This window comes from Hemibagrus wyckioides, linkage group LG03 (genome assembly GCF_019097595.1).
Source record: "Hemibagrus wyckioides isolate EC202008001 linkage group LG03, SWU_Hwy_1.0, whole genome shotgun sequence".
NCBI lineage: Eukaryota > Metazoa > Chordata > Actinopteri > Siluriformes > Bagridae > Hemibagrus > Hemibagrus wyckioides.
Genome location: NC_080712.1, coordinates 7,349,221 through 7,421,309, shown reverse-complemented (window position 1 = coordinate 7,421,309; position 72,089 = coordinate 7,349,221). Strand labels below are relative to the sequence as shown.

General features: G+C 38.0%; 2 protein-coding genes and 1 pseudogene across 4 annotated transcripts; all 3 read right to left on the bottom strand.

The window, feature by feature from the left end:
- Window positions 1-13,693: 13,693 nt before the first annotated feature.
- Window positions 13,694-27,887, bottom strand: LOC131346228 (von Willebrand factor A domain-containing protein 7-like). Of its 3 annotated transcripts, none has more exons than XM_058379662.1 (17): window positions 27,657-27,887; window positions 27,377-27,550; window positions 26,755-26,963; window positions 26,365-26,637; window positions 26,056-26,149; window positions 24,895-25,008; window positions 24,514-24,694; window positions 23,234-23,403; window positions 20,678-20,790; window positions 19,963-20,079; window positions 18,651-18,869; window positions 18,192-18,324; window positions 17,930-18,082; window positions 17,709-17,798; window positions 17,349-17,623; window positions 16,581-16,874; window positions 13,694-14,720 (listed from the first exon to the last, which is right to left on the bottom strand). In XM_058379662.1, exons 3-17 carry the CDS (start codon window positions 26,953-26,955, stop codon window positions 14,328-14,330), a joined length of 2,820 nt encoding a protein of 939 aa, XP_058235645.1. In that variant the 5' UTR covers window positions 26,956-26,963; window positions 27,377-27,550; window positions 27,657-27,887; the 3' UTR covers window positions 13,694-14,327. The 3 variants fall into 3 exon arrangements, with proteins under 3 accessions (XP_058235645.1, XP_058235658.1, XP_058235651.1); XM_058379675.1 differs by having other exon boundaries at window positions 27,377-27,535; XM_058379668.1 differs by lacking the exon at window positions 27,657-27,887 and having other exon boundaries at window positions 27,377-27,633.
- A 5,737-nt stretch (window positions 27,888-33,624) lies between these two features.
- LOC131347397 (von Willebrand factor A domain-containing protein 7-like) lies at window positions 33,625-51,020 on the bottom strand (annotated as a pseudogene).
- Window positions 51,021-53,459: 2,439 nt separating this feature from the next.
- On the bottom strand, window positions 53,460-62,602 carry LOC131350984 (von Willebrand factor A domain-containing protein 7-like). Its single transcript, XM_058386044.1, has 16 exons — window positions 62,540-62,602; window positions 61,402-61,607; window positions 61,035-61,307; window positions 60,714-60,807; window positions 60,344-60,460; window positions 60,082-60,262; window positions 59,593-59,762; window positions 58,650-58,762; window positions 56,945-57,061; window positions 56,526-56,735; window positions 55,995-56,127; window positions 55,721-55,873; window positions 55,476-55,568; window positions 55,125-55,393; window positions 54,254-54,550; window positions 53,460-54,158 (listed from the first exon to the last, which is right to left on the bottom strand). The coding sequence occupies exons 2-16, from the start codon at window positions 61,600-61,602 to the stop codon at window positions 53,781-53,783; spliced, it is 2,799 nt and encodes a 932-aa protein (XP_058242027.1). The 5' UTR covers window positions 61,603-61,607; window positions 62,540-62,602; the 3' UTR covers window positions 53,460-53,780.
- Between the last annotated feature and the right edge of the window lie 9,487 nt (window positions 62,603-72,089).

Below are 72,089 nucleotides of genomic sequence, written 5' to 3'. Positions count from 1 at the left end.
TGCTGTCTTGCACTCATCTCCCTCTCATATATGAATAAGGACATATGCACTACTAAGGTCCTGTTTTGTAAATATCTGTGCTACCCGGATCTGTTCTAGGGCTGGTGGTACTAATGGTAATGGGTAGGGATGTTTAATCCTGATAGCATTGAGGCCCCAATAGTCTATACATGGTTGCAGGCCCCTGTCCTTTTTTCCCACAAAAAGGAATCCTGATGGTGCTGGTGATGTGGAGGGTCGGATGGAGTCAGCTGACAAGGCCTCCTCAATATATTCCTCCATAGCCTGTGTTTTGGGGTAGGACAGTGGATAGATACGGCTCATTGGTGGGGTGATGCTGGGTAGTAGATCAATACAGCAGTCCCAGGGACAGTGTGTGTGGGGGGGTAACTTGGTAGCTTGGGGTAACTTGGAAAACCTCCTTCAGATCCTGGTATTCCTTGGGTTGGTGTTTCCACTATAGTGGTGTGGGAGGGTAGGTGCAGGACACGCTTGAGTCAATGGAGTTTGCAGTGAGGGGACCAGTTTTTGGTCCAGGATATCTGCAGGTTAAGATCTTGTAGGCAGGGAAAGCCTAGTATGATAGGGTTGGCAGTGGAGGAGGTAATGAACAGGGAAATCTTCTCAACATGAAACAGTCCACTATGCATGGTGAGTAGATGAGGGCATTCCCAAGAGGTTGGTTATCCACCTCCATGATTTTCAGGGAGACGGTGCATAGAGTGACCGGAAACTGGAGTTCTTGGACTAGGCAGTGGTGGATGATGTTAACAGCTGAGCCTGAGTCCACTAAGGCTGAAACCACATGAGAATAATCACGAACATGCAGTATTGCTGGTATCAATAGAATAAGTGGGCAAGGGCTCAGGCTCACCTAAGCTGGTTGAGAAGGGGGTTTGTCTGGGCAGCTGGAACTTTGATGACCCACCTGACTGCAGCAAAAATAAAGGTGCCATTCATGCTCCAAGGAGGTCCAGGTGGGGCCAATCTGCAGGGGTTCCGATGGCTCCCCTTATGGTGGGATAAATCAAGTGTGAGGCTGGGGAGCTTGATTTTGGAGAAGATTGTGGTAATGTACTGAGCCAGGGTTAGGTTCTCATATCAGCAGTCAATCTCTGTTTAGAGAGAAGGTGTTAGTCCATCTTGAAAAACCGCCTTCAGGGCAGCGGCGTTCCAGCCACTCTGGGCAACCAAGATTCAGAAATTCACAGCATACTTAGTTGCAGTCATGGAACCTTGGCGGAGTGGGAGTAGCTGATCAGAAACATTATGGCCTCCCACTGGATATTCAAAAATTTCTCATAGCAACTGTGTGAAATGAGTGTAAGATTCTTTCACCTGGGTGTCACTGTCCCAGATGGCCGTCGCCCAGTCCAAAGCCTTTCCTTGAGTTAAATCACATTTGTTGGAGTCTAGGTGGAAGGTGTCAGGCTGGTGTTGGAAAAACACAACACATTGTCGAATAAAGCCTTTGCATGTTTTTGTGGTGGCATCAATATTTTCTGGTAGAGCTATGTATGCCTACCGAATCTCTTCAGGGCGTGGTGGGAGCAGTGAGGGCCTGTAGCAAATGCGTGTTGGTGTTTTGCAGGTTGGCAAGTTGCTCTTGGTAGGCCAAGATAGCCTGGCCCTGTTGAGTGACTATAGTCTGTAGCTGTTGCACATCTGCTGGATCCAATGGTGGCAAAGTATCCTGTAAGTATTGAGCTGCAGGATCCATGTACAGAGTAAAACAGTTTAACAAAAACCAAGGCAGAATAATCCCAAATTGTCAGGCAGAGACAGTCTGTAAAACAGGCAAAGATTGTCAGAAACCAATATTGACAGTCACAGAGCAAACAAATTCAAAGGGCAAGGCTAAAACCCTAAACCAAAAGACAGAAAACTCGGGATCCACCTAAACACAGAAAGTCCAGTGATACTTCACAAAGATGTGCACGTTTAGTCACGGTATTTAAATAAAGATAAAGATAAAAATAAAGAGTCTTTATTGTCATTGTAGTGATACAACAAAATTTGGTAAATCTGCTAATCTGGAAGTAAAAACCTTTGCAACCGGGAAGTTTTTAAAAAACAGGGGACGGCTCCCTCCGGCGAGTAGTAGGGTGATTATCAGATAACACCGGTTAGTGGTTGTAACAACTACTAACTCAGCAATTGAGCGAGTGCGACTCACTGTGTGCATATGCACTTCAGTATTTCTAAAATAAAACAGCTGAAAAATGAAAGTATAAGATAAAGAATAAAATGCATGGTTGAGTGCCCAGTTTGTGAAAGGAGGGCAGCTAGGATAAGCCACTTGTTGATGTAATTTGGTACGCAGATGCCCTGGAGTCACAGAGCAGCCTAAGCTTGATGCCTAGTAATAAGGACCAAAAGGAAGAACTCAATATTGGTTCTGTAACCTGCCACAGGCACAGATGACAGTTCTACTCAGCTGTCATTGAGTCAGTTTTGTGCTCTTCTATAACTGACTGGTTTGGGTCAGCCAGCAAATCAGATGTAAGAATACTGCAACAGACTGTTAGGACAGCAGAATGGATCATTGGTGTCCACCTGCCCAACCTTCAGGACTTGTACAACTCTAGAGTGAAGAAACGGGCAGGTAACATCATCACAGACCCCTTTCACCCCGGCCACAACCTGTTTGCACTTCTCCCTTCAGGAAGATGCTACAGATCTCTGTGCACTAGAATATCTAGGCACAAAAACAGTTTATCCCCCATGCCGTCTCCAGCTTGAAAAGCTAACACAGGAATTATTACCTGTGTTCTGTAATTCATTTCTGTAATTCATTCTCCATCTCTAATTACTGCCTCTTTCTCAAGCATATATCTTTGTTTATACAGCTGTATATAGAGTATATAATGTACAAATCTGCACATAAATCCTCTGTTCCGGATTCATACACATATTATTATTTATTGATAAGTCTAACTATTTTAATGTTTACTCCATGTGCATTCCAGATATGTATATATGTTTGTATCAAGAGCATCTTAAAAACCACAACAAATTCCTTGTGTGCCTGTGCACACTTGGCGAATAATGCTGATTCTGATTCTGAAAATGCATAAAACACCTTTAAACTGAGGAGAAGAGAGGCAAACTGAATTCTGTAACCATTCTGTATGATATTCAGAATACTGTGATACCTTTGGCAGTAGCTGTCATGCTGCTAAATGTTCTGAAAGAGGTATCATTTTTTAATAGAATTGGAGAGAGATTGCTGAAGTGATGGAGCAGATAACCTGTGAGGACATCAAGGGAAATTGCATTCACAATGTATTGGTGTACTTAGGCCCACCCCAATTGGGCCTGCCATCAGGAACCTGTGCTCACAAGTGTCAGGTGTTCTTTGTTGCCACCCTTGCGAAGATCACAGTCCTCAGATCAAACCTCACATTAGGTGGGTTAGTTTGTGTGTCCTGCCTGCCCTCCCTTTCATTCAGAGAAGCAGTATGACCAGCCACACTGCCCTTCTACTCCTCCCTGTGAGAGCTGGCTGGTAGAAGCCACCAGCTCCCAGATATGGCAAGAGAATAGCTCTTTGAACATCGCTGACTGCCACTTAGCCTCCCCATACTTGTTGATGATGGTGGTATCAGCATTGTGCTCATTGTTCTCAACAGGAGGTGAGAAAGAAGTCATCTAACTTAGAATGGATGACCACTTCCTGCTAGTTTGGCCAATGTAAATTAAGCTTGGCCACAGCACAAGTCACAATGTCAAGCAGCTTCTCAGATGCAACAGACTGATGGAGCTGCTCTATTGATGAACCCACACACATGCCCACATCTAACTCATCAGAGCCAAATGCAGACAGCAGAGGCATTTCCATAGCATCAAACCATGATGCAGCATTGAGTTTCCTTGTAAGAGAACCTTTAAATTATTATTATTTTTTGAAAAGGTCAACTTTTAAAAATCAAGTCTTTGTTAATATCTTTTGGAAATAGAAATAGATTTTTTTGTCTGACAAATATGTAACAAAACAAGGAATTGTTAACCACATTAAAAAGCTTATTTCAAAAACATGATATAAAAGAACACCCAACAACAGATTACTGTATTACTGTATCATACCATGAGTCCTGAGAGACACATTTCAGGAGTATCTCCTCCACCAGTAGCTGTAAGTGCCCTTAGTTGCTGTTTAAACAAATTAGGATCAGTTGTTCTTGTAAGTGGGCCAAAATCTGAAGGAACAGAGGAAATGTATTTATATTTTCTTTGTTTGTTTGAGCAATTATTCTTTTATTTCATCTATCAGTTCAGCCCTCCAATCACCAAAATCTGGTATCTAACATTTGCCAGTTTTAGTAATTTTGTTACAGTCTTGCTCTGCTTTCACATATTTACATTTGGCAGACACCCTTATCCAGAGCAACAACTTTATCACATTTTATACAAATAAGCATTTCAGGGTTAAGGGCTTTGCTCAGGGGCCCAGTAGTAGCACCTTGGTAGACCTGGGATTTAAACTCACAGTGTTTAATCCAGTAGTCTAACACCTTAACCACTAGGCTACCACATATAGTCACAGCACTTTATGTAGTCCTATGTAGGTCTCTGTAATGCCATTTAGTACTGTGTTGTTTTATGTAGCACCATAGTCCTGGAGGAATGTTGCTGTGTACTTTACCAGCTGTAGATGGTTGAATTCACAACAAAGCCACTTCACTTTACCTGACTTTTCTTTCTGTCAACAGAAAAATACAGAAAATAGATACTTGTTCCAGATACCTTTACAGAAAATATTTGGGACCAGAATGTTACCTTTTTTTGTCAGCACAATTGTCTACTCTTTGTTTATTATGTTATGTTATGTTGTTATGTTATGTTATGTTATGTTATGTTATGTTGTTATGTTATGTTATGTTATGTTATGTTATGTTATGTTATGTTATGTTATGTTAAATGATGGTGGAACGGTGGCTTAATGGTTAGCACGTTTGCCTCACACCTCCAGCACCCTGGGTTTAAGCCGCAATGTAGCATGCTTTTTATTTTGCATATATTTTACACAAGCAGCACTTAAGGAATCACACCAGGGTCATTAAATGGCACAAGGATGTACAGTGAAACCTTGACTTACGAGTGAATCAACTTACGAGTTTTCCGAGATATGAGCCGTCGCTTGGTCGATTTTTTGCTTTAAGATACGAGCAGAGATCTGAGTTACGAGTGAGCAAGCTTACGCCACCCACCACTAGGTAGTCCAACGAGTGTTCAGTTCACGTGGTGAACTGAAAAAGGCAAAAGTCAGTGAAGAAGAAGATTAAGTGAAGTGAATTTTTTAAAAAAAAAAGTAGCAATTAAGTTTAGTGATAAAGTGTAGCATAGTGTGTAAGTTAAATTTAGCCATTAATTGTAGCAGTAAGTGTGTAGCGAGTAAGTTAAGTCAAGCGACAGAGCACGAAATGAAAAACTCCGCCAACCTCCTCCGCCAATTTCCTCCACCTCCGCCAGCATCTTCATCTGATCTTCAACATAAATACACTTAATAAAACCAGTTTATTTCTTTCCATTCTCTTTTATCATGTATTATTATTTTTTTATACATTATTTGTTATTTACAAAGTACATTTTTCTTATTCAAAAACATGTAACAAAGAAAAATTGGTGTGGTTTTTGGGGGGCTGGAACGGATTAATAGCATTTCAATTCATTTTAATGAAGAAATTTAATTTGATATACGAGCAAATTGAGTTACGAGCTTGGTCACAGAACGAATTAAACTCGTAAGTCAAGGTATTACTATATTCTGAAGGTTGAGATGCTGTGCCTATTTTACTGTCAATGATGGATGAAGTAACTCTTCTGACCTCTGCAATGTCATCAGACATGCTGCCAGTGGTGTCAACCACAAAACACAGCACTAAATTCTGACTGAGTCCCATGAGTCTGGTGAACACAAATACAATGTGCATTACTGTACTACTGAGCAGATAAACCTGGGTTCCTTTTTGAGGGAACTCAGCGCTGCATCATGGTTTGAAACTATGGAAACAGCTCTTTGAAGTAGTGTTTGGAGGTAGGAAGTAGTGTTTGGAGCCCTGTGTGAAAACGCCAATTTATTGGCTTAAGGAGGTCATGTGACAAAGCACAGAGTGCCTGCAACACCATAAAAGGGCATCTACATCACATCACTCCAGCATCTTTGTCTTCATGCTCGGTGTATGATTCAGTGACACACTCTCTCACTGTGTGGTTGGTTTGGGCAAGCAGCATGCACAGAAAGCTGAGAAAGCTGCTTGCGTGCATTTCTAGGGAGTTCAGATTGCTCTTGAGGGAGCTGCTTGCATGTATTACAAGGGATTTCTTCTCTGCAGGTTTCTTTCTCAGTATTTTCTAGGCAAGTGCTTACACCATGTGGCTTGGGTCTCGTGTCTGCCGTGGCAGCACATCAGCTTTGGTCATGGGGGTTGCAGGTTGAGTTAGCGGAAATGGAACCAGAAACATGTGAATCTCTTTCTCTTGTCCTCTCTCCTCTAACTCTGATGTCCCTGCTTTGGCTTTGGGAGTTCACTGCACAACTTTCTCTGACCAGAACAAGGAATTATTATTGTCTGCATTAGTGTGTCAAAACAGAAACCTGGTAGCCCCCCAAGGGCTAAGGTTCTCTCTCCTACCTTGAGGACTGACCTCCTCAGCAGTTTTCAGACAACACTACTGTGTACCCTGCCAGCTATGGTGTTTTAGTGGTTGGTTGTGCCCACTGTGGCTCCCAGTGATTCCGAATCTCAGCCCCCTGGGATAGCCCTTGCTAGCATGCAGTTTTAGGACACCAGGCATAGCGGAAAAATGATGAGGATAATACCTTTATCAGACCATCTGGCAGTGTGGAAACTTGTGCCAAATATACCTCAATGGGTTCTGAATACCACAGAGAAAGGGTACAGAACCCAATTTACCTCTCATCCCCCTTTAAAGGCCTGTAGGCCACAATATAGGCACAGAGCAAGCTTTGTTCCTCCAGCAGGAACTGCGGTCACTCCTGGACAAAGGGTGCCATAGAATATTTTTCCCCTTCCTGAAAGAGACTCGGGTCAGTACTTCCTAATACCCAAAAAGGATTGGAGGTGCATCCAATTTTAGACCTGTACTCGGAAAATGTACATGTTCAAGATGCTGATGCTCAAACTCATTATGTCTCAAATCCGATCAGAGGACTGGTTTGTGACAAAAGATCTGAAAGATGCGTATTTTCACATACACATCTAGCCAGAGCACAGTAGATTTCTCAGGTTTGTTTTGGGGGGTAAAGTGCACCAGTACCACATTCTCCCTTTTAGCCTAGCTTTGTCTCCATGCACTTTCATGAAGTGCATAGATGCTGTCCCTCTCAGAGGACCACTTTGTCCCTCTCAGAGGACCACCTTCCTGGGGGTGATTTGGGATTTGACCACAATGCAGGCACGACCATCTTGGATGAATTCTATTCTTTCTGCTGTGAAAGACATTCGGCTAGGCCAGCATATTTCTTTTATTTTGTGGATTCTGGTTTCTGGTTTCTCACCTTTGGCCCTACTCTCAGGGGATGTTGCTGTCACTGGACTTTTTCAACAGATGCTTCCCTCATGGGCAGCGGTGCAGTCCTACATGGTCATCCAGCTTGTGGTGTGTGCCAAGGCCCTCATCTCACAAAACACATAAATTGCCTGGAAATTAAGGCTGTGTTTCTGCCTCTGAAACCCTTTCTCACATAACTCAGGAAAGACAACACCATGGTAGTTCCCTACATCAATCATAAGGGAGGCCTGTGTTTGCACCATCTTTTAAGGTTGGCCAAGTAGATCCTGCTTTGGGCAGAGACCAGGTTGTTATCACAGGATGTGATTTAAATTCTGAGGTACATAAACCAGGGAGCATGCAGGAGCTGTCGAGAGGTAGCTAAAAACCTGGAGATTGGTGTCTACATCTGCATGTGGTGGAATGCATATGGCAGATTTTTGGCCCAGTGGAAGTGGATGTGTTCACCCAAAAGGAGTCAACCTGCTGTCCCCTACAGTTCCCCTTTCTCCTTCAGCCGCTCTAGGGATGGACACCATGGTACAGATGTGGCCAAGGTTCCATCTGTAAGCTCTGCTCCTGGGAGTCATAACCAGCTAACAGCACGCTGTCCATTTGTACAGTGGAATTCCTGGAATTCTCCACTTTAAAAGTGTACATGGCTGCCATTGCTGTGAGTCTTATACCTATCTTAGGCGTCCCTGGTCTCTCGATTTCTGGGTTGTGCCAGGTGGCTGAAGCCTTCCTGTAGAGCGCGTCTCCCCTCATGGGACCTCTCAGTGGTCCTTCAGGTTTCGAAGCTCTCCTCTTAGCTGTGATGTCTCTAAAAAGAGTAGGGGACATATAGGCCCTGTTAGCAACCCCCCTGTCTGAAGTTTCTTACTAGTTAGGTCAAGGCTATTTTGCATCCCAGTGTAGGATATGTTCCCAAAGTGCCCATCACAGCTGCTTGTCCAGTCATCATGCAGGCCTACTATTCTCTGTCCCATGAGTTGGCAGAGCAGGAGAATCTGCACTTGCTGGCTCTAAAGGCTTACCTCAACCACTCAAGCTTGTGGTATAAGTCCTTTTCTCACTTTTTCTGCTTTGGCGGCCACAACAAAGGCAATCCAGCATCCATGCAGTGCCTGGAACACTGGGTAGTGGAAGCTATTACCTAGGTCTATGTTGCGCACAGCATGACTTCGCCTATAGGCAATAGGGCTCACTCTACTATAAGTGTTGTCCCATCCAGTGCCCTGACCAGAGGTGCTCTACTCTTTGATATCTGTGCTGTGGCAGGCTGGTCCGCTCTGTACACTTTTATCAGGTATTATAGTTTAAATTTGGACCCGACCCTAGGGTCCTATTTCCTACAGGGCTAGTTGACATTTTGCTCCTGTAGTTCCTGATGCTGTTCACACCACCCTGTGGGACAGCCATCTTCTGGCATGTGGTGGCTTTGGTATTGACTTTCCCATTGCATCAAGCCATGATGCAGTGTCAAGTTTCCTCAAAAGATAACTACACCAGGTTACGTATGGAACCTGGTTCGCTGAGAATGGAACGACATGCTGATTTGCTTGCCACATGCCAAGCATCCACTTGTGCTTCCTTTAGACAAGTAGAAGCTGGAATGATGTGATGTGGATGCCCTTTTGTGGTCTTGCTGGTGTACTCCACTTCATCACATGACCTCTGTAAGCCAACAGACATGTTTTCACACAGAACTTCAGACACTGCTTCCATGAAGAGGCGTTCCCATAGCTACAAACCATGATGTAACATCTCATTCCCTTCTCAGGAGTAGCAGAGGAGGCAAAGTAATTAACTGCAAATAAGAATGTAAAAATGAAATAATAATCATGATATTAACACTATTCTTGAGGAATCATCAAAGTAGCAATGCTTTGCTACACAAACATGGTACATCTTATTTAATATGCAAAAACATAGTACATGTTAAATATATTTTCATTTTTTTAATAACATTGCTTATATACAGTATGTCATGTTTTATACTATTGCTACTATACCTAAGAAAATTAGAATCTCCAACTGCTACTCGAATGTCTTGCAGCAGTTCTTTGGTAGCAGCAGTGGCTACTGATGCAAACATACAGGCAAACATACCAAATGAGAAATTATTACCTGCTATGTTGGTAATCAGGGTGTCTTGTTTAATCAGGTTGGAATAAGGTTCTGTTTTTTCAAGTTAAAAACAAAACAAGAAACAAAACAAGAAAAAAAACCTAGACCATAAAGGCCTGGTCACACTACAAAACTTTAACCATCGGCAGATTGCTTTGCTGTTCAGACTACATGACTTCACTGTATGTCTTTTTGTCCTTGTGGTGTTCACACTACGCGATACTTCGTAAATGATCCACAAGAGGGGGTCGCACACCACACGATCTGACAACAACTCTTGTCACTCAACGCCTCAACGCCATCCTCAAACCATGTTTTGTCACGAAAACACACGTGACAAGTGGATCCGGAAATGACGCGAGACTTTCGGTAGAGGTTTGTTTTGAAAATGGACATCGGCAGGAGTCCATTTATTTAACATATTTAACATTTATTTTAATTAAATGTTAATTTATAGGTTTTATATTTATAACTTTATTTATAGGTTTTATATTTATAACTATTTATAACTATTTATAACTAATAGGATACAGGTGACACACCAGGAATGAGAACAATGGGAAGGGCGTAACACAAAATACATACAAAGAAGCAGGCTTCCAAGGTTCCAGCTGTTCCTGACATAACCCCCCACAATAAGGCGCAGCTCCTGAATCGCTAGAGGACGCCCCAGGAGTAGGCAGGAGATGTAGTTCATAATAGAGGGGAGATGCAAGGCCTGATGTAGTTCATGAATGCATGGCGATGTCCCAGGTCCCAGGGGTAAATTGACATCCAGCCCTGGCAAGAGACTGGAGGGAAGTGTCTTCCACCTGTGGTGCCGAGCGACGTCCTCCATGGAAACTCCATCATGGGGCAGCATCCCCGGCTGGCAAGGTGGTGGAACCATGCTTCCATGAGGTCCGATAAAAAAGGGGGGTGCCCCCCGAGACATGGGATCGAGCGGCGTCCTCCGCGGAACTCCATCTCGGAGTGGCATCCTTGCCCTAAACAAGGATGAAGGCACCTCCCTGGGGAAACAGGGAAAGGAATCCGCTGGATATCCAGGGCTCTAGCCAGCAGACTGCAAATCCTTGCCAAAGACAGGAACTAGCTGGGAATCCCGCTAGGTATCAGAAACAGTCAGTGATTCTGTCACGTCCGGGACCCCTGCCCTGTGTGGGGCTCAAACCCGGACCTCTGTGGTGTTGCATACACGTGCCTGCACCCCGTGAAAGGAGACCCAAACGCAGGATTCAGCAAAACGCTGCTTTTATTACATAAAGACGAGACAGAGGGCAACTAACTTAACACTAGACATTGCATGGTGAAAACAAAACAAGAAACAAAACCTATACCATAACTTGGACTTAGCAAACCAAAACACAAACCACAGCACAGTTAACAATCACTGACAAAGACATGAACACAAGGATCCCTATTTATAGGGATATACATTAGGGCTAATGGGATACAGGTGACACACCAGGAATGAGAACAATGGGAAGGGCGTAACACAAAATACACACAAAGAAGCAGCCTTCCAAGGTTCCAAACTGTCCAGCTGTTCCTGACAGTTGAGCTCTTAATCTGCAGACATCGGCTGTTGTCTGTAGAATTGCATCTTGAGTTATGTCAGGAGCTTTTCCAAAGCTTAAAGGCCAGTAACTGACTGTCATGAGGAGCATTGTGAGATGTAAACAGATCAATAATTGGATATATGTCTTGGTAGCTATCATCTTTACAACTGTGAGTAGAAATGAATAATCTATTGAATATATCATGAATAATATATTTTATTTGCTTAGTATTCTGTTATAGCTGACATTACAAAGCCTTTTGATTGTTGTGTGCTGTCTGGTTTTTACCCCTTTTCTCTAGTTTACCTGTGTTTTTGCCTTTGTCTCTGATAACCTGTTTGTTGATCACCTGATCACTGCCTGTTTTTGATTATGCCTACAGTTTTTGGATTATCTGCCTGGTTTACATTAAAGAACTGTTTACCTGCAATTGCACTGGATGGAGACATACTGAATATAGAATAATCATGCAATAATAAACATACATTTTGACATTCATACTATCTTGGAGAGGATTTAAAAGATTCAGGCATGTTCAGTAGAAGTGAAACTGAAGCACAATCTGATATCATTATGCTATCATACCAGCAATTTGTAATTTTAGACAGTAGAGAAGATGGGGCTAAAAAACAATCAATTCTAGAAAAGCAAAAGGAGGTTATCTGGTTAGGGTATTTATGTCTACACACATCCACCAAATTACAATCATTAATGCTTTGTAATAGCTCTTTTTTTTTAATTCTGTCTTCAGCTTCTTTCATATTCACCTTCATAGCTTTCACTTCACTCTGCACTCCATGCATGGTGTTTAGCAGTCTGTCAATCCTTGACACAAAGTCCTCTTTCAATGCTTGGATGGCATTCAGTATTTGGTTTGGGCTATTTGCCACATTAGCATGTGCTGCTTCATCTTTGCTAAGATTAGCATAGTTGTCGGCCAACAACACTGAATCACTGGATTTTGTCAGATTTTGCAGATTTTTGTACCTGCTTTTCTGGTTTTGGTGCAATGTCTGCTGTCAGTTAACTTTCTGTGAATGAAACTCTGGTGGCTAATTTTATTAGGATATGTTTGGTTGCAAAGTTTCTAAAGTTACTCGGAGGAACTCTGACACACGTCTGTTCAGCGCTGCACCATAACTGGAAGTTGTGAATATCAATTTGATTACTCTGTCACAATTAAAGTATACATATAAACATTTTTTAAACATAGGAAAGTTGCAAAGTGAGGAAGACCTTTTAGACCAGTAGTTCCTACAGCACTAAAGTGAGGGTCACTTGTATGAACAGCCCCATTTCAGGTCAGAATCTAAAATAGTTTAAGACTAGACTCTGGCTTGGTCATTATAAAATCTATATAGATATTTTTTCAACCAGTCTGTTGTTTAACTATGTGTGTGAATTAGTGAATCATTGGTGTTACATTGTTGGCTATAATAATCTACTGTACTCATAAAAACATTCTTGTTAAACTTGCACTTTCAAAGGGAAAAGGCAGAGAAAGTGGGGATGACCCTGATTTGAATACAGATTGTAATGATGGAACACAATTAAATTTTGAAATGTTCAATTTTTGCAATTATAAACAAACTTTATATATCATTTGTTTGCATGCTTTCTTTATATTTCTTAATTAAATGTATTAAGAAACATTATAAAAATTATAATTATAAATCACTGATGTCTAGATCATACTTTAAAGTTTTAAAGTACTTCATACTTCATACTTTAAAGTCTTTAAATGACTCTACGGATCTATGCTCTGCTGTACTAGTGAAAATTCCTTATTCCGAACACCTGCACAAAGTGATAGAAAATAACTAAAACAATCCCAGGTTCTTATAATAAGTTGTAACTTATTGGTTAGATTAACAAAAAAAAAAAATAGATATCTTAAAAGAGTATTCCATCACAGTTTATTAGTGAGGACTTTGTAATTTTTAATAATTAACTATGAATTTCTTCACTAAAAAAACTGAAAATATATAAGCTTTCTGTTCCTTCTTTACAGCTTTTACTTCTGACATCATGTTTAGATGTATTGTAATGTAGCAGTCTCTCCAAGTGTACTGCACTGAATGTCAGACATATTCTTTATTGAATTTTTCTTTAGTCCTGCCACCTAATTCCCACAACACATGACATAGCACCAGGCTGGAGATAATTCATATCGTAACACACACACCTGTGTTCAATCAGCTTCACACTCACTCTTTATAAGAGATAGTATTTTCATAATTCACATTGTTATCTAGCATTTCCAAGCCTTTTGACTAATGATTTTAACACTGACTGTGTTTCTAGTTTACCTTCGTTTTGTCCCTGCCTCTGTTATTCTGTTTTTACATCGTTACTCCACTGCCTTTTTTTTTTTTTTTACCTTGATTCTGCCTTATATTTTGAACTGTTCTAGCAGAACCTGTCTACATAGGTAGAGTCATTCAATAATGACACAAAAATAAATTGAACTTTCTAATGAATACAACCATTTTAATTTAGGTCATAGCAAATCAAAAGAAGGAAACAATTCAAGAGAAAGACATAACCTGGACAACACGTATAATGCAATACGTGGTTCAAACCACCCTACACCAGTTAAGTAACATCTTCTTGTCATTGTACATCTGTAAACCCCTTTGTGATTCCAGTGCTAGAATGTAATTCAGTTTATTTAAAAACATTTTCACAATATAATTGAATTATAAAAATGCAATCAAAAAAAAAGATGAAAGCTATACCAGGACTTAAAACCTTATAACCCTGTATGCCTGTTATAGCAATCAGGCTGTAATTACTCTGTAATCAGCAATCAGTTTTACATTAGACCCTAAGAGTATATTCATATTTTAATCTTGTATATAAAATAGTGAAAAAGTAAAATTGATTCTAAAGATAAATGCCACAGATTTCAAACTGCAGGTAAATACTCTTTATTACATGATTAGCACAAATGGTATATGATAATAGGTACCCTCAAACTGATGAGTAATGAATGCAAAGTTTAGACTCATTTAAATTCATTGAGAGGATAATTGATTTGCTAACAGGTATAATATAACCGTAAATATGGGATAATAATTCTAATTCAAATATTTTCTCTTTGTTTTCTTAGAGCTTCATGAATTAGTAAAATAACATTTCTACAATAAGCAAAAGGAAGACTTGCAAAAACAAACCACTTTCAGCAGATGGTGCACTGCTGTTGCTTGGTGCTGTAGCACTTACAGATTTAAAGCACTTGGCAACATTTCCCACTTCATCCACAGCAACCAGTTCCAGGTCTTGTGAACAGCAAGAGGCATTGTAGATGACCGTAGTGACATTTACGCCTGCGTCACTGAGCACAGTGGTGGTGGTGAGGTTCCCGTTTCCCTGGAGGATTTTCACATTCTGAATTCCTGATCCATTTCCATCAGTCACGTTGGCAGTGAGGTACCATGAGGAAAGGCTACAGTTGCCTGAACAGTTAGCATTTACAGTAACTGCCTCACACATGGGAGGAGTAAAATCTGTTACCTTAAAGAAAAAAAAAAACAGTTCAGAACTAATTTCATTTCAGACATTTTGATGTTTTTATTATATTTTAGTTTCGTAAGACAACTACACTCTTTCCTTCAAATAAAATAAAAACAAATTTCCCTTTGGTATGTATTGCAACCACAAGTTATCAAAATTAGGTGAAAATGGAGAAAACTGCATTTGAGGATTTCAATCCAGTTGTGGAGCAGGAATATCTAAAATATGTCGAGAGTTTTCATTATTACTAACAGGACTTGACTGGAATCACTATGGATGTTTTGCTATGGCATGTAGCTGTCCAACAATTTAATCAAATTGTTACATTCACCATGTGCCAAACAAGCTTTTAGACATCTTTATACAGATATACAGATATGTTCCCTTTCGAGGAAACTCGACACTGCGTCATGGCCTCCAATTTCTTGGAGGGAAACACCCCTGGCCAGGGCACTGGACAAGGCAATACCCCTAGTGGAGTAAGCTTTGATGCCTATAGGTGAAGTGGGAGAAAGTGTTTAAATGCTACAAACATGGCCCTCATCTCTAGGCAATTTATGTGCCATGAGAGATAAGGGCCCTCTCAGAGACCCTGGGTGGGGCAGCCTTCCAAGACAATGACACTCCCCTAGAATAGGACCCAAGGTCAGGAACCGCAGTATTTTCCACATAAAAAGGGTACAAAGCCCATGGCGCATAACCGTTATGACCCTGAGGGGATGCCTGCAGGGATGAAATCCCACAACCCTGAGCCAGAGTTGAAATGGCCTCATGTGAAGCAGACCCAAAGGGATAACATTGGCTGCTGCTGCAATGAGGCTGAGCAATCTCTACATCTCAACAACAGATAGGCTTTGGCCTAGCAGATTAGCTTCCACTGCTGACAGGATGAAAGCCACCTGAGCAGGAGACAAACATGCCTGCATTGTGGTGGAGTCCCAAAATATGCCCAAGAAGGTGGTTCTCTGAGAAGGACAAAGCACACACTTCTATGGGATCAACTTGAGGCCTAGAGACCTTATATGGGCAAACACACTGAGGTGGTTCTTCAAGACTTAGAAGTGAGTGCAGTCTTCGTCCATGTGGCCAATGAAGGGGAAAGAGAGCTTGCAATCATCTCTTCAACCCTAAGCATAGCTGAATAATTAGAGGTGTCTGGGAAAAACAGCAGAATTGGGATTCCTCCAGGTCCTTGATACCTGACATGGAGATCCATAAAAAATGTCAGTTGCCTGCATAGGGATGTCATATAGCTTGAAGTCTGGAAGTGTACACTAACTTTCTCTTCTGGTCAATTTAAACTTAATTTAGCAAAGGCATGCATTAACACCTCAAGGAGCTCTTCGAACACCACAGATTGCAGTGGCAGATCGACAGAAGAATGCTCCTCATTGCCCACATCAAGATCAGATCCTCTGCTGGATAGGGAGAAATCACAGAGCGTGTTCCTAAATCTGAAACAGGGATATTGGAGTCAGGGAAGAGGAAATAAAAAGGGAAGGACACATCTCTTGTTTTGCCTCTGCCAACTTGACCTTCGAAACCCATGATTGAAGCCGTTGCACCGCCTCGGTGGATGCGGGGCCTGAGCCACCAGGTACCAAAGCTTGGCTGGAAAATACAGCCAAGCAGGATTGGATTTTGCTAAGAGGAAACCTCTCCCTATGCATGCAGTCAGCTTGAAGAAGCTTTTCCCAGATCACCAGAGAAACAGAAAACAAATATCTGAGTAGCAGTGCTAGTGAGGAATATTGTAATGGCCTCTCAGCATTAAAACCAAAATGTTCTTCTCTTCAACAACAGAATTTAGGCAATGATAATTCCTTTTACATTAATGTAATATGCAATGTAAGTAATTACCGGAGCAATAACAGAAAGACGCTGCACAGCGTAGTTGAAATCACTTCCATCAGCTGCGTCAGCTTCAATTGTCACAGTGACATCAGTTCCAGATGGAGTCTTTTCAGGAATGGTCAGAGTTACTGTATTATTCACACTGACCCCATTTTCGAGAGTTATGGATGCATTAAAGTGAGTGTCAAAATTGCGATCATTGCTGACTCTGATATTAAAGACTCTTTCAGTGCCATTGTTTGCAACTGTGAAAGGAAGACTGAATTGTTTCCCTGGTTCTATTGTTCCAATAGGCTGAGTCTGAGGGTAAGAAAGAAAGTAAAAAGAGTTATTTCTTTCTCTGTTTTAAACCCAAAATGCATCTTTAAAGCTCATTAAAATCATTCTCTTCTTCTTCTGCTGTTTGAATCCAGCAATATTTTTGGTTATATTATATTATATTATATTATATTATATTATATTATATTATATTATATTATATTATATTATATTATATTATATTATATTATATTATATTATATTATATTATATTATATTATATTATATTATATTATATTATATTATATTACACATCATGTTGAGTCCCTTATCTGGTAGTATGCATGTAGAAAAAAATATTGTTCCCTCTCAAAAATAAATTGTAGCTCATTTAAATAAAAAGATCATCCTTTTTTTTAACCTTGAGTGCATGTGATATTTTTGTATTTCTTAATCTCATGGTTAAATAATTTGGTTTAATAAGGTTGAGTGGGTCTATTTTTTATTCAGACTTACAGTAATGGTCACAGTTGATGTTTGGAATCGAGTTGGTGATTGTCTCTGAAAGGTATTATCTGAAGATCTAGAGGAACTGATCTGTCCAACCACACGAACTGTAAACTCGCCTGCTGGGATGCTGTTAAAGGTCACTAAGTACTGCCCACTAGCTACCTCTTCTAGTGACCCATTTAAAGAGATGAACTTTGAACTTGAGGCTTCGATAAGAGATACCACAGTAGGCCTCACACTGTCCCCACCAACCATAGTCACCAACAGGGTGACATTGGTGTCTAAATGAAATGGAAAAATAGAGTAGAAATATAAGAGACGTTTTAAACAGAGTTATTGATTATCTGTTATGCAGAGTGAACATACTTGCAGGCCGGCTATTTAATACAGCATAGCTTGGATGAGGCCCTTGGGAAAGTTCAACAAAGTCAAACATGAAGTCAACAGCACTTTGACCTGAATGTTAAAAACAAACAAACAAACAAACAAACAGACAGACAGACCCAGTAAGTTATTTACTGAACAACATCTTTCATTTCTGTCATTTATTAATTCACAGATAATCAGGAGAGAGCCACAAAAATTACCAACAACTTTGATGGTGTAGGGCTGTGTTGAGTTAATACTGAAGAACCACAATCCAGTCTGCTCTGCAATATTTGGTTGCACGGTATAGAAGTTACCAACTTTCTGAATAAGCCCCAATGTCCCATTCAGTACATTGCTGCTCTGCGAGACTCCTGGTTAGATAATAGCACATTATACACATTTAGCCTAGTATTGCATGAAGTGGATGTTATGTGCATGTAGCTGTTTCTCAGAATAAGGATCATTTCACAATCTACACACCTGAGGGACTAGTGATGGTGTAATCTGGAGATTTGCCTGTAATATAAATTGTCAGGTTTTGCACAGAAGAATCCACAAAGACTGAAAAGGTTTCATTGCCTGCTGGGTTTTTTACAGCCTGGAAAAGAGTGATCTGAAAAAGCAGAAAAGTGAGTTTTACTCATTACTCAGTGAAATATATTTGTTTCCTAACAATTTTTTTTTTCATATGTCTGATTGCAAACTGCAGCCTTATAATTCTGGATAAGTTTGAACTCTTCTGCTGTACCTGACTAAATATTTATTTTGCTTTATCCTGTTATTGTCACTGTGGATCTGAAGGACTTAATGTAAGGATAGGACACCAATAATATAAATAGGATCTCAGTCCAAGTGATAGTTACAGTGCCAATAAAAGTTACCTGGATGACCTAGCATTATGCTACTATCTTTCCTATAATTAAGTATTTCTGTATTTACCAATGTAGAGCTGGAGATATCTGCAATAATGCCAGTGGCCTGGTCTAGTGTTCCTTTGGTAACTTCAATAGCCTGACCCCCAGAGGCTTGAGCCAGCTCATGGTAGACCTGGTTCAACTGAGTGGAAAGCCCAGTGGATGCTCGCTGTTGGCGATGTACAGATGCAACACTTCTTCTGTGACGCCAAAAACTAAAGCCATTTGTTAGCATAAAAGTCACCTTCAGATTGGAAAAGAGAGAAGTTTTACTTATTACGTGCCAATATTTTGCCAATATTATCTCAGAATAAGTTAGAATACTGTTAATAAGTTAAAATTAACAGTTTCAATAGTTGCAGATGTTCTCATTTGCTTTGGTACAATCATCAAACAATAATAATAATTCTCTAAACACCAAAGTACTGCAAACTAATTAGTCATTTCATCAGAACATTACGAGCATTTCTTATAATGTTCGTTTGCTGCTGGGGATAGATCTGTGTGGACAGCTTGTGACCCAGGGGGCTACTGTGGATAGAACCACTTGGAGACTATCATGCTGTCTCTAAACTGCATCAATCAGCTTTTGGCAGGAAGGAAATAATGCTAAGTCTATAATGAACTCAGAAACTACACTGAGCTATTAGTTCCTCAAGAGCCCTTGGCTGCTGTTGTAGAAAGGACATTATCAATAGTTACATTATTTACTGTCCATTGTCACGCAAATGAGGATGGGTTCACTTCTGAGCCTCGTTCCTCTCAAGGTTTCTTAAATAAGTGATAAATAGTGACTTAACTTTTTTTTTTCTTAAATTTTTTTTATTCTCTGTTTCTATACTTCTGTAAAGTTGCTTTGAGGCAGTGTCCATTGTTATATGCAACATACAAATAAATTGAATTGGAATTTCTCATTGCTTTAGCACAGAAATCATATGTATGCAGACTGCTGGATTCCATTAATAATGGTATGCACTGAATAGGTTTTTCTGATCAGAACTGGATACTTTATGATATGCATTTTTGCTATACTTTTACTATAAAATTTATTTTACTATAAAATTAGATTATTTATGGCACCATTCAGTTGCTAACTGTGGATAATAGACCTCACTGTAAAGGTTTGAGAGGAGAAATGAAACAAAGACACAGCTTCACTGCTCTCTCATTGACAAATTTCTTTAAGCTTTTTCAATCTTGGTGATTCTGATATATATGTATATACAGTTTTGCTCACAGTATAAATGCCTGTGGCACTGTGTTTTGAGAACTGAAATGCTGTTTTTAGAAATGGGCCAAAGCAAACAGAAAATCCAATAAGATTTGCATGTACTCACAACAGACTTTGTTTTCTCAATCAGTGCTTGCACAGTGCTTGTCAAGAATTTATCTTTTGCATCAGCATCAGTGAAAACAAAAATCTCTGTCTGTGGAGGAGATCCAGTGAGGGCGAGCTGGAATGGAATAGATAAAAGGATTGTATAGTAATTAGTCAGGAATGTCTAAATGTCCAAGTGGAAAAGATGTAAAAAAAAAAAGAAAAGAAAAAAGAAGTCAACTTTAAATAAAAACAGCAAAAATTATTATTATTTTTTTTTAAATATATGGCTCCTTTGTAATATGAGCAGTTTTAGCATCAATTTCAACTATGTCTGTTTTAGCATGAAATGTTCCCATAAATGTAATGAGAAATGGATAAAAAGTATAATGTACCATTCTTTAATGAATATTTAACATTTTAACATTTCATCTTTTAACCTTTACATGTTTTATTTTTAACACATTTTAACATTTAGTGTTTGGTTGACACTTTTGGCATGTTTAGCAGGCTAGTTTGTCAAGTCAACATCAATTACTGTTCATGAACATCTTGTTTAATCTGGTGTTTTCGATGTCAAACTTTTACTAATTTTTTTCTACAGCACGCAAGACATATTTTTTAGAAACAGAAATACCTAGCTAAAAAGTTTAATGAATCAAGGAATTATTAATGACATTATGAAGCTTGTTTGTATTACATGACAATTAAAGAGCAACGGGTTCGGAAATTACCTGTAGTCCTGAGAGGCACATTTCAGGTGCATCTCCTCCACCACTAGCTGTAAGTTTACTGAGTTGATTTTTAAACAAATTAGGATCAGTTGTTCTTGTTAGTGGGCCATAATCTGAAAAAAATGCGCAAGAACAGAATTTCATTTGTTTTATGGTTACGCCAGAAAATTCCTCCCAAACCACCAGAGGGCAACTTTGTGCATTGTTTGAACAACTTCTTTCTTCTTCTGTTTTGTACCCAATTACCACTAACACCCCTATTTACCTTGTCACCTTTTTAAAACTCCTGGCTTTCACCATTTCTTCATCTGGCTTTTGTGTTCGTTGATTTTCGACCATAGTCCTACTCCTTGTGTTTATGTTTTTGCTACTCAAGTTTTTAAGTAAGAAAGCAAAAATGACACTTAAAAAATATGAGCTGCAAGTCAAATTACAGGTTAATATTAATTGATTCACTTTTCTGATGTTTCTATAGTAACAAATTACACATGGAAATTTATTATCATTGAGGGGAATTAAATATGCGAACTCATGTTTTTGCTATATAATATGCTTCTAGTGCTGGGGATGACTGTTTATAACTGCTATAATATAAGTGATAACAGAAATTAATTTGTTCTGCAGATGTTTCATTACATGTAACCAGGGGTGTATCTAGGATTTGAAAACATCAGGGGCTGAGCCCAAAACATCCGGGGCTAATTGAGGAGAGGGGGTAAGCAAGAATAACACATTTTGTAAGGGCATTTTTATGTAATATTGTTTAATAATAAACACAAATTAACACAAACAGTATGCAACTTTAGAAAATTTAATTCAATCTTTTTTCTGACTCCTCCCATCATTTCAGAGTATTGCTACTAAAAAAGGAGTTCATTAAATTCATTACATTTTCTCTCACACAGGTATGCCATGGAATATTATCTCTTACTGCTTATGTGTGAAGCAGTGCCGTGCAGATCCTTTATTATTACTATTATTTTACAATAATCTATATTATACATGCACCTATTATTTCATTCCTGATTTATGCTGCCACTACTGTATGAATTATTCTTTGTTTATTTTTTTTATTTTTTACAGCTTCTCTTCTCTTATTGTTCTCTCATCTCTCATTCTCTCAGCTATCTTACTGCTTGTATCTTGTCTACTTCATGCTCTTGATGACTTTTCTATACTATTTTTTTGAGGGTGGAACCATCAGAGAGTATCTCTGAGCCTTGAGCAAAACGGTCAATTATCATACTAGTATTTCTAGTGCTGAGAATTCCTTTATCAATAGACAGAACAGCTGAATGATGGAGTCTGTTCTGGTCCATTGTTCACCTAAGTCATGTCTGTATTTTAACTTAAATACTGCATTAGTTGAATAATAGAAAGTCATGAGGTTCAGACTGTAATGTCTTAGTGCTTTAACAGTTTAGATTTTAATTAGATCTATCTTTAGGATGATTCAATTTAAGGCTTTTGTACGTCTTGAGTATGGAATAATATTCTAAAGGGTCCTATATGTCAGGGGTTTTCAGAATCAGAGACAGTGGGCCTACTTTTTGACATACATTTGTTAGCCGATTTTAATCCACTTTTATCTGAATAATAAGATTGTTGTGTTTTCTGACATTTTTATTGCTGTCTCGTTTAAGGGCTGTAAGGTATTTTAGTCAAGTGGTGTGAAATCGGTGCCGCGCAGACCGACAGGTGTAGGACATTAAGGTATCGCGAGAACAGTTCTAGAGCATATTCGAGGGAACACTCTCGCGGTATTTTGGTGAGAGCGTGTGTGCGTGTATGTGTGTGTGTGTGTGCGCGCGCGGAGATGTCAGTCAAAATCGTGTACAGTAAACGGCAACAGTGCTCTAATAAAACGATCAACATTTCATTAATTCCTCTACACTCCTGTGGAAAATTCGGGATAAAACATTCGGGGCTAGATTAAAAACATCCGGGGCTCGAGCCCTGAATGAATAGCCCTAGCGACGCCCCTGCATGTAACTATAAATGAGTAAAAAATATGATCTCATTATTTAATTAATTAAAAATGCTATCACCGTTGATGACAGTCCTAAAATGGAAAGAATTTCAAGTGTCTGTGTCAAACAGATTTGTGCTCCTCAGTGAAGCACCTGCTGAAAGCCTAAAAGAGCTCTAGTTATAGGAGACTCAATTCTGTGCCATGTGATATGTAGCTTGTCTTTTTGGGGTGCTAGGAGCCTTAGTTAGCTATGTATCTGCAGCCTGAGTGCGGGATGTTGCAGTCTTAGGCAAGTTTAGGTTTTCAAAGATAAATATCTTTGTAGCAGCTAATAATATATGCCTTTAACCAGGCTGAGTTTTCTAGGTGGTGCTCATAAAGACAAAGTGGGCTTAGTGACATTTGGAGTATGCAGTTACACTGGGTAGCGTTACAGTTACACTGTGTGCAGCAAAGACCTGGTTGTGATTATTACGTTCAGTCTCTCCTTAGAAGCTGATGAAATTGAATTGTTTTCTATTTATATTACACATATAGCCTTGAATCATTCAGTGTTTATTAAGCATATAAAGAATTAGACTTACCAGGGTCATTAAATGGTACCAGGATGTATTCTGAAGGTTGAGTTGCTGTGCTTGTTTTACTGTCAATGATGGATGAAGTAACTCTCCTGACCTCATCAATGTCATCACCCATGCTGCCAGTGGTGTCAATAACAAAACACAGTACTGACGTTTGGCTGAATCCCATCAGTCTGAGGGGTGATAATTAAGGTCAGTGTCACACACAACTGTATTACTGAGCAGATAAACTTGGGTTTGCAACTAAAGAGAAGACAGAGGAATTAACTAAATAAAAATCTGCAAATATACTTTAGAATACCTTATGAAGTGTGATAAACCCTGTTTTTTTTGTATCTCTCATTTTCTCCTCAACTTGCCAATATAGACACACTCACTAGCTACAGCTTCCAACAACTGCCACTCACTAACTAACAGTCCTGTATCACACCACAACTACAAACTAAAGAGGGAGGGTCAAGCGTATACTTCCTCTGACAACATAAAATCAGCCTGTTGACTAATCATGTGTTACCATTCCTAAAAAATTGTACAGCCTCAATACAGGTAACTTTCCATACAATCAAAAACCATTCTAAATTCACCAATTCCTCTATAAACTAGAACATATCCACCACCATCCCACTCACCATGAACCTCACTGGACATTGTAGTCCAGACTCTACCCATAATCATAAGCACTGACTTCACTGATTACACTAAGGGAACTCTGAGTGCTGGGGAGCAATTGACAGGCAACCAATTTGCATGACCTGGTGGAGTGAGGTTGGGGTATGGGTAGTCTCAGATGTCATGCCCACAAATTGTTGTATGAATGTCTAATACATATGGCACACAAAATTGGAAACACTTCAGGAATTTTGAAGTTATCATCTGGTTAGTTGGCTTCTAGAGTATTTCCAGAAGATGTGCATGTCACATTTTTTTAAATGGTTCCCCTAAGAACAAAGCCATCGACAACAAAGCTCTATTTGCCTCATCGAAGAAGCATGCCAGTCTGTTACTGTAGGGACATTGACTTTACATTTTCTTGTACCTAAAAATGACGCTGAACAAAATTGACTGTGATTGGTTGCTTTACATGTCAGTCAGACAACCTCTTGGGTGCTCCTTGGCCAGTAAAAGCCGCTATGGAGTCCATAAAGTCTGCCATCAGTCTGTGAGTCTGGCTACGTGAGACTAAGGTATGGAGAATTTGGACAGGTATTCAGCTGAAAGGGCAAGTACATAGTTGTATGCATTTGTCTGTGCTATCATTTACAGGTAAAGATCTGTTTTGATACCTAAGAAATTCAGAATCTCCAATCGCTGCTCTGATATCTTCCAGTAGTTCTCTGGTAGCAGCAGTAGCTACCGATGCCGCCTCATAATGCAGATAACCATGGTGGGAGCTGTCAGTATCCTTATTTATGCCACCTTCAAACCAACTTGATATATCAAGTAATCCTCCATGACTGCACTTTCCTTATGATAAAATAGAAATTTGAAGATACAAAATATTTAATTTGTATGACAGAGTGAACAAAATATCAAAATCCTTTAACACTGCAAGTGAAAATGTAACACATTTTTTAAAGGGAAAATGGAAAAATATAATCAGCTGACAGTTGTCTGTATGATCTTCTCTGACTTTATTTTTCTGCTTGAAATCTTTGAGATATTACCTTTTGGTTTGGACCAGCCAAAGTATCCTGATGTTAGTTTCTGCTTTTCTGTAACCTGTACCAGGATGTTTCCTTTGCAGGTGTCACCAGTACATTTGCTGCATGTTTCTGAATCTGGCAAAACAGATAAGGAACTTATGTTGCATGACATCAAATTTATGTCACAATGTGGAGTTACTGCTGTTTTGTGGTATGTTGGAAAACCTATAATTTTCTTGTTAGTGTCAAATGATCAGTTAGCTTTGTCATGTGTTCTCTAGTGTAAATACTAAGGTAGATCCAGTTTCAGAATCCTCCGCTTTTTGATGGAGGATTTGCTCAGAGAATTGTTTTGCAGTTCAGCTTAGGTTAGAGGAAGTATTTGTTGCTAAACAAAACTTCTGTTGCTGTAGCAACAAGAAAAAGATATCATATCAGATTATATACACACTAACCACCCATTCAGAAGATCCACACATTCAGTAGTTAGTCCATGACTGATAGCATTTTCTTTTTATATATATAGCATTTATATATTATTAGAACATCAGTGAGAAAGCAAACACATTAAATTCTTTTAAAGTGCATGATTTACAATAGAATAGAAACCAAAACACACTAACCACCCATTCAGAAGATCCACACATTCAGTAGTTAGTCATGACTGATAGCAATATAATTTGTTTGACATTTATAAATATATATATATTTTTTTTATATATATAGCATTTACATATTATTAGAACATCAATGAGAAAGCAAACACATTAAATTCTTTTAAAGTGCATGATTTACAATAGAATAGAAACCAAAACCATACTAGCCTCCATAATGAAGGAACAGGAAAAACACGTTAACACACAAGCCATTATATATAAACTTTTATACCCACATTCCATGCTAATGTGCTAACCACTAAACCACTGTGCTCCCCTCCCCCTCATTTATTATCAACACACAATCTTCTACAGTAACATTGTGCCATAATAACATAACTACTGATTTGGTCATTTTTTGCATTCATTATTTAAGCATATTTTAATTTATTACAGAAACGTGTCATCTGAAAAAACCCTCCACATAATGTACACACATGTATGTACATATGTATGTATGTATGTATGTATGTATGTAGAAGATCTATCTAAAATGTTAGTAAACCACAAGTGTGTATATATTTACCTGCTATGTTGCTTATTGGGGTGTCTGGTTTAATCAGGTTGGAATAAGGTTCTTGCTTTCCCAGCTCAATCCAATTACTATGACTGTAGAAATCCTTAGGGCATTAAATGAAACATAACACAATCACTACAATTTCAATTAAGCCTCACATTCTGTTGAGCAATGAATTATTTGGTGAGCAATTAGTGTCCCATTGAAGCAGGATGCATAACAGCCATGCAGATTAATTTCAAATTTGTTTTAAAATACTCAATATCTTCATCTTAGTTATTAGCAATACTGCTATTCTATGATACAGTGGTGTCATACTTGCAAAGTGTGTAGGATTTTACCAAGCGCCTCTCTGGCAGCTTGATAGCTCTGTTGCTTGACACTGTATTTGACAGCAGAAACTCCTGCAGTAATAAGATTCCGTCCAGATAAAAACTCCTCATTGTCAAAATGGTAACTTCCAGTAAAAGGATGGCGAAAGTCAATCCACGCATTGTTTTTATTTATTGTATCAATGCTCCTTTGAAAATGTTTGGCTAATTTAAATGAGGAACAAGCTTCTGCCACTGACTCTACTGTCAGTGGGACTGGCTGGATTAAAAAAGATAAAAAAAAGGGTTAAATATTTTGTAAGAAAAAAAAAACCCAATATAAACAAACAAACAAATAAAACTTTTTAATTCAGTAGATATAAATAGCTTTATTTACCATAACAAAATTTTGCCCCTGCTGGAGTGCTTGAAATTTGCAAACATTGACTGTTGTCTGTAGAATTGCATCACGAGTTATGTCCTGGTGCTTTTTAGATTTTGTCAAAAATGGCATGAAGGCCATTGTCTGACTTGTTAAGAGGATCATCATGAGATATAGACAGGTCAGTGCCTGAAACTGTACTGTGGTGGCTGTCATCTTTAAGACTGTGTAGAGAAAAATAGTATAAACAATCTGCCTTCTCAATATTTTGTCACTAATTCTTAATTAATCACATTTATACCTTTATATCATACAACTTTAGTCTTCAGATATTTGCAGTGGATCTTTACTTTTATAATACCGTTAATGCGCCTATACTAGTGCTTAAGAGTGTCATGAAAGAGGGTATGGAAAACACTCCTATAGTGAACTGGAATATGTTTCCCTTTTTTATGTAAGTACTTAGTTTATATATAGATGCTGCCAAAAGCACTAGAGCTGACAAAACTGGTAGACTTTTGTTTCAGTTTTTTTAAATTACCACTACGAATACTACAAACAACCATGCAATTAGAAAATTTTCATTTTTCTCATTTTTCAGTTTGCAAAGTGCAAACAATGAATGAAGTTTACTCACAATGTCGAATTACTGCTGATCGTGGAATATTAGAAAACCTCTTCTTCACTTCATTTGCATTAAGGGATCAGTCAGCAAAGTCACATGTTCTTTAGTGTATGATGATTAAGAATGTAAGCCTGGCATCCATTCAGAATCTTCAGCTTTTTGATGGAGGATCTGCTCAGAGAATTGCTTTGCAGTACAGCATTCAGCTTAGGTTAGAGCAAGTGTTTGCTGCTAAAAATCCTAGCAACAAGAGAGGGTATTATATCAGATATTTACTATACACACTACCTACCTATTCAGAAGATCCGCCCATTCAGCTGTTAGTCCATGTTTAATAGCAATATAATTCATTTGACTTAAGAGCAAAGAGCACGCATATATTATTAGAACATCAATTAGAAAACAAACATATTCAGTTCTTTAAAGTACATAATTTACAATAGAACAAGAACCAAAACTGTACAAGCCTCCATAATGAAGGAACAAGAAAAACAAATAAATACACAAGCCATTGTATCCAAACCTTTATACCCACAACCTGTTCATTCATTAATCCCTAAACATTAAGTCTAGCATGCTACAGAGGTGGACAAAGTACACAATTTCCTTACTTGAGTGAACATACAGATACTACTGGTCAAACATTACTCCATTACAAGTAAATGTTGTAAAGACAGATTTTTACTTAAGTAAAAGTACCGAAGTACTTGTTTTTAAAAGTACTTAAGTATCAAAAGTAAATTTAAAAAGTAAATGTCGACACATTGTTTTATTATTGTTGAATGCAAAACTTTGATAGCAACCTAGTGAATATACTGACCAGTTTGTAGTATCTGTGGAATTAAGAGCTTTTAGAATGTTACAAAACCTATAGAAATTAAACAACTCAACTGACAAAACAGACAGGTATAATCATTTTTATTTTAATACTCCTACCCCCAACAAAAAAGTACACATCTATGTTTATCCATTCATGCACATTTGAATCAAGTGGTCTGTAAATGCAGAATGATCAGAAAAAAAACCCAACCTGCTTTAAAACCTGTATAACTGTAGCTGTATAACTGTAGCTGTATAACTGCCCAACAGCAACACTGCTGAGCAAAGAGCAAAACAAAAAGACTTATTTGCCATCAAAACAAAAATTTCAAACCATTAGTTGTGACAATGATGCTATGTCTCACAGATACAAGGATGTCATATTACGAAAGCGAATGTTGTTGCCTAGCTATGCACACTCATCATAAACAAAGAATTTCACATTTTATTCATTCTTATTTATCCAATATAATTTACTATTCACATTTTATATGTTATATATATTTCCACATTTCATTTACACTGTTTTAATATGCATTTGCACTGTTATTAAGGCTCCTCCCTCCTTCGTGCAATGCGTTGTGGGCAATATTACCCATTAGAGTGTGCATTGTTCTGCACTTTGAATTTCTACCAGAAGATGAAGACCATTTTTGGAATACTCTTTTTAGCATACTATGATTTGGGGCATATTAATTCTATTTTCGAATACTATTTAGGACAGATAGTATGAGGATTTGCATACATTTTTGCATGTTATCTAACATCATTACCAATGCGTTGGTGGTGTATATGCAAAGCTATGGCAACTAGGTAAACAATTACATAAAAAAAAAAAAAACATTTGCCTTACCATACATACTTCATGGCACAGGCAATATCCATCAAGATTTTACCAGAAATTAAAAGTATATATACCTCAATATGCTTCCGTAAGTTGGATGGAGAGTTTTTGTAGGCTGTGATGTGGTTTGTTTTCGGTAAACAAAGCAAACATTTAAAACGAAAAGAATCTTTACTCTTTTTCTAAAAACTGGAACATACTGTCTAAGTATGGCCATGGATGCACGCTCTGTGCCGATGATCCGTCTTCGTCCATTTTGCCACCATTTGATGAGTTAAAAAAATTACGGAAAACCATTGAACTTCACAACACGTGACACTACAAGAGTACAAAAAAAAAAATTCATCCTCTGATTAACGTAACTAGTTTCTACTCAATGACCTTGACAGAAATGTAGTGGAGTAAAAAGTACAATATTTGTCTTTCAAATGTAGTGAAGTTAAAGTAACAAGGAAAAAATACTCAAGTAAAGTACAGATACTCAAAAAGTGTACTTAAGTACAGTACTCAAGTAAATGTACTTCATTACTGTCCACATCTGGCATGCTAATATGCTAACGACTAAGCCCCCCTCATTTATTATCAATACTCTACAGTAATATTTTTTGCACACCCAAAACCCCTTCACATAATGACATTTGGACACTTCTTCCAATAGTATACACGTGTAGACAAAATTGTTGGTACCCTTCCATTAAAGAAAGAAAAACCCACAATGGTAACTGAAATAACTTGAAACTGACAAAAACAGAAGCTTTCAAGAGAAGCTTTTAAAAAACAAACTAATAAATCTAGCCTGGACAAAAATGATGGTATCATTAACTTCATATTTTGTTGCACGACCTTTTGAGGCAATCACTGCAATGAGGCGATTTCTGTAACTCTCAATGAGACTATATGCACCTGTTGACAGGTATTTTGGCCCACTTCTCACAACAAACTGCTCCAGCTGTCTCAGGTTTGAAAGGTGCCTTCTCCAGACTGCATATTTCACTTCTTTTCACAGATGTTCAATAGGATTTAGATAAGGACTCATGGAAGGCCACTTCAGAATAGTCCAAAGTTTTGTTCTTAGCCATTCTTGGGTGTTTTTATCTGTGTGTTTTGGGTCATTGTCCTTTTGGAGGATACATGACCTGTGACTGAGACCAAGCTTTCTGACACTGCACATTTCAGCACATTTCACTCCAGAATGCCTTGATAGTCTTGAGATTTCATTGTACCCTGCACAGATTTAATTATTTGGTGAACAATTAGTGTCCCATTGAAGCAGTTTAATTTCAAATTTATTTTAAAATACTCAATATATCTTCATCTTAGTTATTAGCAATACTGCTATTCTATTATACAATAGTGTCATACTTGCAAAGTGTGTAGGATTTTACAGGTGAAGTGAATAACACTGATTGTCTCCTCATCAAGGCACCTGTTGGTGGGTGGGATATATTAGACAGCAAGTGAACATTTTGTCCTCAACGTTGATGTGTTAGAAGCAGGAAATATGGGCAAGCATATTTGAGCAAGTTTGACAAGGGCCAAATTGTGCTGGCTAGATGACCAGGATACACTCTCTTATTGTACGCTTCTGTCCAGATCCTCTTTGGCCAAGACTTCAAAAGCTTGAAGGTTCTGCACAAGATCCCCGAAAGCTCCCCGAAAACATCATCTTTGCACTACTCAACCCTTTGACTCCACCTCCTCCATCCTCCCTGACCGCTGAAGATTTTGCCACTTTTTACACAGAGAAGATTGAGAAGATCTGCCAGACCTTCATGTCTGCCCCAACTTCATCTACATTACACAGCCAGGACTCAGCTACTCCTTCACTGAAGCACCTCTCAACCATAGCAGCAGAAAAGTTTTTGCAAATCATCCACTCCTACAATCCTACCATCTGCCCGCTGGATCCAATCCCTTCCACTATGCTCCAGACCATCTCACTTGACCTGCCCTTCATCACCACAGTCATCAATGGATCCATAACAGCTGGACAGGTACCACTGCCTTTAAGAAAGCAAGGGTTATCCCTATACTGAAGAAACCTGCTTTGGATCCCTCTGAGATCAATAATTATAGACCGGTATTACTTCTCTTCTTTCAAAAATTCTCGAATGAATTGTTTATAATCAGCTGTCTGACTTTCTCTTGCAGAATAACCTCCATGATCCCAACCAGTCTGGCTTCAAAGCAGCACATTCCACATAGACTGCCCTTTTGGCGGTCACTGAGAAACTACATGCTGCTAGATCAGCCAAGGTATCATCAGTCCTTATCCTCCTCCACCTTTCTGCAGCATTTGACACAATTAACCACAAGACTCTATTGTCCATCCTCAGGAGTCTTGGAATTTGTGTAACAGCATGGGAATGGTGTGCTTCCTTCCTGGATGGTCGCTCATATCAGATAACATGGAAGGGATTGACATCTGCTCCACGCAGACTCTTTACTGGTGTGCCACAAGGGTCAGTACTTGGCCCTCTCCTTTTCTCCCTCTACACCCACTCTCTTGGCAAAGTTATATCCTCAGATGGCTTTTCATACCACTGCTATGCCGATGACACACAACTTATCTTCTCCTTTCCTCCCTCAGATACCATGGCTTCTGCTCGGATCTCAGCATGTCTGGCGGACATTTCATCTTGGATGACAGCTCATCAGCTGAAACTTAATCCCAGCAAAACTGAACTGCTGGTCATCCCAGGTTATTCAACCCTGGCCCAGGTTCTTGCATTATCTCTGGACAACTTGATGATCTCCCCTTCAGCCACTGCTCGCAAACTTGGGGTAAACATAGTCAATCAACTGTCCTTTTCCTCCCATGTTGATAATGTGACACGCTCATGACGGTTTCTTCTGTATAACATTAGAAGGATTCGACCATTCCTATACACACAGGCTACTCAGGTGCTTGTTCAGTCTCTGGTTATTTCGAGACTGGACTACTACAACTCTTTACTGGCAGGTCTTCTTCTGAATACAATTTGTCCACTGCAAATGATCCAAAATGCAGCTGCATGGCTTGTTTTCAACCTGCCTAAGTCCCCCCCCCCCCACTGCTGCGTTCCCTCCACTGGCTTCCGGTAGCTGCACGCATCAGATTCAAAGCACTGATGCTTGCATACAAAGCCAAGAATGGACCAGCACCATTACCTTACATCACCATTCACCTTACCTCAAAGATCTTATTACTCCTCACACTGCACCTCGCTCCCTCCGATCCACTAGCACTGCCCGACTGGTCCCACCATCTCTCAGGGTAAAAGGTAGGTATTCATCTAGACTCTTCTCTGTTCTGGCACTGAGGTGGTGGAATGAACTTCCCCTAGATGTCCGTACAGCTGAGTCACTGAATCTCTTCAAACGACATCTAAAGACCTACCTTTTCCTGAAGCACTCTTATCTTTCCCTGTTTATATATTGTTAAAGGTTTAAAAAAAAAAAAAAAAAAAAAACAATTTTAGGCTAATAGTATCCTAAGTCTGTAACCTATTGAACCACTGTTAATGTATTCATTGTGTCGGAACCCAGAGCCCCTCTCCGGGTGGACACTTCAGGGTGGTCCTAGAACCTTCTTCAATTTTCCAATATTATCAAATAGTCTTATAGTTCAGATGAAAAATTGCAGGAGAAACAAAGAAATAAAGAAGTCCTCCAGGCTTGGATGAGAAAAAGCAACCGGTTTTATTTAGAAAAAAAATCACCAAAACTGGCACTCAAATACACAGATTCATGAATCGATGCAGTCAAGCACCCCCCCTTTACAAATCTCCCAGTATTTATACCCTCTAGCCACGCTACCTAGGCTTGCTGGAGTCGATTTTTTCTATGGATTGTTTTGACGTTCACTAAGCTTTCCCCCTAAAAACAGCCCCACCTTTCTGTGGCCTACATACAGCCTATGGGTCACAAGTTTTAATACTGAAACTAATATTTTAATATTTAATATCTAAACTTCAGAACTTATTTTGCCCAAAAACACCTTTATTTCATTACACCCATTACACCTTTAATTCATCATTCACCCACATGTTCCATATATTTGTGTATTTGTTTGTTGTACATGCGTTAACACGTAAAATACTGCTGTGTTCTTAATTGCGCACTTTCTATGTCTATTCTAAAAGAACACATTTAGGGGTTTCACAGTAATTAGGGGTGAATAATAATACAATTATAAATGTATTTTTAATTTCAGACTCCTATTCAATCTTATGTTACACACACACACACACACACACACATACACACACACACACACACACATATAAACTTATATATCATCTTAGCTAATATGCTAACTAGCTAGATATCTAGCAAGCTACCTTGATATTATTGAAACTATGTACTATCTAGCTAGCTTCATTTTTGGAATTAGTAAAGAATATATGGTAATTTTTACGAAAATGTCTTGAGCTTTTCACATACACAATTTTGACAGTGTTCGGGGCTCAGACACACTCTTGCAGTTTAAATGTAGATTAAAAATCTACGTAAATCTCTTTAGCCAGGCATAGACATAATAATCCCATAACCTTGTGTTCCAGTACATCTGATCAAATGCACATTATCATACAGTGCTTGCTAATATCATGAACAGCTAATTCCTCTCCACTTGCTTCTCTTTTTCTACCCAGCCCGAGGCATCTAGAGATGTGCCCAGTTTCCAGTTGTGTTCCACTTCATGAAAATTTCGGACCTTGAGTCAGAAGAGTCCAACCCTGCAAGGATCCTGAGGCATCCAGAGATGTACCAGCCCCAGTTATACTCTACTTTATGAAGATTTTGGACATTCAAAGAGCAGCTGCCAACCCCATGTGGACTTTGAGAACAACAACTTCCTAATCAACACACATATGCTGTATCTCCATCATTGAGCATCTGAAGGCGTAGCATGGAGGAGTTGGTGTTGAATCTATAATAAACGCAGTTGTTGAGCTAATTTATGAGCTGCTCAGAAGCTCCTGGTTACACAACTCCAACTGACTGTATATGATTGTAGAAAGGACATTATTAATAATCACACTCTCTGGTTTTTATGGTAATTTTCACTCATTTTCATCACCAAAATGACGATGGGTTTCCTTTTGATCCTCCTCTCAAGGTTTCATCCTCTTACCATCTAAGGGAGTTATTCCTGGCCACAGTCACCCTAGGCTTGCTCAACAAGTCAATTTCCACCAAAAATTCAACATTTATGAGGTATAACTAAAATTACATATCAATGTTAACAAACATTTTATTTGTTATTGCAAATTGAAAGGGAAAAAATATGCAACAATGTCAAAATCTGCAAATTCAGATTTTGGTTTTGGTTCTAAAGATTAACGTATTCTTTTAACAGTTTCTTTAACATTAACGATTAACAGTAACACTTTAACAAGCTTAGCATAAATGTTATTTGTGCATTTAATTAAATACCATTTCATGACTTTCATGAATAACATCCTTAACATATATGAGTAAAGCCCTCAGTATTTCGACTCAGACTAAACAGGCAGAGTGTACAATATTATGTAAGATTTCCTTCCTGTTTCATACTTCCAATTACAGAGATAAAGAAATTTCATTATTACAGTGTATTTTATTTTTTACTCAGAGTAAGTAAAAGCACTATGTAATAGGAATACCTTATGTGGGCCTAAATATGTCAATCTGATTTGAATTCAGACCATTGTTTTCCTAAGGGTGCATAACATGGTAAATAGAAACTCCTACATTTAGCCAAAGGAAGACTGGCAGAAACAGCATGCATTTTACACTGTTTGTGCTGGTTTGACTGGTGGGATGAGCTGTGGATGTTGTAGTTGTATTTGCAGTGATAGTAGTGCTGTTGCTGTCGGTGGTGCCAGTTGCTGTTAAAGGGGGTGCAGTGCTGCTGCCTGGTGCTCTTACAGATTTAAAACATGTGGCAACATTTCCCATTTAATCCACAACAACCAGTTCCAGGTCCTGGGAACAGCAGGAGGCATTGTATATGACCATAGTGACATTTACGCCTGTGTCATTGAACACAGTGGTGGTGGTGATGTTGCCATTTCCCTGGAGGATTCTCACACTCTGAATGCCTGATCCATTTCCATCAGTCAAGTTGGCAGTGAGGTACCACGATGAAAGGCTGCAGTTGCCTGAGCAGTTAGCATTTACATTAACTGCCTCACACACACACACACATATATATATATATATATATATATATATATATATATATATATATATATATATATATATATATATATATATATATATGCAGTATCTCACAAAAGTGAGTACACCCCTCACATTTTTGTAAATATTTTTATTATATCTTTTCATGTGACAACACTGAAGAAATGACACTCTGCTACAATGTAAAGTAGTGATTGTGCAGCCTGTCTAAACCATTGGCAACAAAAGTGAGTACACCCCTAAGTGGAAATGTCCAAATTGTCCAAATGTCCAAATATTGACCCAAAGTGTCAATATTTTGTGTGGCCACCATTATTTTCCAGCACTGCCTTAACCCTCTTGTGCATGGAGTTCACCAGAGCTTCACAGGTTGCCACTGGAGTCCTCTTTCACTCCTCCATGATGACATTACAGAGCTGGTGGATGTTAGAGACCTTGCGCTCCCCCACCTTGCATTTGAGGATGCCACACAGATGCTCAATAGGGTTTAGGTCTGGAGATCTTTACCCTCAGCTTCTTTAGCAAGGAAGTGGTCATCTTGGAGGTGTGTTTGGGGTCATTATCATGTTGGAATACTGCCCTGCCGCCCAGTCTCTGAAGGGAGGGGATCATGCTCTGCTTCAATATGTCACAGTACATGTTGGCATTCATGGTTCCCTCAATGAACTGTAGCTCCCCAGCGCTGGCAGCACTCATACGGGCCTAGACCATGACACTCCCACCACCATGCTTGACTGTAGGCAAGACACACTTGTCTTTGTACTCCTCACCTGGTTGCCGCCACACACGCTTGACACCATCTGAACCAAATGAGTTTATCTTGGTCTCATCGGACCACAGGACATGGTTCCAGTAATCCATTAATCCATCAATCAATCTTTAGTAGAGGCTTCCTTCTGCGATGACAGCCATGCAGACCAATTTGATACAGTGTGTGACATATGGTCTGAGCACTGACCCCCCACCCCTTCAACCTCTGCAGCAATGCTGGCAGCACTTATACATCTATTTCCTAAAGACAACCTCTGAATATGATGCTGAGCATGTGCACTCAACTTCTTTGGTCAACCATGGCGAGGCCTGTTCTGAGTGGAACCGCTGTATGGTCTTGCCCACCTCTCAGTTTCAGGGTCTTGGCAATCTTCTTATAGCCCTCATGTGGGCAAGCATGGCATCTCATTGCCTGGCTGCCACTTCTTTTGACCAAGCCAAGATAAGCCTGTCATCTGGATAATTGAGTACATGGATGCCCCAGGATGCAATGATGCCAGAGCAGCCTCCATGCACTTTGTGAGGGTGAGCAATAATAATAGGCCTAAAGGGAGAACCTGGCACTGGTACGCTTTGCCCCAAAAGTGAACCAGGGGAGTCTCCCGTGCTCTGGTAAGATGCCTATGTGAAGATAGGCACCCTTCAGGATTATCATCACAAATAATCAGACCTCAGACCTGATCTGTGACACAATGACCCTGAATGTTAACATCTCAGACTTGCATGTTTCTGTATACAGTTCGGAGCACATGGGTCTAAAATTGAGAAATTCCAGATATAAAACCAGAGGCTCCACCTGGGAGGGAAATGCACTCTACATGAGAGAAGTTCCTCCTAGAGGAATGAGATTTGGTCTGTGCCAACAGTGGACAGCACACCCTGAAAGAAGGAGAACAGGAGGCAAACTGTAGCCTTTTCCCACAGAACTCAACGTCAGGAACGCCACTGATTCCTTTCTCTCAAAAAGCAATTCATCATTGTCCACACTTCCTCAGTTCCTCAGAGTCTGATGAAGAACAATAATAATTCCTCGTTAGGGGTGGGAGAAATCACAATGCAAGCTCCCAGAGTCGAAGCAGGGAAATCCGAGTCGGAAAAGATGGCAAGAGAAAGGGGATCATGGGGATCACCCATCTCTTGTTCTGCCTGCACTAGCTTAACCTGCAAGGCATAATCTAAGTCGGACTTGAGCCATGAGGCCAAGAAAACAGCCAAGCAAGAGCTTGTAATGTAGTGGGGCACAGATGCACACACTTTTTTAACTTTCCATCTTTCCTAATTTTAGATGTATTTTCTTTTTCCCTAGTCTAGACAGACAGGACAAACAACTGACACAAGCATAGACAGAGTGCTTTATGAAGACAAAGAAGCTACCCAATCATTACCCAAGATGGCACCGGTGAGGTTGGCTGCCGTCATGACTGCTCTGACCACGCTTTGTTTGTTTTTGTTTATTTTTTGCACTTCGGACCACTTTGAAACATATCTACCTACACAATGGACATTATTACTATGACGGAGACATTCTTATTTCTATTGGTTTACAATCTACTCACCTACCGCTGTTTTTAAACCCGGACTCATGCTGGCTGAGCGAGATTCTGAGGAACAAAGGACGCGACCCAAAGCGGCGACCGAGGGGGAAAAACGAGCCGGCATCAGGAACAGGCTAAGAGCACGTGCACACCGGACTCCCTTGCCTAGCATCCTGTTAGCCAATGTCCAGTCTCTAGAAAACAAGCTCGATGACCTCAGGGCCCAGTTCCAGAGAGACATTCGGGACTGCAACCATCTCTGCTTCACCAAGACATGGCTGAACCCAGTGGTACCGGACCACACCATCCAGCCGGCTGAGTTCTTCTTGGTTCACCACATGGACAGAACAATGGAGTCGGGAAATACAAGAGGAAGTGGAGTGTGTCTAATGGAAGACAACAACTGGTGCAACAGAGAGAGCATTTCACCTCTTTTACGCTCCTGCTCACTCAACCTGGAACTTCTAACCATCAAATGTTGCCCTTTCTATGTGCCTCAGGAATTTAGTTCGGTCATAGTCAGCACTGTTTATATTTCACCTCAGGTGGACATGGACACTGCTTTATGGGAGCTGCATGAAGCTCTCACTCGTCACCAGACACAACACCATGACACTGCACTCATTATAGCAGGGGACTTCAACAGTGCCTCAAACGTGCAGCGACAAACTTTCAACACATCACCTGCCCCACCAGGGGAGGAAGAACAATGGACCACTGCTACACACAGTTCAAGGACTGCTACAAAGCTCAGTCATGTTCATCGTTTGGGAAATCGGATCATTCTGCCATCTTCCTCATGCCTAGATATAAACAAAGGCTAAAGCAGGAAGACCCAGTTCAGCGGGAGGTCACGCACTGGACAGACCAATTAGTGGCCACTCTACAAGATGCCCTAGATGATGCAGACATGTTAGGCGCAGCTCTGATGATGTCAACGAGTTTACAGAAGTGATTGTGGGATTTAGGAAACTAGCGGGTGACACAGTTCACAAAACTATCATCAGAATGTTTCCTAATCAGAAGCTGTGTGTGGATAAAACTGTCCATGATGCCTTAAGATGCCACTCCCCGCTCCACATGGGGCTTGCCAGTAGAAACATGGACAAGTATAAGGCTGCATCCATGTGCAAAGTGGTGAAGGAGGTGAAGCGGCACTACGGAACGAAACTAGAGTCACAATTTCATCAAAGTGGCTCTAGGTGTCTGTGGCAGGAACTAAGAACAATAACAGACTACAGAACACCATCTTCCAGAACAGTGAATGCGGACACTTCTATGGCAGGCGAGCTAAACACCTTTTTTGCTCGCTTCAAGGCTGCAGCTCACAGCGCTAACAGCCTTAGCAAAGCTAACAGTACGATAGGCAGCATGCATGCAGAGAACACCGGAGAGGAAAATGCGCTCATCATCTCGGAGCACAACGTGAGAAAAGCATTCAGAAAAGTGAATACTAGGAAGGCAGCAGGACCAGGTGGCATCATGGGTCGGGCCCTGAAGGCCTGTGTTGACCAGCTTGAAATATCACTGAAATATTCAAACTCTCCCTGGAACAGTCTATAATCCCTACATGCTTCAAACAGTCCACCATTGTTCCTGTCCCCAAGAAACCCCAGCCCACCTGTCCCAAACAACTACCACCCAATAGCCCTGACCTCAGTCCTAATGAAGTGCTTCAAAAGACTAATCAGAGACTTCATCACTTCTTCCCTACCTGACTCCCTAGGACACCGTTGCACACCTCCATCACAAACCCCTGAGCCACCTGTACAGCAGAAAGGGGAATTATGTTAAAATGCTGATTGCAGACTACAGTTCAGCATTTAATACCATAATTCCCAACATAGTCACCACTAAGTTGGAGATCATGGGCCTCAGCCCATCCCTGTTTCGATGGATCTCCAACTTCCTGACAGACAGGCCACAGGCAGTACAGATGGGCAACCATGTCTCACCCTCAATTCAATTCAATTCAATTTTATTTGTATAGCGCTTTTTACAAAAAACATTGTCTCAAAGCAGCTTTACATAAGAAACAACATAAGAAAACAACAAACATATAAACAGACAAACAGTCCTAGATGTTATCCCAAATGAGCAAGCCTGAGGTGACTGAGGCGACTGTGGCAAGGAAAAACTCCCTTAGATGGTATGAGGAAGAAACCTTGAGAGGAACCAGACTCACTCACCCTAAGCACTGGAGCCCCCTGGGTTGTGTTCTGAGCCCCTGCTGTACTCACTGTACACCTACGACTGTGTGGCCACTTCCAGCTCCACCAACATCATTAAGTTTGCAGACGATACTGTGGTGGTGGATCTGATCTCCAACAATGATGAGACGGCCTACGTAGATGAGATTAAAAACCTGGAGACATAGTGCCAGGACCTCCTGACTGTTCCTCCTGAACATCAGCAAGACTAAGGAGCTGATAGTGGACTTCAGTACAAAGCAGGAGAGGAATTACCAACCCCTCACTATCAATGGGACCCCAGTGGAAAGAGTGGACAGTTTCCGGTACCTAGGTATTTACATCACGCAGGACCTGTCATGGTCCTGTCACTTCAACACACTGGTGAAGAAAGCCCGGCAGTGTCTTTACAATCTCAGATAGCTAACAGACTTTAAACTGCCCTCAAAGGTGCTAAAAACATTCTACAACTGCACCATTGAGAGCATCCTGATGGGAAGCATCACAGCCTGGTTTGGAAACAGCACCAAGCAGGACAGGCAAGCTCTCCAGAAGGTGCGATCAGCTGAGCATATCATCTGCACCGAGCTCCCTGACCTGGAGTCTATATACAGCAAGCGTTGCTGGACCAAAGCCAGGAAGATAATGAAGGACCTCAGCCATCCCAACAATGGACTCTTTCTTTGTTGCAGTTGGGGAAACGTTTCTGCTATCTATATATTTATCTTACATTTATGTATATATCATATTTTTCTTATATATCATTTATATATGCATATCTAATATGAGATATAATTATTAGATTTATGAGATATAAATATTACATTTTCATATTCTATATCTTTATTTTATTTATATCCCTATAATTTGTATGTCTATACACTTTAAATTATTCTATTCTTCTTCTCTTGTAACAAGGTCAGTTGTAAGCATTTCACTACTTTACGTACTGTGCATGATTTTGTATGTGCTAAATAAAATTAGAATTTTGAATTAGAATTTAAATTTGAGCTGGAGTAATGTGATGTAGATGCCCTTTCATGGTCTTGCTGGCACGCTCCACTTCGTCACATGACCTACCTGAGCTGATAAATCAGTGTGATTTCACACAGAGATTCAGACACAACTTACACATAGAAGCGCTCCCATAGCATCAGCCATGACGCAGTATCGAGTTCCCTCAAAAGAGAACCCAATTTCTCCAAACCAGATTTTTTTGACAGGTTTTCACAGATTGCCACAGAAATACAAAATTAATATCAGAGTAGCAGTGGCATTGTTATTTAATACTATGATACAATGACTTCTCAGCTTTGAAAGCTCACAATCGTTCTTTTCAACAATTAAATTTAAGCATTCATAATTCAGTTGACAGTATCCTGGAACATTTAAAGTAATGTGAATTGTTTACCGGAGCAATGACAGCAATACGTAGCACAGCATAATTGGATTCAATTCAATTCCATCCAGGTGTTTCAGCCTGGATTGTCACAGTGGCATCAGTTCCAGATGAAGTATTTTCCGGAGCAGTCAGAGTTACTGTATCATTTGCACTGCCCCCACTCTCCAGAGCTATGAATGTGTTGAAAAGAGTCTTAAAATTGCGATTATTGCTGACACTGATTTTAAAGCTTCCTCCTGAACCTTTGGTTGCCACTGTGAAAGGAAGAGTGAATTGTTTTCCTGGTTCCATTGTTCCAACTGGTTGAGTCTGAGGGTAAGTGGAAAGTAAAAATAGAAAGAAATCAAAATCCTAAAAACTTTCAATGACAATAAGTCTTTGCAAACGTTGAGCAGTTTTCATGAGCAGGAAATAATGTAAACCTAAAGGAATCCAGTATACTCTACTTGAGAATTAAAAAAAAAAACTTTTAAAAGTTTTAGAATTTAGGGTGAGAATAAAAAAAAAATACACCTGTCCTCCTTAAAATGAGAACATGCAAAAGCCTGTAATTAATTTCTTTAACCTTAATTTGATTTTTGGCTGGATGGAAATTAATGTGTTGGTCTTTTCTTATTCTTGTCCTTCTTCTTATTATTTTAAGAATATTTTTAATTAAACTTACAGTAATGGTCACAGTTGATGCTTTGACCTGAGTTGGTGACTGTCTCTGAAAAATGTTAGCTGAAGCTCTAGAGGAGCTGATCTGTCCAACCACACGAACAGTGAACTCTCCTGCTGTTGAAGGTCACCAAGTACTGCCCACTAGCTACTTTTTCTAGTAACCCATGTAAAGAGTTTGAACTTGAGGCTTCGACAAGAGACACCTCTGTTGGCCTCTCACTGTCCCCACCAACCATGGTCACCAACAGGCTGACATTGCTATCTGAATGATAAATAAAAATGAGCAGAAACATGTGTCAAGAATTTGACCACAGTCATGTTATTATTATGATTACAGAGAGTTACTTACCTGCAGCAGGCCGGCTGTTTAAAACAGCATAGCTTGGATGAAGCCCTTGGGAAAGTTCTACAAAGTCAAAGAGGAAGTCAACCTCACTTTGACCTTGATCGAAACAATAAGTCAAACTGATCAGTTTCAGAAACATTAATATTTTCTGACATTTATATTTTCTCATTTTAACATTTGTATTTTCATCTTTTATTAATACAAAGCTAAGCAGGAGAGAGCTGCAAAGAGAACTCATTTTACCAACAACTTTGATGGTGTATGGGTTTGTTGAGTTTATACTGAAGAGCCACAGTCCAGTCTGGTCTGAGATATTTGGTTGCACTGTATGGAAGTTACCAACTTTCTGAATAAGCCCCAACATGCCATTTAGTTCTGTGTTGTTCTGTGAGACTCCTGGGTTAGATAATATCACAATATTGACCTTGAATTTGTTTCTGAGTGTTGTGGTATCTCAGAATGTGATTATTAGTTAATATAACATTCCACACACCTGAGGGACTAGTGATGGTGTAATCTGGAGAGTTGCCTGTGATGTAAATTGTCAGGTTTTGCACAGAAGTATCCACAAATGCTGAGACGTTTTCAGCTTTTGCTGTATTTCTTACAGCCTGGAGTAAAGTGACCTGAAGAAGCAGAAAAATTTCTCATTACATGATACTCATATGACTACTATATGCTGAGACAGTTAAGGCATACATGCTGAACTTTAGTGTTAACATTATATAGTTAAATATTTAATCAGAGACCAATCACAAGTTGTGGAATTTCTATTCTATAGTTTTGTCCAGCCTTATACATAACATGCAAGTTATGTACAAGGCTAATGCAGGGGCAATTGATCAATGTGCTACAATATCTGAGAATGGTCTGAAGAATGTATTCCCAATATTGACCCATACAACACACAGCATCTCCATAATATTGTACACCTTCTAGAGAGATCTTATCTCTTACAATTACAGAAGCCTGGGAAGACATGCCTTATCAAATATTTCACTGCACAAATGTCATTAACGAATGTTTTGACATTAAGGATACAGATAGAGTACCTTCTACCCTATTCAACATTCTTCAGTTCTTTTCTGAATGGTGGGGGAAAGACTATGATCACTGACATCAGGACTAAATGTCTCTGCTTGCTGGAATAAATGCTGCTTTTGCTGACATCACAGCAGAATATTGCATGGATGGCTGTGACATGATGGCTGTGACATCAGTCATGTCGAAAGGTCAAGCGTGACATAGGTTGGAACTACAAACCCAGTGTCGGGAACTACAGACCCAGAACTACAGACCCAGTGACCTACAGACCAACAAGAATGTATGGGTCTGTTGATATCCAGGTGCAGAACGAGCAACCACAGCTTTAATTGCTCAGGATTTTTTAAAGAATATTTGAGAGCAGTCACATTATTTCCAAGTGGACGTAATCTTTTAGGCTTAAAACGATTTCCACATCCAGGGTACACAAACAAACAGACAATTTTAAACAAAAAACTGACACAAAGACATATAACTTTGTGTCATTTCACATGCAACAACTTCAGAGTGGTCCTCCTTCTCCACACTAGTAAACACTGGGTCTGTTGTTCCACCTATGTCACATGTGACCTTCCGACGTGATTACGTAGTACGTAGCATCACAGACACACATCCCAGAGCTAGAGGGTGAGTAAATTATTTGTAATTTTTTGTTCTGGATGTGAACTTCTCCTTTAAGGAAAGTTCAGTCTACAATAACTGAATACAAAAAACATTAGCAAAACACTACAGGGATGGTAACTTTCATTTCTTTAGTCATCTTCGGTAACATCCATTACCATATTTAAAGTTTCAGTGGATTTAGAGCTTAGTGAGACCTGAATACACCCTAAATAGGATGCTAGTCTAATTGGGATCCAAGTGATGCTTAGAATTCCACTACATACAATATAGCTGATTATGCCATGCTTGTTTTGTATTATTTCTTTATTTACCAGTGTAGATCTGGAGGAAACTGCAATAATGTTAGTTGCTTGGGTCAGGTTTCTTTTGGTGACTTCAATAGCCTGGCCACCAGAGGCCTGAGCCAGGTCCTGGTAGACCTGGTTAAATGAATTTAAAACCCGAGTGGAGACTTGTTGTTGGCCGTCTCTGGACACAGCACTTCTTCTGCGACGAGAACTAATGGCATTAGTTAGCATGAAGGTTACCTTCAAATTGGAAAAGAAAGAAGATTTTATTAGTGTTTTGCCCACATTATCTAGTCTTTATTTATATGAGTAAATGATAAATAATGACCATACATCTAAATAAAAGTATCAGTAATTGGCTTGTGTGTATATGAACATTTGCACGCACTCACTTTAGACTTTGTTATCTCAATCAGTGCTTGCACAGTACTTTTCAAATATTTATCTTTTGCATCAGCATCAGTGAAAACAAAAATCTCAGTACGCAGTGGAGATTCAGCAAGGGCAAGCTGGAACAAAAAAGGTGCTTGTACTTAATTAAGACTGAAATAAAACAGGTATTATACAGGGGGACAACTTAGAACAGGGATTTTGACTAATAGATTAAGTGCTTGACTGACTGACTATCTGTCCGACTGTAAGGATTGAGCTGCAGGATCCATGTGCGGAGTAAAACAGTTTAATGAAAACCAAGGCAGAATAATCCAAAATTCTCAGGTAGAGGCAGGGTCAGAAAAACAGGCAAAGATAATCAGAAACCAGTATAGACAGTTAGTGGAGCAAACAAATACAAAGGGCAAGGCAAAAACCATAAACTGAAAGTAACATACAAAAGTAATACACAGAGTAAACAATAGAGAAAATAACAAGGCTTGGTAACACAGAAAGTCTGACGATACTTCGTGAAGATGTGCGCGTTTAGTTGCAGTACTTAAATACACTAACCTGAAAGTAAAAAACAGAAGTGTACCATTGCAAAATTCAGGCGACTGCTCCCTCTGGCGAGTAGTAGGAGGATTAGCAGACATGGTTGTAACACACACTAACTCAGTAACTGAATGAGTGATTCACTGAATGACTGACTTACTGGCACACAAACTGAGTGAGTGATTAACAGGCTGCCTGAGTGAGTGACTGACCAAACTGTGATTACTGATTGTGTAAACAGGGGCATGCTCGAGCGCTGGTTTGTAAGTGGAGGCCGGAGAAGGTGAGTGATAAGAATTGCACACCTGCAGGTAAAATTCTTTGTCTTGTGTCAAGGATGAATAAGAAAGAGATGAGCCCCTTGAGAGAGAGCCAATTAGTGCAGAGCTGTTTGTGAGTGTACATGAGCGCTTGGGTATTTCTAAAATAAAACAGCTGAAAAATGAAAGTATAAGATAAAGAATAAAGAGCCTATTGACTGTTTTTTTGCTTGCTTCCTTGTTCCTTGTTCCCGGCCTGAACCTGGAATGTTCTAATGATAGAACATAGCTGCATAGCTGCTGTAGAACATAGCTGCATTAAATTTAACTTTTTTGAAGTCAACTTTATTAAGAAACTTAGTAAGTAAACCTTTAGAAGTCATGTCTTTCTTAATATGTTTTTGAAATCATTTTGACAAATATGTAACAAAAACAAGGAACTATTAATGACATTAAAAAGCTTATTTCATGAGTGTGACATATAAAGAACACCCAACAACAGAACACTATATTACTATATCATTTCATGAGTCCTGAGAGACACATTTCAGGGGCATCTCCTCCACCCGATGCTGTAAGTACACTTAGTTGCTGTTTAAACACATTAGGATCAGTTGTTCTTTTAAGTGGGCCAAAATCTGAAATGTTTAAGAATAGAGGAAATGTATTTAAGGTTTGTTTGTTTGAACAATTATTCTTTTTCATTATTTCATCATTTCAGCCATGCTTATACAAAAATCTAGTATCTAACGTTTTTCAGTTTTTGTCAGTTTTGCACTATTTTCACGTTTGCACATGTGCACTTCACATAGTCCTATGTAGGCCTGTGTATTTTTTTAGTTCTATGTTGTTTTATGTAGCACTGTGAACCTTACCAACTGTATATGGATGAAATGACAATAAAGCCACTTATCTTCAATACAGAAAATGTGGTTTGAGACCTGAATTTTAACTTAAAAAATAAAATTAGTTTCTGATTTAATTAGAAATTACATCAATAAAGCAAGGTTGAACACCATGCTATGCTTAAGCTTAATGTTTTCTTTATTTTCTCTGAAAATTTATTTTAGGTGATATCTCTTGCATACATTACAGTGCTGACTGTTTAGGTGTTGATCATTTTTATTTTAAAAGGAGCTCGAACAATAGTTCTGGCTGCAAATTACAGCACATACTCATTCTAATATGTTATTTCAATATATGTGTCAGTATAGACACCTATAAGCCTCAATTCTTTTTGAAAGACATAGGGAGCATGGCTCTGAGTATTTGTGATCATTCAACCATAAAAGCTTTAAAGGTCAAGCACTGATATTGGGTGAGAAGACCTGGGGTGCTGTCAGTGTTCCAGTTTCTTCAGCAATCAAAGACATTCTAACAACTGGAAAATCCAGATATGGGTGTGAAGGCCAGGTTTTCACATACTTTCAAACATATAGTGTAAAATTTATGGATGGAACCAAGTCTTCCTGACAAAGGACTGTTTTCGGTTCTTTAGAAACATGACAATCCTCATTTTTTGTTAATTTCACAAAAGCAGAAAAAAGAGTCTTACATGTTTCCATCCAATAATATACTATATTAAAGTCTTACACCTATGCACAATAGGTTTCTGAGCATGGTGCATGGTTTATGTCCCGCTCTCCCTATTATTTAGGTCACTTCTTTGCTGGTTGCGTTCTTCCTTGTCCACTCCGTATTATTCATCCAGCTTCCTTTCCAATTGCTTTCCACCTGTTAATTGATTGCATAAGGGGCCTAGTTTGGTACTCTTTCCACTCTGTACCAAGCCCAACACTGTTACAATATGTCTGCACCAGACCGTGAGCCAGAAAGTCTGGAGCAGATAGGACAGGTTGTGGCTGGCCAAGACACAGCTCTGGGCAAACATTGCCAGGCCCTGGCAACCCCTTTTACTACAAGGAATCTCAGAATGGTTGGAGCAGATTCAGGCCTGGTTGCAGACCCATGCTGTGTCCAAGTATGGGCAGTGTACTGGGAAAAGCCCCCAATCCAGCCTTCCAGAGCCATCAACTTTCACAGTCATTAAGTCATGCTTACTCCCCTTCTCCCATGCAGCCCTGTAAGCTCCTGGTCATCAAATTGGCCTTGAATGAGTACAGGCATTGGCTGGAGGGGGACAAGCAGGGGGCCAAGCAGCCGTTCCTTATTATCACAGACCACAAGAACCTCACCTACAGTATATCCAGCTGAATCCATGGCAGGTTGTCCCTGTTTCTTGCCTGGTTTCATTTCATCCTGTCCCTTTAGCCAGGCTCAAAGAACCTCAAGTCAGTTGCACTTTCAGTCCAACTGGACCTCGTAGCAGAGGACCCCAACCCCAGTCCGTAATTCCATCTTTTAAAATGCTTGTGCCTCTGCCAATCCCTATGACATTCTTTGCTGGACCATTAAATTAGCTGTGATGAGTGGGTGCCCTTCTATATTGTATATGGAATATTGTAACAATATAACATTTGCTTTTGTAAGCATATGCTATGAATAAGCAGGAAGTAAGAATTAAACTCACCAGGGTCATTAAATGGCACAAGGATGTATTCTGAAGGTTGAGATGCTGTGTCTGTTTTACTGTCAGTAATGGATGAAGTAACTCTTTTGACTTCGGCAATGTCATCAAACATGCTGCCAGTGGTGTCAATAACAAAACAAAGCACTGAAGTCTGACCAAGTCCCATAAGTCTGGAGGATAAAAACAAGAGGAGTGATGCACATAACTCTACTACTGAGCAGATAAACCTGTGTTTTCTACTAAAGAAGAGGCAAAGTAAATAACTGCAAATATGACTTTAAAATAAGTAATAAACACTACTGTTGAGGAATAAAGTGTTACTTTGAATAACAGGTTCCAAAGGTGAAGCCAGAAGATTACACAAAGAGACAAATGGACATGGCACACTAATTAAGCAAGCATGTAAAACATGTACATGTTAAATATGCATGTTAAGTATGCATTTTATTTAGACCATTGCTTAAATCCTGTTTTATGCTATTTCTACTATACCTAAGAAATTTTGAATCTCCAACTGCTGCTCGGATGTCTTGCAGCAGTTCTTTGGAAGCAGCAGTGGCTACTGATGCTGCAATTCTATGCAGATAACCATGACTGGAGTCTAAATCATCCTTGTTTATGCCACCATGACCCCAACTTGATACATCAACAATTCCTCCATGACTGCATTTTCCTTAGGATGAAATGAAAATTTGAAAATACCAAAGATTTCATTTGTTTATTCTGTATCTACATCTGTAATAAATTAGTTTAAACTATGTACTAAATTACCTTTTGGTTTGGAAAAGCCAAAGTATCCTGATGTTAGTTTCTGCTGTGAAATAACCTCTTCCAGTATGTTTCCTATGCAGATGTTACGATCACAACTCCTGCATGTTTCAGAATCTGGCAAAAATAATAAAAAGGTATCAACTCAGACTTCTTTGTTTTACTTTCTATACAACATACTCTGTGGTATACAACCTAAATTATTTCCCACTTAATGGGTCAGTCAGGAGAGGAGCTACCATTCCTTTGAGATCAACGGGTCCCCAATCAAGAGAGTTTCCAATACCTTGGTGCTCACAACACACATTAACACCCTGGTGAAGAAGGCTTATCAGTGTCTTTACTACCTTAGATGCTAAATGGACTTTAAACTGCACAGGTGTTAAGGAAGTTCTACACCTGTACCATCAAGAGCCATCTTGATGGTGTGGAAAAAATTAATCCAATGATGATCTTCTAACAATTTACTACATCTGACTCCAACACCACATTGACCTGACGAGATGAGCAGGACTTCAATTAAAGAAGACGAATTATGCAGACTGTATGAATGCAGATACAAGGTCTTTAGCAAACAGCGCTGGTTACAAGAATTGAGTTGCTCTAATGAACATCCCAATGACTTCTGAAACAAAGCCTCCAATACATTGTCCTTTTATTTTTTTTTCACTTATCATTAAATGATGACTTAAACCAAAACCCCTCAGCTGAAACACCTCCCCTGTTTTTTTTCTTTAAAAATCTTGGACTTTTCTAGACACCATTATATTTTACTTATATTTTTATTTTCCATTCTAATCAAATTTTGCTGTCAACCTTGTATAAAAATTGGTGTTTCCGGTCCCTATCACTGGAGTTGTTCCAGCTTACTTTTGTCAAACATGCTCATTCTGGCTCGGAAGACAACATGGGTAAGTTTTTCCGAGCCACTGCTCTTCCTTCTGTTAATTAATTTAAATGTACAGCTATTTTATGCGTCCCTTTTGTTTCCGTGTCCTAGCTTTAACCCACGCTCGGCTGAATTATGTCCAGTCCTCTCTTGATGTACTTCAATGCAGCATAAATTTTCTTAAAGCTCAGCACAGAAGTTCACAGAGTACCAGCACTTCTATAAGTGGACCAGATGGCCTTGACTCCAGCTGCCCTAAAGTTCATGCAGCAGTTCAAGCTCCATCTACATCTGAAAAGGCTTGTCAGACTAAGGCTGCTAAATAGTAGTATGTTTCATGTAATCATGTTGTCTTCTTGTCTTTTCCACACAAACAAAATACATTCAGCCTTTTCACATGCAGAATTGCAGTTTATCTACAGTAAGCAGTGCTAGACCAGTTCCAGGAAAATAGTGAAGCCATTTAAACAACAATTTGAACAATAGACTCATCACTCTGTTGCAGTCAGGGAAGTGCTTCCACTCACTGAAGGCCAAAACAGAGAGAATTAGGAGGATCTTCTTCACTGGCTACACTGATGTACTGGTATATGGTCAGGACATCCTGGATTCTTCAGCATTTTCTGTTTTTTTTTTTACCCTAAAAATACTTTAATGTATTTTACCGTAATGTCAAATGTATAATATGCAAAAGATTCAGGTAAACTTACCAACAAAGAAATTAATTTACCTGCTATGTTATTAATCGGGGTGTCTGGTTTAATCAGGTCGGAATAAGGTTCTGTCCTTCTTAGTTCAATCCAGTTACTATGACTATAGAAATCCTTAGTTAAAGACATGAACATGGATCAGAATTACATCACAATCATTGCAAAGTCAATAAGATTGTTAGACACCTCTTTAACTTTTACATCATTACAACTTTAATGTCTTTAAATTAATATTTGAATACCCATTAAATTCCCATTTAAATTATTTGAAAGATTGCTATTTTGCAGTTAAATGTGCCATACCTGCAAAGTGTGTAGGATATTGCCAAGTGTCTCTCTTGCAGTTATATAGCTTTGATTCATGATATTGGATTTAACAGCAGAAAGTCCTTCAGCAATAATTTGACGTCCAGACAAAAACTCCTCACCGTCAAAATGATAACTTGCATTGGCAGGATGCCGGACATCGATATAGGCATTGGATGTACTTATCACATAAACGCTCATTTGAAAAGAAATGAATGAATCAAAGTAACAAGCTTTTGCCACTGATGCTACTGTCAGAGGGTTTGGCTGTGATAAGAAAGACACAAACAATACATTTAAATAGATTTTCAAAAATTAAAAATAACTTTATATTTTATATCACTTTATATTTTAAATAAATATAAAGTTTGTTCACCAAAACAAAATCCTTTCCTTCTTGTTGAGCTTTAAATCTGCAGACATCAGCTGTTGTCTGTAAAATTGCTTCATGAGTTATGTCAAAATGTGTCTTGGAATCACTTTTCCAAAGCTTAAAGGCCAGAGACTGATTTGTTATGAGGAGAATCGTAAGATGCAAATAGATCAATAATTGGATCTGTACCTTGTTGGATGTCATGATTGCAACTGTGAGGAGCAAATAAAATTAATATGTCAATGTTTTACATTTTTCCTCATTGTTTTTTATTTAATATTCTTAAATAATTACACTAATACAAGACTTTTGTATAGATCATACCTTAGAGCTGTAGTCTATAAAACACCTATGCTGTGTAGTAGTCCTCTGTGCTTTTCATTTGTGCTTCTCTTTGTGTGCTCCTTATGAGTGTTAAAATATCTTATAAAAGCCACTCCCATGCCGAAACTTGATGAACATCATATTATGTTAAAATATGTGCCCTGTGATGAAATTACTGAAAAGAGAAGGAAAAAGAAAGCCCAGACAAATAAAGAGACTCTTTTTGTGTTGTCCCAAGCCTGTCTCCCATTACATTTCCCTGTGAACCTGTAAGAGTGTCACAACATTATTTGAACATACTGTATTTAAATATTATTTAAGTAATATTTGAGAGTTAGTCTCAAAAGTTAAAAGAGTGATAAGTGCATTTAAAGATTTCACTGAACTTCTACACTGACTGCCTAAAAGCAACCGTTATTTATTTACTGAACATGCATGTATTATAATATCTAATAAATAGTGAATATTGGGGTTGAACAATGACATTGAAGCACGTTGTTTTAGATCACAATAATTCATTAGTATGGTGAAGCGCCTTCTTTTGCAGCCCATCCAGCAGCAGTTGGTCTTGGGAATGACAGATACAAGTCCTGCACGATGGCCTGAGGGAACAGAATATTTACCAGGTCACTACATGATGCTGGGGGAGGAAAATGTTTCCTGACCTGCTCTTCCAAAACAAAGTGGCTCAATAAAATTCAGATTTTGTGCAATCTGTGGATATGTTGAACTTCACTTTTATTTTCATCAAACCAGTCTTGCTGAGTGTATTGGTGCATTGTTATCCTGATACATGGTGCCACCTTTACACATGCAATGATAGTGGCATTTCTTACCATTGCAGAGAAGCATGGTTGGTGAAGTGTCTCCCTGCTAGGTAGTAAATTACAGGAGGTATTTGGTTGCAGTAGGAGTACCTGATCACCTGGCTGGAGCTCCCAAGGCTGGTCTGGTCTGTTGTAGACCCTCTGCTTGTCTCTTTGTGTGGCTTCCATGTGATGATAAATGAACAGTGTCACTCAGTCGTGTGCATTGCAGTGTGGGACAGGGAGTTTTGGGCATATTCAGGCAGAAATTGTGACCAGTCCACTGGGTTGAAACATGCAGAGGAAACAGCTGATTTCTTGGCCCGCTCAACTTGGTATTCCAAGATTAGACTAACATTCACCCGAACTTCTCCATAAAGCTGGCTCACACTCTAGATGTGAACTGGGGATTACGTTCCCTCACAATATCCTCAGGGAGTCCAAAATAACAAACAACATTAAAAAGTAATTTGACTATAGTGAATGCTGAAGGCAGGCAAGAGAGCTGGAAAAGGAATAGGGTTCTTCAATGACTAGAATGACTGTGTTGTCTGCAGACTGGGGAAGGTCAGTGAAATTTGACCAAGGACTTGGAAAATGAGCAAAAGCTCTGTTTAATGGATTCAGTGCTGGAGGCAGCAGGGGGATCAGTGGGTGAGCTGCTTGTCGATCTATCCTAAATGTGGTGCAGGTGGTTAAGGCAGATAGCTAGGGTGATCAGAATATCCAGAGTGCGCAACATGCAAGCTTGTGAGCTCATCACAATATGTCAGCTCATGAGCACTTCTGGCTTGAGACCTCGCAAAATACTGGTTTGAGAGCAGCCTCATTCTATCGTTCCAATGGTTCTAATCTCGAGAGCATAATCCACTACCTGGTGCACACCCTGGGACAGAGTGAGGAGCTTCTTGCTAGCCTCCTTTCCATCTGGAGTGTGATCAAAGGCAAAAGACCTTGGTAAATTACTGGAGGCTTGGACTTTGTAATTTTCCTTCCACTAAAACATGTTCCTAGTGAACAGATTGATGAAGCGTAATATCTTCTGGGCCTCTGACATCATCTCATGGCTGGCAAAGTACAGAAAATATGAAAACAAAAACTTTGCACTGAGACATGACACCTTTGAATAGGCATCAGTGGTGGCATAGTAACAGTGGGGTAAGACAGCATGGAAGCAGCAATGGTTTGGGATAGCTGTTCAATTTTTCTGTGTAGGTCAATCATATGCTGCTACTGTACTCCCACTTGCTGCCCATGTGCTGTGAAAGCTTGGTGCTAGAATTTTCTGTGGTCATCAATTCTATCCCTCAGAGTGTTATTTATGCTTTTGAGAGGAACCAGAAAATGTCCAGTCAAATCTAATCTCCTTTTAAAGAGAAATTATAATAATTCCAAATACTGTATAAGATCCTTTTGGCATAATTATGTTATTAAAATTAAATGGAAGAGAGGTTTAGAAAATTGTTTTATTAGAAATAAAATTTCAGAAATGAATCACAAATCACTTCATAGGAATCATCCTCATAAACATTTCCTGTGATGAATTACTGTAAAAAAGATATTAACAGCAGTTAACACCATTTTGTGGGGTATTCATTAACGGACTTAACATAAGGGATATCTGGGTGCCCTGACATTTAATTATTCACATGAAATTACAGCCTTTAATAATTCATAGCGTTTAATAATTCTTTAATAATTCATGAATACATTCAGAGTTCAAAATCACTGAGTATATAATACAATTAATATTTCCTTCTAGTTACTTACTCATTTTATGCTGATATTATTCCATTTCAGATACATTTAGATGTTCTTCTTAGTGCTGCATGAATCAGTAAATTGATATTCCTATATTAAGCCAAAGACAGACTGATAAAAACAAGCAAAATTCTACACCATAAGTAAGGATGCTTGGTGCAGCTTCAGATTTGAAGCAGGTGGCAACATTTCCCACTGTATCCACAGCAACCAGTTCCAACTCTCGAGAACAGCAGGAGGAGCTGTAGTCCACCATAGTGACGTTCACGCCTGTGGAACTGAGCACGCTGGTGGTGCTGAGTGTGCCGTTTCCCTTGATAACTCTTATACTCTGGATACCCGACCCATCAGTCACATTGGCAGTGAGGTACCATGAGGAGAAGCTGCAGTTGCCTGAGCAGACAGCATTTACACTAACTGCAGCACAAACTGGAGGATTAATATCTTTTACCTTAAAGAAATAGAAAAAGAGTTATATTTATACACAAATTGCTTCTAATGTTTGTCTAATGACTTCTAATATACTTCTTAAATGACAGTAATTACCGCCGCAATGACAGAAAGACGCAGCACAACATAGTTGAAGTCACTTCCATTTGGTGCTTCAGCTTCAATTGTCACAGTGACATCAGTTCCAGAGGGAGTATTTTCAGGAACAGACAGAGTTACTGAGCCATTCACACTGACCCCACTAACGAGGGTTATAGACGAGTTATAGCGAGTGTCAAAATCATTGCGATCATTGCTGACACTGATATTAAAGATTCCACCAGTGCCATTGGTTGAAACAGTGAAAGGCAGAGTGAACTGTTTTCCTGGTTCCATTGTTCCAACTGGTTGAGTCTGTCAGTATATAAAAAGAAAGTAAATAAACCAACTTTGGCAAATAATGAATGAACATACTTAAAAATTATTATGGGATCATGGACACTATTTTTATTGTCACATTACAGCCAGCTCTCAGAAAACTTATGATACTTTCAACTATTTTACAAGGATGGAAGTTGCCAACTCCAGTATGTCCCAAGCGACTGAATTCAAGCGACTTGAATTTTTCACCAACAGTGTAACATATTTCATATACAGTGAAAGACAATTAACTAATTGTTTTGACTTAATTTACCTCTATGGGGCACTATAATTCACAGTAAAAACTGCTTATAACTTTAAAGCTGTTCAACATCCAGTCATAATTTTTCATTTTCAGATTCAATTGCAGGATAATCCATTTTTATGAACCTCGATTTCATTAAAAATAATTACTAGATTATCTCTTAGTCCATAGCAAATTGTTTGACTGGTAGTTTTTTTGTGAACGGTAAAAAAAATGTTAAACAAAAATAATTGTGGTGTTATTATTATTACTATTATCATTATTATTTAGTTTGATCGTGAATGTCTTTGTATTCAAACTTACGGTTATGTTTACACTTGATGTTTGGAATTGAGTTGGTGATTGTCTCTGAAAGGTGTTATCTGAGGCTCGTGAGGGACCGATCTGTCCATCCACATGAACAGTAAACTTTCCTACTGGAATGCTGTTGAAGGTCACCATGTACTGCCCACTAGCTACAAATTCTAGTATCCCTTTAAAAGAATTCGAACTTGACGTTTCTATCAGAGACACCTCTGTTGGCTGCACGGTCTCCCCACCAACCATGGTCACCAACAGGGTGACATTGGTGTCTGAAAAAGAAAATAAAGAAGGAACATAAGTTTTAGTGTTCGGATTTAATTCACTATTAATTTTGTTGAGTTGTCCACTTACTTGCTGCAGGCCTGCTGTTTAATGCAACATAGCTTGCGTGAAGCTCTTGTGAAGATTCTACAAAGTCAAAGAGGAAGTCAACCTGGCTTTGACCTGGATTGTAAATAAAACATAGTGAAATATTTACTGACAATGTCTGAACATTTTCTGAACCATTAACCACATTTCTTTGTCATTTATTTATGCACAAATCAGTAGGCGATATCTACAAAGAGAATTGGAAATTGAAAGAGAATGAGTTTTACCAACAACTCTGATGCTGTAGGGCTGTGTTGATTTCATGTCGAAAACCCACCATCCAGTCTGCTCTGTAATAGCTGGTTGCACTGTGTGGAAGTTACCAACATTCTTTATAAGCCCCAAAGCCCCATTTAGTACAGTGCTGCTTTGTGAGACTCCTGGGTTGGATAATAGCAACATTATAAAGGTTTAGCATAGTACTGTGTAATATTGACTTTACATTTTCATGAGTGGAATTTCAGAATTAATTAGTCAGATTAATTTTTACAATCTACACACCTGAGGGACTGGTGATGGTGTATTCTGGAGAGTTGCCTGTGATGTAAATTGTCAAGTTTTGCACAGAAGAATCCACAAATGCTGAGAATTTTTCAGCTTTTCCTGGGTTTCTTACAGCCTGGAAAAGTGTGACCTGAAGAGGCAGGGCAAAATTTCCACTTATGTAACTTTTACATACTTATATTGTGTCCATGTTACTACAATAAAATAAGTTCATAAATGTATATCTTTCTATTTGATTAGATTAAAACAAAGCTTAATATTTAGCTATTTTTAGTTAGATAATTTACATATGTTGACCTATTAATTATTTTAGTAGTGCTCATAACTCAAAGCTAATAGAATACATTTTAGTATTCTGTAAAAAAAAAATTAATTCCAGGTGTGGCTCTTTTCTGATTGGAAAATAACAAGAGCATCACTAGCCCATTTGTTGTTTACTAAATAATTTATGCTTGATTTAATAAAATAAAATTAAACTATATTTGGTAGTATTATGCAATTATCAAATTAAAGTATGTCTTTAATTACCAGTGTAGATCTGGAAGTAACTGCAATAATGTCAGTAGCTTGGGACAAGGTATCTTTGGTGACCTCAATAGCATGGCCCCCAGAGGCATGAGCCAGGTCCTGGTAGATCTGTGAATTGAAAAGCTGAGGGGAAACTAGTTGCTGGCCATCTGCACGGTCAGCACTCCTGCGACGCCGAGAACTAATGGTGTTAGTTAGCATGAAAGTCACCTTCAAATTGGGAATGGAAGAAGAATTCAATCAGCATTTTGCCTGTTTTGCAGATTATCTCACTTTCATGTAAATATGACAGATTGAATACAGAATGAAGAATAAATTATCAGCACATGTATAATTTTTTATAAAATTCTGAAAAACTGAAAACTTTAATAATATCCTGATTAGTTGACGTGTAGGTATAATGGTTTGCATGTACTCACTACAGACTTTGTTCTCTCAATCAGTGCTTGCACAGTGTTCTTCAATCCTTTATCTTTTGCATCAGCATCAGTGAAAACAAAAATCTGTGTCTGTGCTGGAGATCCTGTGAGGGCGAGCTAAAACAAAAAGTATGAAATAAGTTACTTTTATGCTTGTGATTCATCAAAACTATTAGTTAGAGGGCCAGCTTGAAACAGGAATTTTGACTGACTGATCTGGCTGATTGACTGAGGGACTGATAGACTGACCATCTGAATGACTTGGGGACCAGTGGTGGGCAAAGTACACATCTCCTGTACTTAAGTGAAAGTAGAATTTCTACTTGAATTAAAGTACAAAGTAACCATTTGTCCTAGCTCTAATGTTGTCATTTTTTTGTAATTAACTGTTTCTATTACTTAATAGAAATTAAGATGATACAGATGTCAGTTAACATTATTCTAAGCAGTCAAATAGCAGGGCTTGAGCGTTTGTGTGTGTGTGTGTGTGTGTGTGTGTGTCTTAGTGTTTACAGGGCACAGGTATTTGTGCATAGGCACTACACAAGAAAAAGTATAAAAGAAAGGATCTGTGGCTTTTAAATTGTTTCCTGCATAAAGTGCTAAACAATTAAATCATATACATCACGGCAGAAGAAAATGTTAAGTACTATAGCGGGACAGTCTGACAGTCTTGGTAACTTGTACGAAATATATAATGTGTGCTGGGCACACCTGTATCCTGGGGAATTAGTTTTTAACAAATGACAAGCAAGGTTCTAAGCAGATTTACTTCAACAGAAACTTGCTGCTATACAGATTCAGAAGAGTTCAGCACAGTCAATATTTCAGTATTTAGTAACTAATGTTTTGGTGTGTATTGGGCAATTACACTGCATTATTTGTGCAGTAATCGTATCCTGCTTTACATTAAAAAAAATGAAAAAGAAATTTTACTTGGTGACTGGTAAAATGTCAGCAATAAAAGTTGACCTGGATTATTGGGTTGCTATATAACATCAGTAATGTTAATATAGACTGCTGCTCCAGTGTTACTGATTATGCTAGCTTACTTAGATAACAAAATGTAACTAGCCATGCATGACGTAATTAAGATAATGACAGATTTATTCACATACAGCCTTCATTGTAGCAATCCTTCATTGTTGCAAGCTAACATAATAGAGTTCATATTAAAGAAAATAGCCATTATGATTATCACAGGGTGTGCTCACCTCTACATGTTTTCTCATATATGATGGAGAATTGTAAGACAACATTTTACTGCTACTGTACTGTTTGTGCTCACTGCATTTAGAGAAATCCAAAAGCTTCATGGTTTTTAAATACCAGTAACAAGAGATGTTGCATAATATAGTGGAGTAGAAAGTAAGATATGTTACTTCAAAATGTAGTGGAGTGAAAGTGAAAAGTCCCAACTTTTTATACTTTAGTAAAGTACCGATACTGGAAAAAGTTTCTTAAGTACAGTAATGAATTACATTTACTTTGTTACTGTCCACCTATCACCAGTCACTTCCCCTTCCGACCACCAGAGGGAACCCTCACCAGAGTTCTGATCACTTCCGGGTCATATATATATATATATATATATATATATATATATATATATATATATATATATATATATTAAAATTATAACAGTATAATTTTAGAATTAGTAGATTTTTTTTACAGTATAATAAATTATGATACTGAATCTCACCTGAAGTGCTGAGAGACACTTTTCGGGAGAATCTCCTCCATCAACAGCAGTAAGTTTATTGAGTTGCTGTTTAAACACATTAGGATTATTTGTTCTTATAAGTGGGCCATAATCTGAAAGGAAGTGTAAGAACAGAAAATTGGTTTCTTTGTTTATATCATATCATATTTCATGTTTATACTACATCATATATATATTTGTCTGTTGTTCTATGTGAAAGAAATGACATACAAAACAACATTCCACATCATAATGTTTTTAATCTTCGGTACTTCTGTTATTTTATTATATTAGAAACCCTTTATTGGGGTAATTATCTTACTATAATAAGATGGATCTTTTGAATGTCTTATGTAGTTTAATAACATAGTTAGAACTTAAATGTAAGTGTTAATGCTTTAGCATTTTATGCAGTTTACTTGTGCAGTTTACTGGCGTGTAAAATGGGAATTCTACCCAGGACTTCACTTTAAACAACAACCAATAAGCACCACTGAATGATGAGTCAGGAACTCTCACCCACCTCATCATACCACATCATGAGCCAATAAATTACTGAAAATAATAATTTATATTTTATTTAATAGTAGTAATTTACCATTCATTTTACATACACAACAAAGCTAATTACTTTTTATCATAGATATAAACCACTCTCGGGTTTTTTTTTTGTATTGCGTTAGTTTGGCTAAACTACCAAGCTATTCACTGTGATTTTCTGCCATAGCTTTTCGTGTATAACCTGTTTGCTATTGTTATCAGGTTTCTCATGTTTTGGACTGTTTGCTGTGTTTGTGTTTCCATTAAATACTGTTTATGGATTCATTTAACTTTCCATCTGGTGTTATGCAACAACAACAACAAAGTCTTAATGCTATTAATTTATTATGTATGAATACAAAAATGTATTTAAAAAAAGCTGCATTCCAGGAATCACACTTACCAGGGTCATTAAATGGCACCAGGATGTATTCTGTACTTCGAGCTGTAGTGCCTGCGTTACTGTCAATGATGTATGAAGTAATTCTCCTGACTTCATCTATGTCATCAGACATGCTGCTAGTGGTGTCTATAACAAAACAAAGCACTGCAGTCTGGCTGAGTCCCAACATTCTAAAGAATGACAAACAAGAAAAGTGACTAACATAATTGTGTCAATACTGAGCAGATGAACCTGCAGGCAGAGGAACTGACTACAGTGACAGCTTTAAACATGACATTAAAATGTGTGATACATGCTGACATCTTTAACATATTCCTGTTAATTATGAATGGGAAATGTAAAGCTTTTAAAACATAGTCCAAGTAGGTGAAAGGACATGGCACACCTACTTAAAAAAAGCTAGTACATAGCAGTGGGTGTGTGAATGTGCAATTATTTATATCATTGCCTAAATTATATTTTACACATTGAAACACGTTCATCTGATACCTAAGAAACTCAGAATCTCCAACTGCTGCTCTAATATCCTGCAGTAGTTCTTTGGTAGCAGCAGTGGCTACCGATGCTGCTATTTCATGTAGATGACCATGGCTGGCGGTTGGAGAATCCTTATTTATGCCATCTGTTCCCAGACTTGGTGTAAAACCTGCTCCTCCATGAGCGCACTTTCCTTAAGATGAAATAAAAATACAAAAGATCAGACCAGTTGCCTCAGTCTTTATTTATCAGATTAAACTGTTTAAAGCATTACCTTTTGGTTTGGAAATGCCAGAGTATCCTGTTGTTAATTTCTGCTGTGTGATGACATCCTGCAGGATGTTTTCTGGGCAGTTGTCGTCATCATCACATTTCTTGCATGTGTCTGAATCTGCCCAAAGCACATAAGAAGTGATGTTGCATAAAATCATTTATCTCTGTTTTGCTTTTATAAAAACATAGTCCCTAGTTAATCTGTTGTGCACAAGCTATATTCATTTCCACTTAATCTGCCTTTTCATATGTAACATTTGCAATAGAATATGCAAACAAAAAATGAAAGTATGTTGGTGGTGAGAAAACTAGACAAACAGGTAAACACATCAACAAAGAAACACCTGTATACCCAAAGCTAGATCATTTACCAGCTATGTTGGTAATTGGGGTGTCTGGTTTAATCAGGTTGGAAAAGGGTTCTCTTTTTCCCATTTCAATCCAGTTACTATGACTGTAGAAATCCTTAGAGAAACACAGGAACATGAGTCAGAATAACAACACAATTGCTCCAAACCAAATAAAGCCTAAATTTCAAGCCTTTTATTCTGCTTCATATCAACTAATGTCCAATGAAAGCAGGACATCTCCTTAGATATTACAGCCATGCTTTCCATGTATTAAAGATTCTCAATATATCTTCATCTCAGTTATTAGCAATACCACTAATTTACAGTAACATGGTGTCATACCTGCAAAGTGTGTAGGATTTTACCAAGTGCCTCTCTGGCAGCTTCATAGTTCTGCTCCTTCATACTGTATTTGACAGCAAAAAGGCCATCAGTAATAACTCCTCGTCCAGCCAGAAACTGCTCATTGTCAAAATGGTAAGGTGCATCACGAACATGCCAGAAGTCAACCCACGCATTGTTATGATTTATCTGATCAATGCTCTTTTGAAAATCTTTGGCTGAATCAGATGAGTAACAGCTTCCTGCCACCGACCTAACTGTCAGTGTGTCTGGCTGCAATATAAAAGACACAAAACAATCCAATATATAAATACATTTTTATTAGAAATAGCTTTCTATTTTAATAAATATAAAAAGTTTTATCCACCAGATCCAAATTTCGTCCCTTCTGGAGCGCTCGTGATTTGCAGATATCAGCAGTTGTCTGTAAAATCGCTTCAAGAGTTATGATATGATGTGTCTTGGAATTCCACTTTGCAGGCATAAAGGTCAGAGTCTGACTTGACATGAGGATCAGTATAAGATTTGGATAGAATAATGTCTTGAGCAGATTTGTGATGATCATCATTATAGCTATGAAGAAAAAAAAAACCCTAGTATAATTAACCATTATGTTATTCGTTTATGTGCTTTTTTTCTTAATTACAATATATTAAGGAGCATTACTTGCATTATAATCATAAATCACTGTTGTTTATACCCAATTTCAAAGCACAGTGCTTATGTAATATGTCCCATTTAAGAACACTTTCTTTCTTTCTCCCTTTCTTTCTTTCTTTCTTTCTTTCTTTCTTTCTTTCTTTCTTTCTTTCTTTCTTTCTTTCCTTCTTTCTTTCTTTCTTTCTTTCTTTCTTTCTTTCTTTATGTTCATTTCATTTTATGCATAGAATGCAAAGTGATGGCCTGTAATTTATAGACATTCCTAAACCGAAATATGTTTCTCTTTTGCTTGTGTCCCAACCACAAATAATAATGAAGTTTTCGACTCAAACGTGATAAGTAAGAAACATTGCATTCGAAAACATTCATAGATTTATAAATAAAGACTAATGTCACCTAAATGCCAACTTTTTCCTTTTAAATAGATCATTTACAATAGCCCACATAAACCAAATCTGTATTGATGGAACAAGATAAAAAACAAATATATACCTGCAGACCAACACCCAGTTCCAGGTAAACCAGGTTATCATTTTAACTATTCTAGCACAATTATAACAATTATAAATTAATTAAAAAAAAAAGTATTCACTATAATCTTCATCTCAGTTATTAGCAATGATTCACTAGGCTGAATAATGTATTGTGAAGTATTTGTTTAGGTTACTGTTGCATCTGGCATTACTAAGTTTGTGATTGTTGTGTGCTGTCTATTTTTCTATTTTTTTCACTATTTTTTCTTACCTGGTTTTTTTTTTTGGCTGAAATGGATGAAAATGCATTTGTTTATATGCTTTCTTTATATTTCTATCTACATTTCTTAATCATTTTCATATAGACCTTACCTCATAGATTTGGTCTCCAGATGACTTGGATTGGATCTGTATTATGTAGTAGTAAAAATTCCCTGGTGCTTGAGCTTTATGTAACTGTCAACATGCCCATGTCTGAAAGCCATGCCCAAAACCAGACATACCATACATAGCATTTATGTTAACATCTTGGCCGTTTTAAGAATTATTTATTTGTACACATTTTAAGTTAATTTAGAAATATGGAATCTCTAATTTACAGCATTTCTGAACTGAATGTTTCTCTTTTGCTTGTATCTAACCATGAGTAATATTAAAGTGTATAATTTACAACAGCATACATAAACCAAAACTGCAAGTACATCTGCAAGTACAAGTGTTTGAAAAGATAAAACATGTTAATACACCTGCACAGAAATACCTGCAATCCAAAACCCTGTTTATTCATTCATATCATAAATATTTACTTTTGCAGGCTGTTGCAACCTAGCATCTAATATCCCATTAAACCAGGTTACCTCTTTAACATTTAATTAGTTAACAATTAAAGCAGTGCCACTGTATTATCTTAAATTTATTTAAATGTACTCAGTATAATCTACATCTAAGTTAATAGTGATGCATTATTCACATGGCTATATTTTAACAGATTTTAATTTCAGACAGAAATGTGTGAGTGAAATATAATTCTGAAACAAATTACATGTTTTCCTGAACTAACAATGGTTAAATTTTGCATGTGTCTCTTTGCATTTTTATGGATTATCCCAAAAAGTAAAAATGAACCACCACGCTGATTGCATTAAACTATGTGTATCTTTTTGTTTGACATTAAGCTTGTAGCCTGTTCTGGGAACCCGCCCATCTATATCTCTGTCTCATTACCTTAGGGAAACATCACTTATGTAGTTTTAACACCACCACCACCACCATCATCATCATCATCATAACTGATTTTTTATTTAAACTAACACCTTTCACCTGGTGTTTTAATGATGGTGGTGGAGAACTAAAATCTCCAACAGGGGTTTAATAAGGTTGCAATTCAGTGTCTGTCTTACTCAGAATGGCCAAAGAAATTTGCAATTGTTTCTAATTTGTGTAATTCTAATTTACATGTGAGTTATATTAACATCTGTTCTCAGGGAAAAAAAATCACATTTACCTTCTTTGTAGCAATTGCTATATAATAAATACCAATATGCTGTTACAAGCAGAGAGTATATATCTGTGCACTGTATAACCGAACTTTTATTCTGTGTTTACGCAATCCATGGTCCTTGCTCAGTTTGCATTAATGGTTTGAATATACACATACACATTACATGTCATGAAACCTGAGTGCCACAGTTATACTGTACAATGCCAAAGCCTGCAATATGACCTTTTGTCATATTATGTTATTAAAATTAGTATCATGGTTGTCATCCATTTTGCTTCTTTGTAAAATATGTTGATATTTCCATTTAATATTTGTCCAGCATTTAGGAAGAAGGATTTTGTAATCTTAGCAATATTAAAGATCATTGTTCAATAAAGGTTAAAAGATTTTTTCCCTTTGCCCATCCATTCTCACAATTATTTTTCAAATATAGAAGTTGTACCATGAACTCTGGTTTGTGGAGTGCATTTTGACTCACAGACATGTGCAGAATGATTCTGATAATAAAAGTAATCTGGCATGAACATTTACATGGCTGCCATTCTTTTATTTAACATATAATTAAAAAGTGAATTAACTCACCTCATTCAGTCTGAATCTCAATTTGATTACCTTGTTCCAGTTGAGGTATACATATAAGCATCTATTTTAATTGAGCTTTTATACTGATTATTAATACAAGATTAATCTGCATGTAATTGTAATCACTGATGTTGGCTAAAATGGCCTGACTAGCAGATTTCATTTCAAAGATGACTGTGTGCAGTCCAGTCAAGTTCTTCTACAGCAAACTCTTTCGACCTTGCTATTAGCATGGAGGCACTGTCATGTTGAAACATAAAAGTGCTCATATAATGTTGCCTGTATAGTATGGCTCTCCATGTTGTGGTACAGGTACAGGGTAATGATGGAGCACAATGAAATTTTTATTCATTGTACATTTATGAATTGCAAATTTGAATCTGAATTTCAGATTTATTGTCAGCTGTGAAAAAGGGCATAAATAACCTCTGAAATAGACTTTATATAGCATTTGTTTACATGATTTCTTTATATTTCTTTCTACATTTCTTAATTCAATATATTAAAAAGGATTATAAACATCAGATTTATGAATCAGGGTTGCATGGTGGCTTAGTGGTTAGCACTGTTGCCTCACAGCAAGAAGGTCCTTGGTCCGAATCCTGGGTTAGAACAGGCAGGGGCCTTTCTGTGTGGAGTTTACATGTTCTTCCTGTGCCTGTGTGTTTTTACTCCGGGTACTCTGGTTTCCTCCCACAGTCCAAAAACATGTACATTAGGTTGATTGGTCATTCTAAATTGCCCATAGGAGTGTGAGTGTGTGTGGTTGTCTGTCTATATGTGGCCCTGTGATGGACTGGCAACGTGTTCAGGGTGTACCCCCTGCCTTTCGCCCAGTGTATGCTGGGATAGGCTCCAGCAGATCCCTGTGACCCTAATTACAGTAGGAATAAAGCGAGTATAGAAAATGGATAGATGGAAGGATTTATGAATCATTGGTGTATGGATCTTATTTTAAAACTTTAGTCTTTAGATGAATTTATGAATTTATGCTTTGCTGTAGTAGTTAAAATTCCTTTTTGCTTTTGCCATATGTAATAGTTATGAATGTCAAAAGACTGAACAAAAGCCATTCTCAAACATAACATAACAGATATAGCATACATACCTGTATGATAACATATACATTAGTATATGGATGATGGTCATCAATTTTGCTTCTTTGTAAAATATATTTCTGTTGCTTTCCACTAGACTTTAGAGCATAGTCGTGGGGATTATTTTTAATTCATTTGCAGTATTATAGACCTGAAGTATTTGTTTGTTTGTTTTTATCACAGAGGTGTTACTGAAGTTGGTCAGCAAGAATAATAGTTTGTGAAGACAGAAAAGTTGCTCACAATTTCACAATTGTCCAAAATTCAGGAATAAGGATGTAGGAACGGTAAAACATACAGTCTAAAATTCAATTCAATTCAATTCAATTAGTTTCAATGTATAGTGTTTTTTATATTATACACTCCATTTATGAATAAAAAATTAATTAACAAAGTATTTATTTAATTAATTACTTGATTCATCAATTATTGTGCTTTATGTAACTTTTAAGAGTGTTGAAATAGTGTCTGAAAGCCCCACCCAAAACCAGACAGCATACATAGCACTGTGATAACATCTTGGCCCTTTTAAAAATTTAAAAAAGATGTTTCTCTTTTGCTTGTACCTCAACAACAAATAATAATAGAGTGTTCCTCCCAAAGTGCTAGTTAAAAAATGCTTTCAAAAACAAATAAAAGACTGTTGTCACCTAAATGTCACCCCTTTTCAAATAGATAATGTACAATAGCACACATAAACTGAAACTGGAAGTACATCTGTAATGATGGAACAAGATATTCAGGTAAACACCCTAGTAGAGAAATATCTGCAGACCAAGAGTAATTCTAAATTACCCATGGGAGTGAGTGTGAGTGTGTCTGATTGTCTGTCTATGTGTGGCCCTGTGATGGACTGGTGACCTGTCCAGGGTGTACCCCTGCCTTTCGCCCCATGTGCACTGAGATAGGCTCCAGCAGATCCCTAATTAGGAATAAAGCAGGTATAGAAAATGGATGGATGGAAGGAAGGATTAATAAATCATTGGTTTATAGATCATATTTTAAAACTTTAGTCTTTAGATGACTTTATGAATTTATGCTCTGCAGTATTAGTTCAAATTCCTTTTTGCTTTTGGCATATGTAATAGTTATGAATGTCAAAAGATTGAACAAAAGCCATTCTCAAACATAACATAACAGATATAGCATACATACCTGTATGATGACATATACATTAGTATATGGACGATGGTTATCAATTTTGCTTCTTTGAAAAAATATATTTATGATGCTTTCCACTAGACTTTAGAGCAGTGGTTCTCAACTGGTTTGGCCATGGGACCCACATTTTTACATGGTCATCAAGCCATGACCCAAATTTTTAGGAACTTTAATTAAGCAAATTTATTTTTTATTTATTTGTTAACATATACACAAATAGTGTCTCTATTTACTTAGCTTAAGCCAGATAAATTGTAAGAAAATCACTAAGACTTGAATGATGAATAAACAATATTTTGTGGCTGTCATTTAACAAAATTTATCAAATTATAGAAATATCACAAAGTAAAAACAACAAACAAACAGTGGTTATGGTAACGAAAAGTACAGTTACCATGGTAAATAAACAATGAACTAAACTGAACTGTTAATAAAACATATTAACACTGGTCCTGTTGAACAGAACAAACCAGCAAATAATAATAACCATTTTTACATCTAATATGACAGCTATTATAAACATCTGTTTCACTTAACAGTAATTTGGGAAGCTAATGAGATAACTGAGGATGTGCTTTACTCCTGATAAGACTTTCAAAGTCTGGGGTGATGGTAGACAGTGCTACCCTAAGATCGTGCTCAATGTTCAGCCTGTTCCTTTTCTTTGACCTAAGCTGCACCAAAGAAGAGAAGCCACTTTCGCACAGATATGTAGTGCTGAATGGTAGGATGGTTTTGATCGCATGAGTGGCGAGGGACAGATACTCAGAAAGTGCTTCACGACACCAAAACTGGGAAAGGCTCACCTCACTGAATTTCTTTTTCAGCGTCTTATCACGACAGCAAAATACTCCACAGGTTTGTCTTTGCATCCGGGATGTTTGGTTTCTAAATGTCATTTTAATTTAGATGGTTTCATGCTCTCTTGTGAGAGCACCTCACTACACATGACACACTGAGGTTTCAAGCCTTTTTTGTTGTCAATATATGTAAATCCATATTTTACATATTTGGAGTCATACTTGTGCTTCAACATATTTGTTGCTATAATTAAATGAAATTTCACATGTCAAAGGGTACAAAAGTCTTGTATAAGCAAAATATGTTAAAAAAAATTATAATTTTGTTGTTTTTGACCACACACTCCGCGACCCACTGAAAACGGTCCTGCGACCCACTTTTGGGTCGCGACCCACCAGTTGAGAAGCACTGCTTCTAGAGCATAGTCGTGGGATTATTTTTAATTCATTTGCAGTATTATAGACCTGAAGTATTTGTTTGTTTGTTTTTATCACAGAGGTGTTACTGAAGTTGGTCAGCAAGAATAATAGTTTGTGAAGACAGAAAAGTTGCTCACAATTTCACAATTGTCCAAAATTCAGGAATAAGGATGTAGGAACGGTAAAACATACAGTCTACAATTCAATTCAATTCAGTTAATTTCAGTGTATAGTGTTTGTTGTATTATACACTCCATTTATGAATAAAAAATTAATTAACAAAGTATTTATTTAATTAATTACTTGATTCATCAATTATTGTGCTTTATGTGTGTTGAAATAGTGTCTGAAAGCCCCAACCAAAACCAGACATAGCATACACAGCACTGTGATAACATCTTGTCCCTTTTAAAAAATTTTTTTACATCTTTTCATTCATGCATAAATGAGTGATGGCCTGTAATTTACAGACATTCCAGAACTGAAAGATGTTTCTCTTTTGCTTGTATCTCAACAACAAATAATAATAGAGTGTTCCTCCCAAAGTGCTAGTTAAAAAATGCTTTCAAAAACAAATAAAAGACTGTTGTCACCTAAATGTCACCCCTTTTCAAATAGATAATGTACAATAGCACACATAAACTGAAACTGGAAGTACATCTGTAATGATGGAACAAGATATTCAGGTAAACACCCTAGTAGAGAAATATCTGCAGACCAAGAGTAATTCTAAATTACCCATGGGAGTGAGTGTGAGTGTGTCTGATTGTCTGTCTATGTGTGGCCCTGTGATGGACTGGTGACCTGTCCAGGGTGTACCCCTGCCTTTCGCCCCATGTGCACTGAGATAGGCTCCAGCAGATCCCTAATTAGGAATAAAGCAGGTATAGAAAATGGATGGATGGAAGGAAGGATTAATAAATCATTGGTTTATAGATCATATTTTAAAACTTTAGTCTTTAGATGACTTTATGAATTTATGCTCTGCAGTATTAGTTCAAATTCCTTTTTGCTTTTGGCATATGTAATAGTTATGAATGTCAAAAGATTGAACAAAAGCCATTCTCAAACATAACATAACAGATATAGCATACATACCTGTATGATGACATATACATTAGTATATGGACGATGGTTATCAATTTTGCTTCTTTGAAAAAATATATTTATGATGCTTTCCACTAGACTTTAGAGCAGTGGTTCTCAACTGGTTTGGCCATGGGACCCACATTTTTACATGGTCATCAAGCCATGACCCAAATTTTTAGGAACTTTAATTAAGCAAATTTATTTTTTATTTATTTGTTAACATATACACAAATAGTGTCTCTATTTACTTAGCTTAAGCCAGATAAATTGTAAGAAAATCACTAAGACTTGAATGATGAATAAACAATATTTTGTGGCTGTCATTTAACAAAATTTATCAAATTATAGAAATATCACAAAGTAAAAACAACAAACAAACAGTGGTTATGGTAACGAAAAGTACAGTTACCATGGTAAATAAACAATGAACTAAACTGAACTGTTAATAAAACATATTAACACTGGTCCTGTTGAACAGAACAAACCAGCAAATAATAATAACCATTTTTACATCTAATATGACAGCTATTATAAACATCTGTTTCACTTAACAGTAATTTGGGAAGCTAATGAGATAACTAAGGATGTGCTTTACTCCTGATAAGACTTTCAAAGTCTGGGGTGATGGTAGACAGTGCTACCCTAAGATCGTGCTCAATGTTCAGCCTGTTCCTTTTCTTTGACCTAAGCTGCACCAAAGAAGAGAAGCCACTTTCGCACAGATATGTAGTGCTGAATGGTAGGATGGTTTTGATCGCATGAGTGGCGAGGGACAGATACTCAGAAAGTGCTTCACGACACCAAAACTGGGAAAGGCTCACCTCACTGAATTTCTTTTTCAGCGTCTTATCACGACAGCAAAATACTCCACAGGTTTGTCTTTGCATCCGGGATGTTTGGTTTCTAAATGTCATTTTAATTTAGATGGTTTCATGCTCTCTTGTGAGAGCACCTCACTACACATGACACACTGAGGTTTCAAGCCTTTTTTGTTGTCAATATATGTAAATCCATATTTTACATATTTGGAGTCATACTTGCGCTTCAACATATTTGTTGCTATAATTAAATGAAGTTTCACATGTCAAAGGGTACAAAAGTCCTGTATAAGCAAAATATGTTAAAAAAAATTATAATTTTGTTGTTTTTGACCACACACTCCGCGACCCACTGAAAACGGTCCTGCGACCCACTTTTGGGTCGCGACCCACCAGTTGAGAAGCACTGCTTCTAGAGCATAGTCGTGGGATTATTTTTAATTCATCTGCAGTATTATAGACCTGAAGTATTTGTTTGTTTGTTTTTATCACAGAGGTGTTACTGAAGTTGGTCAGCAAGAATAATAGTTTGTGAAGACAGAAAAGTTGCTCACAATTTCACAATTGTCCAAAATTCAGGAATAAGGATGTAGGAACGGTAAAACATACAGTCTACAATTCAATTCAATTCAGTTAATTTCAGTGTATAGTGTTTGTTGTATTATACACTCCATTTATGAATAAAAAATTAATTAACAAAGTATTTATTTAATTAATTACTTGATTCATCAATTATTGTGCTTTATGTGTGTTGAAATAGTGTCTGAAAGCCCCAACCAAAACCAGACATAGCATACACAGCACTGTGATAACATCTTGTCCCTTTTAAAAAATTTTTTTACATCTTTTCATTCATGCATAAATGAGTGATGGCCTGTAATTTACAGACATTCCAGAACTGAAAGATGTTTCTCTTTTGCTTGTATCTCAACAACAAATAATAATAGAGTGTTCCTCCCAAAGTGCTAGTTAAAAAATGCTTTCAAAAACAAATAAAAGACTGTTGTCACCTAAATGTCACCCCTTTTCAAATAGATAATGTACAATAGCACACATAAACTGAAACTGGAAGTACATCTGTAATGATGGAACAAGATATTCAGGTAAACACCCTAGTAGAGAAATATCTGCAGACCAAGAGTAATTCTAAATTACCCATGGGAGTGAGTGTGAGTGTGTCTGAGTGTCTGTCTATGTGTGGCCCTGTGATGGACTGGTGACCTGTCCAGGGTGTACCCCTGCCTTTCGCCCCATGTGCACTGAGATAGGCTCCAGCAGATCCCTAATTAGGAATAAAGCAGGTATAGAAAATGGATGGATGGAAGGAAGGATTAATAAATCATTGGTTTATAGATCATATTTTAAAACTTTAGTCTTTAGATGACTTTATGAATTTATGCTCTGCAGTATTAGTTCAAATTCCTTTTTGCTTTTGGCATATGTAATAGTTATGAATGTCAAAAGATTGAACAAAAGCCATTCTCAAACATAACATAACAGATATAGCATACATACCTGTATGATGACATATACATTAGTATATGGACGATGGTTATCAATTTTGCTTCTTTGAAAAAATATATTTATGATGCTTTCCACTAGACTTTAGAGCAGTGGTTCTCAACTGGTTTGGCCATGGGACCCACATTTTTACATGGTCATCAAGCCATGACCCAAATTTTTAGGAACTTTAATTAAGCAAATTTATTTTTTATTTATTTGTTAACATATACACAAATAGTGTCTCTATTTACTTAGCTTAAGCCAGATAAATTGTAAGAAAATCACTAAGACTTGAATGATGAATAAACAATATTTTGTGGCTGTCATTTAACAAAATTTATCAAATTATAGAAATATCACAAAGTAAAAACAACAAACAAACAGTGGTTATGGTAACGAAAAGTACAGTTACCATGGTAAATAAACAATGAACTAAACTGAACTGTTAATAAAACATATTAACACTGGTCCTGTTGAACAGAACAAACCAGCAAATAATAATAACCATTTTTACATCTAATATGACAGCTATTATAAACATCTGTTTCACTTAACAGTAATTTGGGAAGCTAATGAGATAACTAAGGATGTGCTTTACTCCTGATAAGACTTTCAAAGTCTGGGGTGATGGTAGACAGTGCTACCCTAAGATCGTGCTCAATGTTCAGCCTGTTCCTTTTCTTTGACCTAAGCTGCACCAAAGAAGAGAAGCCACTTTCGCACAGATATGTAGTGCTGAATGGTAGGATGGTTTTGATCGCATGAGTGGCGAGGGACAGATACTCAGAAAGTGCTTCACGACACCAAAACTGGGAAAGGCTCACCTCACTGAATTTCTTTTTCAGCGTCTTATCACGACAGCAAAATACTCCACAGGTTTGTCTTTGCATCCGGGATGTTTGGTTTCTAAATGTCATTTTAATTTAGATGGTTTCATGCTCTCTTGTGAGA

Excerpts from the sequence above, each read along its gene's own strand:
- LOC131346228 (XM_058379662.1), bottom strand. The coding sequence starts at position 26,955 with ATGACAGCCACCACAGTACAGTTTCAGGCACTGACCTGTCTATATCTC. Across the intron at positions 24,695-24,894 it reads TGGCTGGTCCAAACCAAAAG|GAAAGTGCAGTCATGGAGGA; the intron begins GTAATATCTCAA and ends TTTTATCATAAG. Across the intron at positions 17,799-17,929 it reads CTACACCATCAAAGTTGTTG|GTCAAAGTGCTGTTGACTTC; the intron begins GTAATTTTTGTG and ends TTTAACATTCAG.
- LOC131350984 (XM_058386044.1), bottom strand. The coding sequence starts at position 61,602 with ATGATGATCATCACAAATCTGCTCAAGACATTATTCTATCCAAATCTT. Across the intron at positions 57,062-58,649 it reads AGTGTCTCTCAGCACTTCAG|CTCGCCCTCACAGGATCTCC; the intron begins GTGAGATTCAGT and ends TTTTTGTTTTAG. Across the intron at positions 56,736-56,944 it reads TTGAGAGAACAAAGTCTGTA|GTGACTTTCATGCTAACTAA; the intron begins GTGAGTACATGC and ends CCCAATTTGAAG.